At 44.0% G+C, this 60,948-nt stretch overlaps 2 protein-coding genes across 5 annotated transcripts; both read right to left on the bottom strand.

Moving 5' to 3' along the window:
- Positions 1-1,479: 1,479 nt before the first annotated feature.
- Positions 1,480-20,726, bottom strand: CSRP3 (cysteine and glycine rich protein 3). The gene is made up of 6 exons (XM_006093793.3): positions 20,642-20,726; positions 10,876-11,015; positions 6,111-6,279; positions 4,338-4,470; positions 3,144-3,237; positions 1,480-1,781 (listed from the first exon to the last, which is right to left on the bottom strand). Exons 2-6 carry the CDS (start codon positions 10,985-10,987, stop codon positions 1,705-1,707), a joined length of 585 nt encoding a protein of 194 aa, XP_006093855.1. The 5' UTR covers positions 10,988-11,015; positions 20,642-20,726; the 3' UTR covers positions 1,480-1,704.
- An 18,680-nt stretch (positions 20,727-39,406) lies between these two features.
- E2F8 (E2F transcription factor 8) lies at positions 39,407-57,010 on the bottom strand. Of its 4 annotated transcripts, XM_023758164.1 has the most exons (14): positions 56,801-57,010; positions 55,755-55,871; positions 55,367-55,494; positions 53,004-53,282; positions 52,476-52,632; positions 50,494-50,808; positions 50,152-50,313; positions 48,330-48,467; positions 46,490-46,693; positions 46,089-46,176; positions 45,311-45,842; positions 41,633-41,765; positions 40,524-40,918; positions 39,407-40,146 (listed from the first exon to the last, which is right to left on the bottom strand). In XM_023758164.1, the coding sequence occupies exons 3-14, from the start codon at positions 55,379-55,381 to the stop codon at positions 39,964-39,966; spliced, it is 2,601 nt and encodes an 866-aa protein (XP_023613932.1). In that variant the 5' UTR covers positions 55,382-55,494; positions 55,755-55,871; positions 56,801-57,010; the 3' UTR covers positions 39,407-39,963. The 4 variants fall into 4 exon arrangements, with proteins under 4 accessions (XP_023613932.1, XP_006093854.1, XP_023613933.1 ...); XM_006093792.3 differs by lacking the exon at positions 55,755-55,871 and having other exon boundaries at positions 56,789-57,010; XM_023758165.1 differs by lacking the exon at positions 55,755-55,871.
- Positions 57,011-60,948: the final 3,938 nt, after the last annotated feature.

The following is a 60,948-nucleotide window of genomic DNA, read 5'->3' as shown; positions in this document are numbered from 1 at the left end:
GTCCTTCCAGACATCCTTCTGGATGAAGCAGGGGCTGCGAGGGCTGAGCCCCTTGCACGAATTTCGTGCATCGGGCCTGTAGTCTCTTATAAAGCTCTGGCAAAAAAGTTAACAAATTAAAACTACATGGTCCTGTGCTTGCTTCTGAAGAGAATGTAAAATGTACATCATCAGGCTGTTTTGATAAAACTGAATGACCCCAGTGAGAGTTCCTGAACAAGTGAAGCATACATCAATGTGAGAGAGTTATCGATAGTTTGTCTCCTGAACACTCCCTGACCAGGGATCAAACCCACAAACAAGGCTTGTGCCCTGACTGGGCATTGAACCCATGAAGTTTTGGTTTATGAGCCAATACTCCAACCAATTGAGCCACACTGGCTAGAGTTGCATTTTCTCTTTGAAAGTGGAATGGGAAACAACCTCTGCTAGCGATTTTTTCTTTCTGAACCATTCTATTAATGCCAATCAAATGCAGAAAGTGATCAGGTGTAATTGCATTTTAAGCATCAAAAAGTAAATAAGTAATAAATGCAGTGCAGGGCCTTGACCATGACAGCATATAAACAGCCCTGAATAACTGCTCATTTTAAAGAAAGCATTCTTGGGACTTGAGCATAGAACAGCCTATGGTTCAGTTGAGTGCTTCATGATTTTTATCAATTTTTAAAAATATGTTTTTATTGATTTAGAGGGAGAGGGAGAGAGAGAAATATCTATAGGCTGCCTCCTGCACACCCTCTACTAGGGATCAAGCCCTCAACCTGGGCATGTGCCTTGACCAGGAATAGAACCGGTGACCATTTGGTGCATGGGACGACACTCAACCAACTAAGCCACAGTAGCCAGGGCTATCAACAGATTTTTATTTCCATTTACTCCAAATAATTCAGAAGTGCATGTGGTGGGAGAAAAGCTTTGGTGGTTAAAAGCGGAGGCCGAAGACAGATACTTGAGCCACAGAGAACTTGCTGAGGAGGCAGACAGACATTTTTAATTGGCTGCATTTCATTCGCAGGGCTGGCAATTTGATGTAAGGGAAGTTTTAAGAAATTGCTAAACCCTCAGGAATTGTGCCAGAATAAAAGAAAATCATCCTCATATCATTTATGACACAGATGCCAATGCTACATTTCATTCCTTTTCTGAGTTTTCACAAAATGTGTAACATTGCCAAGCCTGTGATGGGACAAAAGGACCTCCTCTTCAGCAGTTTCGTTAGTTTTGATTCCCTTTTCAAATCTGCTGTCGAGTTGTCTGTTTCTGCAGGGACCCTGTTTTCTTCTCCGTTAGCTGAGACTACAGGAAGCTCAGCTGAAGATTCAGGAAGACTGCTCTCCTCTGGCCTGTGTGTCCTCCTCCTCGCTCCTTCCACACTGACACCAACATGTATTATGTTCTTTGCAGCTAGTTTGTTGAGCTACCTCTCTTTTTAAAAACTCTCCTCTATTTGAAAGAAAAGATCCAGAGACATACAAGTTGCCGATAAAGTATTTATTGCCTCTCCTATCCCAGGAATCAGATTAAACTTTTAATAATTTGCTTCTAAAGGTCTCTTCTAACTTTGGGTAAAGACTATGATCACGTCTGAAGAGAAGTCCTGTCCAACTACCGACGAGAGGATGTTTGGGGAGGGTGTCCATCTGGGCAGGATCACTGGGAAATGTTTCAGGCCGATGAAAGATCAGAGAACGGGTACACTTTTCACTCCTTCTTTTCCACTTGTTGTGTGAGACCTCCAAACCCAATACCTGTTGGGCCAAAATTTTTGGCATAGCAAACTGGGAATGAAAACAGGGTGGGGGAGAGAGAAGGGTTGGTTAGCACCATTATTTCAGTTCCTTGTCTGCCTAGTTTTCACCTGTAAGAAGCATCCTTTTAATACATATTTTTTGTAAGATAATTTGTGAGTAAAATGAATACTTTACTTTAGATCTTCTGATAAAAATTGCTTATACTTCTCTGCGCTTCACTATGCTCACGGACATTTTCTCATTGGAGTTGACACAGTCTGGCTCCTGGCCGCCTGCCCAGCCCTGTCCCCCGCTGCTTCCTGCCTCTCCAGGCACAGAGAACGATGCCCCAAGTTTTGGGCCTTTGTGCTCACTGCTTCCTGTGCCTGGAATGCCCCCTCCCAAAGCCACACTCATCCTTCAAGACCAGAGGAAGCTTGTCCTCTAAGAAGCATCCCTAACATCCCACCCTGATCACTGGCCTCTCTGTACATCACTGCCTTGTGTAGGTCTCTGCTGTGAGAGCTTTTTTCACTTGACATGCAATTATTTGTCTACATGTTGATCTCCCTGCTGCTCACAGCAGCATTTTAGGGTTTTATGGCTTATGAATGCTGAGGACACTGTGTCCTCTACTGCCAGAAGCCAACCATTGTGTCTCATCATGGGAAAAGCCTTGGTAACCTACATTCTTGATTAGTAATGTCCTCCCTCTGCTCCCCTCTCAGTGTTCCCCTCACCCAACTCCAGCACAGCTCCTGGGGTCTGGAAGAGGCTCTGAGGTTGAGGACGCATTACCTTGGCCCTAATGCATCCCTCCCCTTTTGTAGCATCAGGGAAGAGCTATGCCTCTTTTACCTCTGCACAAGGCAAAGGGGTCATGGAGGCAGCTAGGGGCAGAGCTGCGAGGACCAGAAGGAAAACCTACTTGTCGGTTCTGTTCTATCTCTGTTAGTAAAGTGATGTGTAACGTCAGCAGCAGTAATGTCAGGAAGGAAAGAGGGAAAGAGCAGTGGAGGGAGGGAGGGAAGAAGGATATGTCTTGATGAACTGAAGAGAGGGCAAACTGAGTTCATCCTCCCCAATCAATCCTACCTGGCACTCAGGTGGACAGAGGGCTTTTGGGTTTTCAGAAGAGAATGTGATGCTATTTGTCCAGGCCTGTGGTCTCTTCCTCCTCATCTTCTCTCCCCTGGGCACCACCCCTGAGCATCTGCAAGCATCATCCCCCACATGCTCCGATGGAGAGGACCAGAGCTGGGTCAGGCAGATTTCTTTTTTAGGTGGTCTTCCCATCCTGAGATCCCAAACCCTGCTCAGGCTGAGCAGCTGTGCGTCCTGCAGACATGAGCCTTCTCCTAAGGACCCTCCTCAGGAAAACATCTGAAGAGAGTCTCCGGAATCACTCACCTTTGCAATAAAGTTCTCCATCTTTGTCAGTGACGTTCGTGGACTCTAGGCTCTTCCCACAGATGGCGCAGCGAAAACAGGTCTTGTGCCAAGGCTGAGGAGCACAGGAGAGTTACATACTTAATGCGGTGGGCAGCACATTCTGCTTCCATGTTCACTACCCTGACCAGCGCATCTAAAGGAGTGCCACTGCCTTGACCATTCCTGTACCTAATCAGCCTCCAGAATAATTTTTCCAGGGATTTGAAGAAAATGAGATGCTATGGTCTTGGCCAGCAATTCTCAGAACCCCTAAAAAATAAACTTATCATTGTGATTTCCAAATGTATCCCTTCAGAACAGGCTAGAAGACCAAGAAACTGGAGAGGGGAGCTTGGATTTGGAACAGTGGGTAACATTTACATGGAATATAAAGTTAAAGAAGAAAAGTGAATAAGGCAATTATCCAGGTAACTCAACCTCATTTAACTCTATATTTCTGGTCGGAAGAGTGCATGGCTTGGGTCATTCAGATCACCTGCCTTCTGCACATCTGCACGTCTACCAGGCATGGCCCAGGGGTTCTCATGTGTCTTCAAATGGCCACTCTGGGGTGGACACTGCCCTGATATTTGAAGTCAGTCAGTCACTGCTCTCCATGGCCCTTCCACCCCTGAGTGTAAGCAGGATGTTTTCCTTTCGTCAGGCCCAGATCCTTTGGTGCAGAGCCTGGGGTCAGGCCTGAAAGAGGAGCTTGTAGAGCGAGTGTGCTTTGCTGTGTCAGACATTTGATCACTCTCCCGATTGCCAGGACATTTGAGGGAGGTTGTGTCTTGCTGCTGTGAGATGTTTGCTCTGTCAGTGGTGAGGCCAGCAGCAGACTGAATTATGTAGTGGTGGCACCTTCTGGAAGCATTGTGGACCCCAAAGGGCAGGGAGGCTTGAGCATGTTTATCTCCGAAGCTACAGAGTGCCTCATAGCTAGTGGGCTAACGCTTGTTGCACTGAAGTCACCAGTTCTGGTTCCAAGGGCACTGCAGGGGACAGCCTCAGCCCGGGAAAACGGGTGAGGATGGATGGCTCCTAAAGTGATCCCTCAGAGCTAAAGGGAATGAAGGGTCTGGCTCCCACCCACAGTTCTACTTGCTTCTCATTCCTCCCAGCCAATCCAGTGGAGATAAGGAGCTCCCATTTGGCTCATATAGAAGTCCTTACCTTGCCCCCTCCCATCACCTTCTCCGCAGCATAGACTGACTTTCCGCATCGAGGGCACTTCTCTGATTCTCCGAACTTCGCAGTGAACTTGGAAGGGTTGCTGGTGGTGGCTGACCGTGCTTGCTTTGGGGACCTGATGGAAATAGACAAATGAAACCTATCAACCTCCCTTGCTGTGTGACCTTGAGCAAGTTACTTAACTTCTCTGTGCATCAGACTCCTCATCTAGAAAATGGGGATAGTCATAGTGCCTTCCTCCCAGAGTTGTTGAGAGGGTTAAATGAGGTGACATGAGCAAAGCTTCTAGAACAGTGCCTGCCTGGTATGTATAAGGGCTCCTAAATGTTAGCTATGATTAGTTTAAACCTTTCCTTTCTATGGTAAAGCACTTTTAAGAAGTGTTCCATGTATGTTAGCTTTTATTATTGTCATTTTGTTTCTGTGTTGTTATTATTGCTGTGACTGTAGAGATTTTTCTGTTCCATCTGGAAGCCCATTGGTCTACTTTCCAAAATGAGTTGTGAAAATATTATAGGGCAAGATGGGATCTTGACAGTTAATACTAAACAAACCATAGTCCATTCCTTGTCCCCATGAGAGCAACGTACAAAATAGAGGCACAATAACAACCCCCGTGTTTCCATACTTTTTGGTGTTTTCTTGTCCACTTATCCCTTGAGTCTCACCATAGCCTCTAAAGTAGGCAGGGCCAGTTGGAGGAAAGTGAGGGTGGAGGGGCCACTCATAAGCACTGGGACAGGGTCTCCAGACTCTTGTCCCTCTTTGTGCAGCATCATAAGAAAACCCTCACAGAAGAGTGAGCCTTGGGTAGAGCATGGCAGAGAATTCACTTGGTATTGTCTTCTTTAAACAGAGTCTCTGGTTGGGATGGAGTAATGAGAGAAATCAAAATGACTAATCACACATCCTTGCACTTGCTCAGGCTCTACCGTGGGCTCTTCTCTTTGGAAGGGACCAGGTGACTCTTCAGATGGTCTGACTGCTCCATGGGGCAGGCCCTCCCTGGGACATGGCCTTTCTGCCCAGTCCCACCGCAGAGCTGAGCCCAGCCACCAGCTGGCCAGACAGCAGAGCCCGGCCACCAGCTGGCCAGACAGCAGCTGCAGGTGAGTGGCTGCCAGTCTATACTGAGTTCTGGGCTGGAGGTCAGCGTGGTCATCAAGACAGACTGGCAGACGGAGGAGGCACAGTGTGAGGTCCCAGCTCCCCTAGGATAATGGTGGGGAAACCCCAGCACTGTGTTGGCAACAGGCAGCAGGGGGGACCCACAGGGTAGTTGTAATTGTTTACTCCTGAGGCACAGCCCCACCCCACAGAACCACTCCTCCTGTGGACATTAGTCATCTTACAACCCAAGGGAAGAAATCTTTTAGTGACACGCACACAGCAAACGGCCATTGCTTCCCCGCCATATTTATGTGATTTACACAGAAAAGCTCAAAGGGAAGAAATGAGACTCCATGCAGTTTTATAAAGGTCAAACAAAGAAGCATCTGTACTTTCTTGGTTTTCTCTTGACATGAAAACCAAGGGCCATGGTGTAAAAGTAATTGCCCTTTAGAAAGGCAGATGATTTAAAGAGTCTTTAGGGGAGATGGCCCATTATTAAAACTTGGTCAGACTGAGGATTCCTATGGTGGGCAAGTCAACAATAGTTCATTCTCCCACTTCCAGGAAACGTTGCTATGGGAACAGGATGAACTGTCCTGATAACGGGCTGTGCAGGCTGGGAGAAGCAGGGCAGTCACTCACTCTTGGAACTGGAGGCCCAGGTGCTCGCCTGTGTCGGTGCTGAGGCAGCCGGCGCCTTGTCCAAACCCGATCCCCTTGGGGCCGTACTTGCGCCCATAGCAGACCTTGCAGTAGATCTCCGAGTCGTGAGCTGCGACCGTGGTGCTGTCCAGAGCCTTCCTACAGGCCACTGCCGAAGAGAGGAAGGTCCGGAGGTTGGGGTTAGGCTCCTCCCCACTTCCCTGCACCTCCAAAGCCATGCTCGGGGCCAAGAGACAGAGCAGAGGGGCCCTCGGCCAAAAGACTTTGATTCCTGACCGGTGCACCTGTCCCGGGGCACAGAGAGGGAAGCAGTGTGTTCAGTGGTGCCCAGCAAGAAAGAGGTGGAAGTGGAACCAGGCGTGTGGGCTTGGGTCAGCTAAGAATATTGTCCCTGAATCGGAAGAGCCTGAATTCCGGAGTGACTTCCTAAATGACATCAGGGAAGTATGTGTGTGAGTAGAAGGTAAGGGGCTGAGGCAGGAGAGGAACTTATTTTTTCTTAATCATATAAGAATTAGGATTGAGAAGTTCCTCTACTTATCATGGCCTTAGGAGGGCACTGCGACATTCAAGGAGACAGTTACCATGGAAGCTTCTTCTGATCCAGTTCCGGAAGCCGAGAGGAGGTGAGGGGGGCAGTTCTGCCTCAGAGACCCTTAGGCTTATCTTGGCTCAAGCCCCCTGGTCACCGTAATGTTATCTAATGTAGAGTGTCCCCCATAAGGAAAAGTGTACGAAGCAAACCCCCATTTTCCCAGAGAGAGGATTTATAGAAAGATTTATTTTGCCAATTTAAAAGAAAAACTTTTAAGGATATAAATGAAAGTGTCAAATCCCTACTTACAGTATTTAATAACATAATTCAATCACATGTTGATTTAGAGATGTTATTTTTTTTTCCTAATTGCACACAAATTCGGGAAAGAATGGGATCCAGATTGTTTCTCTGCATCTTCACCATCAGCGGTGTCTCTGAGACACCTGGCCCAGCCTCCCGGGCAGCTCACCTCCACTCTCTGCAGCCCTGTTTGCACCTGGTGGGAGGCTGTCACCTGGAAATTGTGTCTCAATCAGAAGTGACTGTTAACATGACATGAGGGCAGCTTTTAGAAATATGTAGGATTTCCACAAAGTAACAACGGGCTCGATTGCTTTGTAACAATGATCCTTTCTGGTTGTTCATGGCGATGCTCAGTGATTATTAGAGGGAAGTCACAGCCCCAGGAATAAGAATACACATACATTCAATTTACTTGCCTCCTTTTTAATGTTTAAACCAGTTCCATCAAATGACCTCAATAAGCAATTCAGCATTGGATGAGGTTGTTTCAGGCTCATATGCCTTCCTCAAATGGTATTTTATTTTAAACAATGAATTGAATAAGAGAGTGTGTGTAGAAGATAAAGATGTAGATGAGGTAGGACTGGCCAGAGGCTGGTGGCTGTGTGATTGTGGAAAGAGACATATGGAAGTTCATGAAACAATTATGTCAATGTTATGGGTATTAAAAATTCTGTTAAAATAAAAAAAATAATAAAATAATTGAGAGACTGTTTTATAGCATGGGAGACTTTATAAAGCTTTGAAAACAAGAGAAACCCTTATGAGGGATAATTTTGGGAGGAAAATGCTTTATATTTGGGCACATAAGGAGTATATCTGTCTCTGCCCTTGTTGCTCTCAGTTACCAATTAGAACAATTTCTTAAATATTTATAGATGTTCTAGATTCTGAGTTCCTTAAGGGCAAGACTTTCATGTTAATTTCCCCAGAACATAGCATGGAGTCTGGCCCAGAATTAGTCCTCTATAAACATTTGTTGAATGGGTAGATGGATGGATAGATGGATGGATGAATAAGTGGATGAATGCATGCATGCATGTGTGAATGAAGACGAGCGACTTGTCCACAATTATACAACTGAGCCATGCCTGGCCTCAGAGCTTTGACTCCTCCTCCAGTGCTCATTCCTGTCACTGCAGGACTGCTGATGCCCTGGCACACGCTGGCCCATTTGATACCACTCCTGTGCTTGACCCACTCTCAAGCACAGACACAGTGAGCTGTGCTGTCCAGTACCCCAGACACTCGCCTGCCACGTGAAGTACTGTAACTGCAAAGTGCGCACCGAATTTCAAACACTCAATACAGACAAAATAAGAATATAAAATAATTTGTTAATAATTTGTGTATTGATTACACATAAATTATAATCCTATATAATAAAAGGCTAATATGCAAATCAACCGAACGGGGGAATGAACAGTTGCTATGATGGGACACAGGACGCTCAACACAGGAGCTTCCCCCTGGTGGTCAATGCGCTCCCCCAGGGGAGTAGGCCTAAGCCATCAGTCGAATATCCCCTGAGGGCTCCTGGACTGCAGGCCAGGCTGCTTCCCCTCCCCACCCAGTGCACGAATTTCATGCACTGGGCCTCTAGTTTTATATATATTATGTTAAGTAAAGTGTTTTACAATTGATTTCACCTGTTTCTTTGTACCTTATAAAAATATGGTTACTAGAAAATATAAATTTACATATGTGGCTTATATTTCTTTTGGACAGTGCTAGTAGGAAGGATTAAGATTTGTCTAGAAGTTGGGCAAACACTGGTGGGGACAGGCTTAGGTAGACTGTGCCTCTCTGAACCCCATTTCTGGGAATTATAGGGTTGCCTGTGGACTTACTTTTCGATGATAATACTAAAAAGTGTGCTTCTCTCTCGGACCTTTCTGTCTACCACTTTAGGAACGTATACTGCTCAGATCCCCATCCATCCCACCTACGTGTTCTAAGGAAAACATCAAAGGGTGGAAAGGACTGCACCACCACATGCTCACATCCTTTCTGCCACGGCTCCATTGAACAGGGACGTCCTACTGAGGACCGGGAAACACAAGACCCCCTACCGCGGGGAGCTTCACTACCATTTTCCATTCCCACTCAGGTATCAAAGTTGATCAAAGGAGAATAAAGGCCTAGAAAGCTGAATGTCCACATCAAGACCTCCAGCTTTCTCCTTACAACAACTTGTATGGTAGGTATGGCCACCTGCGTTTATAGATGGGGAGATTGAGGCCTGATGGAGAAATGACTTGCCCAAGATCTCACAGTATATGGCAGAACCCAGACTCAAACCCTAGTCATTTTTACTCCAATGCCGGTGTTCTTTCCAATATTCCTCACTCCCACTCTTTGTTAAGAACACCAGCTGTTTTTGGACAAAAGCCAGAGGGTTATGGGATAAACTCTCTTGAGCAGTGACTTTTGGATAACTGTAATAATAATGAATCTTATGGACGTGTCCGGTGACCTAAAAGAATTACCCATTGTCAAAAACTCAAAGCATCAGTAAATCTGCCAACCCAATCACTCGGAACAGTATTCTCCCCTGTTCTTCGATGATATTTATGTTTGCTGCGGGAGGTTAGAGAGAATGGAAACGCCTGCAGATAAAATGTTACTGTTTCTGGCGGCTTAAGGATGGAGTGTCTCCTGCCACAACAGATGGAGCCCACCCCTTGAAGTTCTGTTTGAAACAGTGTGACGCCTTGTGGTCAGTGGGCTGCAGCAGGGAGGTGGGGTGGGAGACTATAGGGGGAGGGGATCTGCCAAATATCCAGTAAAGCTGACCCTTAAGCCAGATCTACTGGAGGGAAGCAAAGAAGGCAAGTGGCCAAAACAGACTGTTCTCCCAAAATAGGGCTAGCTACTAAAAATTCCAGAATGTAATGTCAAAGTGTGATTTGACTAGGCAGTGGTTCTCAACCTTCTAATGCCGCGACCCTTTAATACAGTTCCTCATGTTGTGGTGACTCCCAACCATAAAATTATTTTCATTGCTACTGTTATGAATCGTAATGTAAATATCTGATATGCAGGATGCATTTTCATTGTTATAAATGGAACATAATTAAAGCATAGTGATTAATCACAAAAACAATATGTAATTATATATGTGTTTTCTGATGGTCTCAGGCAACCCCTGTGAAAGGGTCGTTCGACCCCCAAAGGGGTCGCGACCCACAGGTTGAAAACCGCTGGACTAGAGGGAGTCAAAGATTCAAGTGCTATTCCTGGCTCTGCTATGGATGCTTACAGCTCAGACTCACAGGTGAGAAATCACTTATCCGAAGTCACAGGAGTCCAGCAGAGCCAGACTCCCAAGTGGACCACGAGATCTTAAAATTGCCCCAGCTTCAACATTTGTGAATCTGCGTCTGGCAGGTGATGCTAAAAATTCCCTTTGCAAGTGACCGGTGCCCAGGCCCAGAACCGCTTCCTCTTCTGACTCTTAAACAACTGGCACGTGTTCCCCTGTCTGACACAAGTTCTTTCTTAGGAAAAGCCAGTTGCAGCTGACTTCAGTGACAGCTGGCCAGTGGGAAAGACACCTAGAGCCAAATCCATCCTGTCCAGATAACCAATGGCCGTCTTTCTCTGCCAAGTCACACCTTGCAAATATCACCACTGGGTTAAAGTTTTCACCACTGAGGCCAGCTTGCTCTGACTTTGAGCTGCAGGGAAATGGCCTCTGAGTTGAGCAAGTGGTTGGAGAGAGGGTGCTCAGGCGAGCACCGTCCCTTCCTAAGGTGGGAGCCACAAAGTCCCAGGTGATACTGATGTTGCTAGTCCCGGGACCACTTTGAGAACCACGGATATATAAGTATCGGTGGCTAAATGTGAGCTTTGAAACGCCCCTGCATGCTGAGGGGCCCTCGTGGTGTTCACCCAACTCACTGCAGTGGAAACAGGTCTTGTGGAAACTCCTTCCGTTGCACTGGATTTCTTCCGCGTGGTAGACTGTCTTTTCACAGGCTCCACATTTTGCACCGCCACCCAAGTTCGGCATCTTGAAGACTTTCTGACCAAGGTCAAGTCTAACAAGATATAAAGCAAATACCCACATTTAGGCAGCCTCGGGAGTGAACCAATCATTGACAGTGCAGTGGTCTGAAGATCAGGATACCGCCCCATTTTGTTTGTGGTTCGTTCATTCATTCATTCATTCATTCATTCATTCATTCAGTAGTTACTGTGTGCAAGTCATTGAATAAGGCTCTGAGCAAGTCACTTCACTACATTGGGACTCAGTTTCCTCTTCTGTTAAATTTCAAAAGCACCTGCTCCTATGGACTTCTCAGTGTTGTTGGAGGGAATGGATGAGCTAATTTTGTGTCTATAAAATTATATACAAATATTGTCATAATTTTTTCCATCTAGGGTTTTAAGAAATATTCCATCAGACGTGGCAATACAAAAGAAGAAGATGTGGCAATAACCTATTAAAGTGGCATTATTTTCTGACCTAGTCCAGTGCTTCTCCATTTACCTTGGATCTTGCTAATAATATGCAGATTCTGGTGGAAGAAGCAGGAAATTCTGCATTTCTAACAGACTCCAGGCAGTGCTGATGCTCCTAGTAGTGGACCACCCTTTGGGCAGCAAAGCCTTAGCTAATCTTGCTGATAAAAATGTATAATCTATAATCTATCATCTATAAAATATCCTGTTCAGATTTATTCCTCCTATTAATTCCTTTTTAAGGAAATATCCCAGCCCAGGCAATAAGCTATATTGGCACTATCCTAGATCAGTGGTCTGGAAACCGACCTTCTGCTCTCAGGGCTACCCACACCTCGCTGTGCGCATTGAGAACTGCGTAGCTTTCTTACATCTGTCTTCCCAGCTATACTATCAAGAGAGTCACTCTTTTCCTTGCTGCTTCACAGTGTTGTTTAGAGGACCAAGTGACACGATGTGCAGGAAGGTACATGACAGAGCTCCCAGTGCCAGGTGTGATCACAAGAGCCAGGTGAGGATGCTGTGTGTCTCCCCACACCCTTTGAGCACATTCTGCTGCAAGGAGCTGCTGATACCCACAGCCCTGGGCCATCATTGTCTCCTCACTACAGAGTTAAGTTTAAGAGATACTAGGCAGCCCTAGACGGTTTGGCTCAATGGATAGAGCGTTGGCCTGACGACTGAAGGGTGCCCAAGTTCGATTCCGGTCAAGGGCATGTACCTCAATTGCAGGCTCCTCCCCGACCAGAGCCCTGGTCAGGGCTCATGCAGGAGGCAACCAATTGATGTGTTTCTCTCACATTGAAATTTTCTCTGTCTTTCCCTCTCTCTCCCACTGTCTCTAAAAATCAATGGAAAAATATCCTCAGGTGAGGATAAAAGAGAGAGAGAGAGAGAGAGAGAGAGAGAGAGAGAGACTAGGCAAGGATGAGCATCAGAAAAATGGTTTTCTTTCTGTGTCTGTGGATAAGTATGAATCCAGTTTTCAGTTTCTCCAGAGCAAAACTAAAATAAATCATCCATACTCAGTGAAATTTCTGAAATCCTGCCAGCCCCAGGGGGCCTGAATTTTCACTGGGATCCTTTGGTTTCTCGAAGCCTGGTGTGTTATCTTGTCATGACACCAAACACTATCAGCTCATTCCAAGTGGCTGCTTCTGACCTTCTCTTTCCCTCCTGGGGAGCTAGTCACCTTCTTATAATAGTTGGCCATTGCCACTAAGCCCTCCTGGTCACTGGTCAGGAATGTGTCTCCCAGACTCATAGCAAGGACAGGTTTTGCTAAGAAACAGAAGGTAAATAGCAAACAGACCACTGAACCCGATACTCAGACCAAAGGGAACATCCCTACCTGAATGTCCCTGCAAGGAGCTTTTCCCATTTACAAAAACAGTGTGAGGTTAGCCGGGAACATCCTATCCTTCCTCTCATAGAAGCAGGCTCTTTATTTCAGTATAATTGTAGAGAAATTTTTTTTAAAAGGAAACAATTAATGCTTCTATTTCTATAGTTCAAGTTTGGTTAATGGAAAGAATAATGAATTTTGAGTTGAAAGGCTTGGAAATCAAGTCGGTATTCATTCATTCATTCATTCATTCATTCATTCACTATGCATTTTCTACCTAACCATCATGTGTCAAGCACTGCATCAGGTACTGGTGAGGGATCCAAGGGAGGAAAACATAAAACCCAGAACTGAGAAGTCCACATTCTATTGAGGAAGATAGGCACCAGAGAAGAGTCTTGTGAGACGTGCCATGCAGACTCAGAGGAAATGGCTACCCACGTTTAGATTAGAGATGAGAGCAGTGGTGTTCAAGGATCACAGAGGATGTCACATCCAAATGGGGTTTTGAAGGGTGACTAAGAGTTCATCAGAGAAAGAGGAAGAACACTTCAGGCAGAGAAAAGAGCACACAGAAAGGCATAGAGGCCTTAATATTCCCCCCAAAGCACAAACTGCTTATTTATTTTACTTCATTAAAATTTTAGGACTTTTATGATTGGAATAGATTTTCACAATTGACCAACCCCCTCATTTACAAACAAGGTGAGGCCTAAGTAAACATTTGGTAGTATTTTCTTAGCTAACCTCCTTTCCTTAGAGTCATCTTTCCCTTATTAAAGATGATTTATTCTCTGGAAGAGAATAGAATCACATAATTTTGCCCATGTTCATTTTGATCCAGAGTTTCAATAGGATATAAAATAAAGGAGAAATGTCATATACCTCCAGGAATGTGACAGTGACACTTGTGAAATTAATGATGTGGAAATTTTCAAGGAAAAAAACCCGAGGTCAAATTTCTCACTTCAGATCTCCTCTGGAGATTTCATTGGCAGGTCCTGCAAGTTAATGGGAGAGAGATATGCCTCTTGGATGTATGAGGTGTGTGTGTGTGTGTGTGTGTGTGTGTGCGTGTGTGTGTTCAGCAATCGCCTACACGTGATACTTTTAAAAGTGAGGATAAGATTATAGATAATAACTTCTTCACAAAGTAACCTATCCTAGTACAGGTTTTTAAAAAAGTGATCATAAACATCTGACATACACATGTCAGGATTTGAAACCCAAAATGGAAATCCTTAAAGGTTCTATTAAACAGGTGCCCAGTTTCATTTCTAAAGATGGGATTGTAGCAGTGGAGGCCAAACACAGAAGACACCCCCGATTTTTTTCTTTCAATGCCAAGGCCCAGAGATAAGGGTGTGGTAAAGCATCCTGAATTGGAGGACATGGATTCTATGCTTGACCTGGCGACCTTGAACTTGGGTGAAAAATGGCGATAATACCATCGCCTGCACGTTCCGCACAGGACCACTGTGAAGGTCGAGGAAATGCGGGATTTAAAGCATTGCAGCAGAATCCCTGCAGGGACATGTCCCGGGACCCCCGAGGGTGCCTGACACCAGGCAGAAGGGTGCGCCCTAGCCATACAGTTTCACTTGCAGGAGACTCTGCACGGCTCTCTGTGCCATGTCTGAGCTGCCAGCGCTGCCACTCTCGCAGTTCGGGGCCATTATTCAGTAAAATGCAGGCGCCTTGAACACAGCCCTGGGGTCTCACAACAGTTGCTAAAACCGACCCGGCTACTGAGTGACGGGCGGGGGCGGGGCGCGTGCGCAGCGTGAATGCGAGATTCACGTCGTGGGTGACGCATCGCGAGATTTTATCCCCACTTAGAACGGGCAGTTTCATCACACCGAGCAGAACGGCGTGCAATTGAAAACGTACGAATTGTTTACTTCTTGGAATTTTCCATTTAGTATGTTTGGGCCAAGGCTGACTGCCGGTGACCGGAACCACGGAAAATCAGAACCTGGGGTAAGGGGGACTTTATGGAGAAGCTATTCACAGGCAGGGCGTCGTCGCGCCCTTTATAGCAGGGCCTGCAAACAGCACCAGCTGCTCAGTTAATCACTGTGGTCTGAAAGCACAGCTAGGCCCCTGCTGCCGTGCATAACCCCCTTAGCCTCCTGCATTACTTCGGAATTCCTGTGTCTCAACACTCCCCTAGCCAGGCCCACAATGTGAGTTCACGCTGGCAAGACACCAAGGGATGGGCCATGGGCTTATCAGTGTTGCCCGGCACAGGCGAGGGCCATTAAGGGGGGGGGGACACACCAAATATAGGCTTGCCTGTCACTCAGCCCCATTTGTCCCCTGGGTCACAGTCTCCATCCATGTCCTGGGCCTGGGGGGGAGGGGAGATGGCTGCGTTGTCACTGAGGAAGTTGCTCATGATTGAAACGGGGTGCAGTCTGAGATTGATGGGGATGAGACAGAAGGCAGGGCCCTGCTACGTCAGCTGGTGAGAGGGGGACTCCAGACATTTGGGTCCCAGGTCCCAGTGAGAGACAACGTGTGCAGACTTCTGAATGAATAACGCTGTGGCAGAGACCACGCTGGGAAGGTGCCGTAGTGGGGGCAGGGAAAGCCCTGGTGAGATGCAGGAGGTCAGAGTCCCAGTTCTGTCTTGCCTCTTCGGAGCTATATGATCGGGATCGGGGGAAAACCCTTCAACGCTCTGAACCTCAATATCCTCTCTAAAATGGGCATCATAGTCCTGTCTGTTTCGCTCTTGCTGGTAGGACTGTAGCATTTCAAGTACCTCAAATAACCTTGTCAACTGTAGAGTATTGTAAAATGTAAGAGCCCGTTAGTTCAGTACTAACTCAAAGTGGCCATGCATCCACGTGAATTTTTAAAAGAAAAACCAACTGTGTATCTTAGGCACATTCTTCCTAATCCAACACTTTGTTTCTTTGGTTTTTAAATACCAACTATGGCGTGGAAAGGTGATACCTTAGGGCAAAAGTGGGTGGGGTGGATAAAGTGGGCACGGAGTGATTCAGTTTCCTCTTTGTCCATTAAAGTACCTGGGAAGGAATCTTAGGCCCTGACCGAGCAGAGACCTCAATCGAAAATGCCACTTTTAGCTCAGTGTTGGTTCATTTAGTCATCCTATTAGATGCCTGATCATCCCACAGTGAGTTAAATTGTCTGCACTGGCTAAGGCAAAGATTTTGGATCTTGGAAACTTTTATCTGGAACCTAAGAGATAATAATTATTGCTAATATAATAACACTAGAGGCCTGGTGCATGAAATTCATGCACTGGTAGGTTCCCTAGCAGCTGCCAGCTGCCGGCTGAATACTCCCTCCCTTCCCCCAGCCGGCCCTGCCTCCTGGTCGAACTCCCAGACAACTCCTGGTGGAGGGGACAGTTTGCATACTACACTTTTATTATACAGGATTATTATTGAAGCTAATGTGTGTCTGGGGACCTGTCCTTGGGCCTGAGTCATATCTCATTTAATCTTCACAGCAGCCCTTCAAGCTAGGTAATATTACAAAATTTAGAGATGGGGAAATGGAGTCTGAGGGAAATTACATTGCCCAAGGTCACATGGCTACTTGAAACTGGGGTCTCTCTGACCCCAAAGCTATGTTCTTATATGAATGTTAACTATTACTTATTGTTAACCATGCATCCGTTGCCTTTATATAAACTATTTTTAGTATAACTGTCCTACTAAGTTTGTTATTCCCATTTTGCAGATAAATAAAACTGAGACTTAGAGCATAAGTGACTTGTCTGAGGTCACACGGCTGGTAAATGGCAGAGCTTCAATTGAAACCTCAGTTAAGCTGGTTCTGTGTCCCATGTCCTTGCTCACAACGCACTGGAGAGGGGTCAAGACTCAGCACCTCCATTAACCAAACGTCCCAGGCAATGGGCATTGGAATCTGTTAACCCATTGTCTCTCCGTGGGACAGAGTACTCATGGGTGGGAGTAACAGGGAGACTGAATTCGGTTCAGTAACATAAAGGACTTTCTAAGAGCCAGTGCTATTCAAACATGGAAAGGACTCCTTTGGGGCTGAAGAGTTCTCTCTCACTATTGATTTTACTTTGACTGGGGATGGATGTCCAAGTGCTGCAGTGTTGTGAGTCTCCTTCAAGGGTCCTTCGAGCCCAGAGACAGATTTAGGGATCTGAATGGCAACTGGAGCCTCACCTTACAGAAATGTTGCCCCAGTTGCATCCCCTCTCAAACACTGCCTCCTCTCTAGTCTCTTAATCCAGGTAATGGAGATGATGTGGCATAGTGGAGCTCAGGCTTTGGAAAGACTGGCCAGAGTTCTAACAACACAATCAGTGGGATTGTCGGCTAATTGCTCAACATCTCTGAGCCCAGTGTCCTCATGCAAAGACAGGATGGGGAGGCTTGAATCAGGTTTTTTTCAGGTTAAATAAAATAATAATAATAATAGCAAAGATATCATATATAGATCCTTAATACATAGCAGGTGTTTAATAATTTGTGTTGCTATTATTATTTTTACCTCTATTTTTTTAAATTTTTATTTATTGATTTTTAGAGAGAGGAAGAGAGAGAGAAACATCGACTTATTGTTTCACTTATTTATGCATTCACTGGTTGTTTCTTGTACATGCCCTGACTGGGGATTGAACCCACAATCTTGGTGTATTGAGATGATGCTCTAACTAACTGAGCTACCCACCCAGGGTCTAAATCCATTTTCTTAAAACAAGCAATTTCTCCTTACTTCTGCTCCGTGGCCCTTCTGGTTCAGACTGTGAAGCAATTCTGTTTCTCAGCCTTCAGAGTGTGCTGCGCCCAGGAAGAGACACAGCCAGGCCAGGGAGAGAGGCAGCCCCCCTGGGGGATCAGGGTGCCCGGTGACCAGGGCAGCACTTCCTTGCTTTGGCAGCTCTGTTGCCTAACACCAGCTGACCTCTCTGGTGACCTGTGCTTTGAAGGGAATCAGCAGAGTCCCTCCCTGTGGCTCAGGGAGACAGTGCCCTTCAGCTCCCACATGTAGGACACTCAAGGTCAATAGCTTCCTCCTAAGCTTCTTCCCTGTGAAAAGGCCCTTTAAAACGTAGACACAGTAGACATGCCTGCCTGTTACTCTTAGGGTGTAACATGGGGGTCATATTACATCTTTTCTGAGATTATCTCTGAAGGAGGGCCAACTTTCACTCTCAGAAACTCACTTTGTTCTACTTTGACCTTTGTAGTTTTTTTAAAAAAAATATGCTTTTATTGATTTTAGAAAGAGAGGAAGGGAGAAAGAGATAGAAACATTGATGGGAGTGAATCAACATTGATCAGCTGCCTCCTGCACGTCCCCCAACGGGGATTGAGCCTGTAATCTGGGCATGTGCTCTGACTGGGAATCGAACCAGTGACCTTCTGGTTCATGGGATGACACTCAACCAGTGAGCCACACCAGCCGGGCTGTAATTTGTTTTTAAAGACCATGTGGCACTGGCTCTGTCACTTTCTAGCCGTGTGACCCTGAGTAATTACTTCACTGCCTTAAACTTGTTTCTTCCCCTGAAGAATGACTGCTTGCAGGACTCATTGTGCCAGTTCAATAAGCTACTATTGTTCCCCCGCCACAGTAAACAGGGCAGTAAACAACCAGCAAATCATGATCAGCCCTTTCCCGTGATGAGGACCTTATTGAGGCTCAGAAGAGTCTCCCGTCCTCCGTGGCCCTTAAGACAATCATGGTCTTCCTCCTTTCCTTCACTGCGATCAAGAACTAGTTTTTTACATTTGAAGGCATCACATTTCTCTTTGGCCATGAAGCCCCACCCTGGACACAGTATTCCCAGATACCTGAGCCCTGCGCTTGTAACTGGAAGTCTGCCTGCTCGGGAGTTATATTTCCTGTGTATTATATTTCTATCCTGGGTCCTTCCTCTTGTAAAACGAATCAATCATCTTCTAACTCCCGCTCAGCTTATCATTCACTCTGACCTCTGGACTTTTGTCATCACACTTGCACTTAGCAGGAAATCCTCCTGCAGCCCATGGGGCTTGGCCTGCGCCTTTTCTCAAAGGGCTCGAGTATTGTGCAGCTTTATTACGCTTTGCAAAGTACTCTCCTATACTTCATCGCATTGGAATCTAGCAAATCCCTTTGGCCTTACCTTAATTTTCCTGCTCAGAAAATGGAAACTCAGAGAAGTGATGTTCAGGCTGCCTCCCTGTTCTCTAATGAATGGCTTGCGCATGTGGGCCCCAGAGCAGCTGTCTGCCTGGGCTGGAGAGAACACCAAGTCCTGAAGGCCAGCTGTACTCCCTGCCAGCAGCCAGGGCTCATTTTAATGACTGAGTTGATAAAAATGGAACCAAAGGCCCAGCCGGGGTGGCTCAGTGGTTGAGTGTCGCCCTATGAACCAGGAGGTCAGGGTTTGATTCCCAGTCAGGGCACATGCCCGGGTTGCGGAGGGCTTGATCCCCAGTAGGGGGTGTGTAGGAGGCAGCCGATCAATGATTCTTTCATTGTTGTTATTTCTATTTTTCTCTCCCTCTTACTTCCTCTCTGAAATCAATAAAAATATATTTTTTTAAAAATGGAACCAAAGCCAAGCCAGAAGAATCCTGTACATTTTCTGGGTCATAAAGCAGTTTTACATACACGGTGATGAATTGGATGTACCCAATCTTGAGATTCAGCCCCAAAAGTAAACTGAGGACACAGGCTCTTCCTACTTCCCCACCCTTCCTGCTGTTCCAGCCCACCCTTCCCTGCATTAGTGCTGCCTCTACCTCCCCAGACCTGGAACAGGACGTGGTCAATACAGGTTCATTAAATTTGCATTGAATTGCACTGCAGAGAGACAAGATTTCTTCTACTAGTTCACCAACTTCTCCTTGTTAGAGGAGTCACAGTCCCATCTCAGGGATGGCAACAGAAATTAGAGGTGGTGGCTTTGTTCTTTGGGTAGCATCTCCGCTCAGACCATTGCTTAAAACCACTCCTCATTCTCAGTCACACTCATGCCTGTCATTCACTGGAATGTAAAAAAAAGGGGGGGGGCGGAGGCGAGGAGAAGAAAAGAAAAAGTTCTTGACAGAAGCCTAGAGGAAACACTGGGAATCACCCCCTCACTCCTGGTTAGGAATTATCCTCCTACTAAATAGAGCCCTCCGTGGATTTTCAGCATAGCAATACCTTTTTCAGATACTGTTTTGGTTAATTTAAAATTATTAAAAGCAAGCCTGTTGCTAAACATCCTTGGGATAGGAAAATCTATTTTAAACCAACAAATGTCACCAAGTATTTCCTATATGCAAGACAGAGTATAGTGAAGAATAAAAATCTCACTCACTCACACCTTTGGAATAGCACAATTCCTTGTATTTGGAGCACTGGAAAGTTGGCTTCTGTTCTACTGTACCTATCACACCAGTTTATAACTGTGGAGTATTTTACGTTCTAGAAAAAAATATCACTACATCCATACTGATCCTTGCAGAGGAGACCAAGACCCTGAGGACAGGAGCTTCTCAAAGTCACACATCCATTCATTATGTGGTTCTAGGACTAGAATTCAGGTCTTTAGGCTAAGATAATAGGAAACATTATTCCACCATGAAAATAGTTTTAGATAAAAAATAACACCTTACTCATTTACCTGTCTGTGAGGTTCTCTTAAGCCCCCAAATGTTAATTGCCCTTTTTAGGAATTTTCTAAACTGTTAGGTCCACACCAGAATTGAGCATAACTGAATTTCCTCACACAGGACCACCAGAGTAGTTGCTCATACTTGGGATGTGAAACACATCCTTACTCTATGGGACCTTCCATAGTCCCAACCAGCCACCAAGCCAGGTGCCCACCTCCAGCCCAAACACTTGCTTTTCTCAACTTACCTGCCTGTTCGGTCTCTGTCAGCTCAACTGAGTAAGGAGGGGCTAACGTCCTTTTAAATATATGGAGGCCTTCGCCAGCCTTGGCCTGCAGAGGGAAGGGCGGGAGGGAGGCCGAGGGGAGACATGAGTAACACAACTGCTATCAGAGGCTGAAAATAGCCTGTGACCAAAGCCCTGCGTTTTGTTCCCCCCACACCAGCTGTGGGGCCCTTGGAGAACAATATTGCTTCTGTTTTCATTGCCAATCGCTTATGGCACCTAAGGGATCAATTTGTGGTGTGTAAATTTCTGATCAATTGGTTGGACCAGGAACAAACGCAAAGAAGGAATTTATGTCCAAAATCATTTTTCCAGGCTCCTACTCCTCTGACCTTTCTGGAAATCAATGCGAGGTACCTGCAAATGAATCATGAGCCATATCTGGGAGCCCTCTTGAACTCCAAGGCACAGGTCAGTACACTCATGAAGAGAACTCAGAGCTAAAAATAAGAGTGATGGGTGTCTGAAACAATCCTTAGACACACTCTTCAAAGAAGCTTGGGGGGAAAGCTCAGTAATCATCAGGGTCCCGTCGCTCCATGGCCCACTATTCTAGGAAAAAAAGTTTTCTCTCAAAAGTTTTGAGTTACTTTGCACACCATCTTTTCTACTTAAGAATTTAACCCGACAGGCATCATATTTATGACCAGTTTTTATAAGTCTCTGTAAATCCACATTTTCATTGGAGGTTTAATTTCTTTTTGCCTGGTATGCACATATTTTGGATCAAGCATCAAGGACTCACATGAATTGTAGAATTTGATAGTTGACAAGAAGTTCAGAGATTTAATAAACTAATTCTTCACGTTACGGCTGAGGTAACCTACTTCCTCAAGGCCAGACAATAAGCCATTGGCGGGTTCCAGATTGCAGTTCAGGTCATTTGTCTCTCAGGTGAAGGCACTTTCCACTAATGTTGACCGGGATGTTGAGATTAGATGTAGGTAGTTCCTAATCGAAAGGTGTATACGTAAAATTCATATTAGTTCAGATGAGCCATATTAGCCCTTTAGTTATAGGCCCACAAAAAAAAATTGGTTGAGTTATAGACTATTTCACTGTAAAAAGGTTGTGTTAATTTCAAAAATATGAACATAGTACAATCTATGAAATATCCTTGGTCTATGTTTTCATGCAAAAGTCTTCATCGTAGAAATGAGGAAATGGTGAGTACTCTAGAATGTTAAAGTTATAAGGGACTTTAGAAGTCTCCTAGAATAGCAGCTTTCAAATTTCAAGTGGTTTTTTAGAATGATAATACTTTTTTTCCTATATTAAATGGAACTTCAATATATAAAGCTGATAAAAGAGGAACTTACTTGCTAAAAATAGGTGGTCTATCCTATATAACAAAAGGGTAATATGTAAATTGACCCTAACAGCAGAACGACTGGAAATGACTGGTCATTATGACACACACTGACCACCAGGGGGCAGATGCTCAATGCAGGAGCTGCCCCCTGGTGGTCAGTGCGCTCCCACAGGGGGAGCTATGCTCCACCACAAGCCAGGCTGATGGCTGCCAGTGCAGCGGTGGTGGTAGGAGCCTCTCCTGCCTCCTCAGCAGTGCTAAGGATGTCCGACTGCAGCTTAGGCCTGCTTCCCACTGGCAAGTGGACATTCCCCCAAGGGCTCCTGGGCTGCCAGAGGGATTTCTGACTTCCAGCTTAGGCCTGATCTCCTGGGGAGCGGGCCTAAGCCAGCAGGTGACATCCTCCGAGGGGTCCCAGACTGCGAGAGGGCACAGGCCGGGCTGAGGGACCCCCCTGAGTGCACAGATTTTTGCATGGGTAGGGTCCCTAGGCCTGGCCAGCGATCAGGGCCGATGGGGACCTTCTGGCTGCCAGCCAGGACCTTCCTCCCCCCAGCTGACCTTCCTCCCCCCGGCTGCCGGCTGCTGGCCAGGGCCTTCCTTCCTTGGCTGCTGGCTGTTGGCCGGGGCCTTCCTTCATTCCGTGCCGCCCCCTGGTGGTCAGCGCACATCATAGTGAGCAGTCGAACTCCCGGTCCGTAGAACTCTCGAGGGGACAATTTGCATATTAGCCTTTTATTATATAGGATTATTTCTGGAGCCAGGAAATTTGGGTTTGACTATAATGTCTCTGGCTCTTTTTTAAAAAAAGCATTTCTAATTATATAGCACAGGAGAACATTTTTATTATGAATGACTAAACAATAAGGATGTGTTTAGGGTAAAATGTAAAAATTTCCACCCATAATCCTACTTGCCTTCCTAGAGTTAATAACCGATAATATTTTGGGTTTTACTAACTTGAGTCATCTTTTAAAAGGGGATTTTAAATCATTCACATTTATAGCGATTTTGGATACATAAGGAATTATTCCTTTCATCTTATTTTGTTCTATTTTTATAATGTTTCCTTTTTCTTTTCTGGCCTTTTAATAATGGTTGTAATTGTGCCATATTTTTCTCTAATGAATTAGAAATTATTCTCTTCCTCTAATTTAAAAACTAATGTTATAATAAATATTTTTATTGGCATCTAGATTTAATTGGTAGTTATATTCTGTTTCTTCCATGAGATGAGAAACTTTTAAGAACCTTAGCACACTCTTACCATCACCATGTTGCCCTCTTCCTTCACGTTGACCTTGGAAATACACACCTGCCCACCACCTTCCATGTGCAGATCATCTGAGATTTTAGTTCCAGGTTGTAATTCGTTTTGTTCATTATGCATCAGTGGTTATTTGAACCTAATTATACATTTTACTGCTTTCTTTATCTTACATTTTAAATTCTGAGAGGGTGAGATAGAATGCATTCTTTTATTATTAAATTTATTGGGGCAACATTGGTATGTTTTCATAAGGTCTTCCTTCGTGTGTGTCTATGTCCTAATTACCTCTTCTTTTTTTTTTAAAATATATTTTATTGATTTTTTACAGAGAGGAAGGGAGAGAGATAGAGAGTCAGAAACATCGATGAGAGAGAAACATCGATCAGCTGCCTCCTGCACATCTCCCACTGGGGATGTGCCCGCAACCCAGGTACATGCCCCTGACCGGAATCGAACCTGGGACCCTTCAGTCCGCAGGCCGACGCTCTATCCACTGAGCCAAACCGGTTTCGGCTAATTACCTCTTCTTATAAGGACACCAGTCACGTTGGATTGTGACCCACTCATATGACTTCATTTTATTTTTAAAGGAAATGTCTTCAAATACAATCACATTCTGAGGTACTGGGGGTAGGACTTCAACATATGAATGTGGGGGAAACACAGTTCAGCCCATAACAGCCTTAATTTTGTCTTACACGTGGATGCTAGTTCGACAGTCTCTAGAGTTGTTCTGTTCAGTACAACAGCCAGTAGTCACATGTGGCTATTTACATTGAAATTATGTAAAACTTTAAAAAAATTAAAAATTCAGTTCCCAGTCACAGTTGCCATATTCCAAATGCCCACACATGGCTAGTGCCTACAAATTGAATGGCCTAGATAGAGCATGTTTCCATTACTGCAGATGTTCCCTTGAACAGTACTGCTGAGCGTCTTCATCTGACAAATGAAGCAAATCCCTTTGGATTCTATGAAGAGCAGATAATAGTAAGCATGTGATAGATACATAGCAGCATGCTCAATCAATATTAGCTGAATGTTGACTCAGCAGTAAGTGAATTGTAAGATTAAGACTAGAACCCACTCTTCTCTGTCCTATTGTTCCCCCAGAACAACCATAAATGAGTAAGCCATTGAGAAATGTAGGACATGAAGAAGATTGGGCAAGAGAGTGAGGTGGAACAATGAGTACAATCTTAAACACATGCCTTAAAACATGACTTTTATACCCCAAGTCAGAATAAACATTATTCTACTTAATCCTCATGAAACTTTGTAAGGAAGGTATTATACCCATTGTCTGAAGGAGAAATGAAATAAATGCAGCTCTGGAAGGCTAAGTAACTTCTCCAAGGCCACACAGTGAGTCAACAGTAAGCCAGTAGCAATGTCAGGCCTCGAATCCACTACTTTCACTTCATTCGCCTAAAATCACTAAAAACTGGTAAGTCATTTGGAAACACAGATCACTAAGGAGACAGAGAAATTTAAACTCAGATTGAACCCCTTCTACAATGGTGGTTCCCCAAATTGTTTGATCATGGTCCCCTCAGTAAACATGTTTGAACAATACACACACACGCGCATATGTAAATATGTGTACATATATTTATAAATTATAAAAATTACTGTAATATATACATAATGAAATATACTCAAAAGGATATACTAAAAATATAGAAATAATTATAATAAAAGTTTCAATTTATTTTCTCATACTCCAGTATTGTTTCACATGCTCCCTCAGGTGCTGGTCCCCTTAAACTTTGGAAACCACTGCTGTACACCATGCCATACAAAGAAGGAACAGGCTGTTGATCACAGAGGCCTGGAAATCTCAGCTTCTATCTGCTCGCCCAACCACTCTGAAAGGAAACATGATTGGATCTTAATGTGTTCAATATCAGCCACATTCTTAGCGTTACTAGGGCTCTTCAGTATTTCTGTGCACCATGAGCATGATTTTTGTCTCTGGTTCTTATTGCAAAGACAGAATTAATTTAAAACTATCATTCAGAGGTTGCTCCTGGCCACGTGTCCATCCATGAAAGGCAGAGAAATGGGTAAAGTCACACTTAAATGTATTAAGATGCTTTCCCCCAAGAGATAAAAATAAATATTGCCATCTTCACTAAAATGAAGTGAGACTTGATGAAACAAATAGCTGAATTTACATGCATCATCCAGATTTTTAAAATTTTTCTTGTTTTTATGGCTGATTATAGTGATAACGTGTTCTTTACATAATGCTTTCAGCTTAAAAGCATGACCATTGTTTCCTCTCGCAGGTGTGATCTCTTTCCTCTCTCTGTCCCTCTATGTCTGTTTCTGTTTTTCTCTCAAGCAGGGGAGGATGTAGGTGTTGTTATTCCCTTTTTATAGATAGAGAACCTGACTTGAGAGGGCAGGTTACACAGCTAGTTAATGGTAAAGTCGGGGGTTGAACCAGGTTCTCTGCTCCAGAGGCAGTGCTCTGAGGGCAATTCTAACACATCTGGTTGGCGTCAGGAGAGAGGACAGTGTAGATCCCAGAACCACTGTAGGTCTGAGCACCTCCATAGCCAAAGTTCATCTTGCACTGAGAGATCGGCAGAGCTTTACATCGGTGGTCCCATGGGTTCAGTAGAAGCTGTTCCTACATTTGTTATGCAGCCAGTACAAAGCCTCTAGTCTAGGAGAAGCCCGAAGCAGTTCAAACCCCCTGACCCGTGCAAGGCCAGCAAATTGGCAAATGCAATGAACTCACAGAGGTTCAGAAGTGGATCAATGAGATTGTTTTCTTAGAAGATATTTCCATGAGTTGAGTAGAGTCCATGACAGTCCACCTGTGTCAGCAACAGATACTTCAACAGTTCTTTGAATCCAGCCCTCCTCTTTAGCCCTGCTCCTCTTATTGCTCTGGTTCGAATATCTGCCTAGATGTTTTCTGAAGCCTCCCGTTCAGTTTTCCCCACCTCTCTCCATGTCTCACGCTGCTACCAGAGCCCTCTTTCCAAACACAGGTCTGATGATGGCACCCTTCAGCTTGAAGAGCACTGTTGACACCCCATTACTATAAGATCAGATTAAAAATCTTTGATACAGGCCAGGCTGTCGTGGTTCAGTTGCTTGGATCATCATCCTGTATACCAAAAGGTTGTAGGAGCAACCAACTGATCAATGTTTTTCTCTTCATATCTATGTTTCTCTCTCTCCTTCTCTCTCTCTCTCTCTCTCTCTCTCTCTCTCTCTCTCTCTCAAATCAATAAAAACGTATCTTTGGATGAGGATTAAAAACAAAAAACCTTTCACTTGGTGTTCAATTTTCTTCATCTTGCCCCAAATTAACTTTCCAATGTTTTCTCCCACCACCCCACTTTCCCTTATCCTATCTTTCAGCCTCTCCAGTCTAATCACTGTTCTCTAAAAATAGCGAGTAGTTTCATGCCTCTCTGCTTTGCTCATGATCCATCCTCTGCCTGGAATGTCCTTTGCCTCCTGAACCAGCCCCCTCTGGTGGAATCTTCTTCATCCTCCCATGAGCAGCTCAGATGCTGCCTCTTCAGTGCAGACCTCCACCCCCACCCCCACCAGGTAGAACGTGCCACTCTCTGTGCCAGGCCCCCAAACACTACCTTCACACTTCTCATCACAAGGAACTGTGGCTCGTTCACATGTTATTTTGGCTCATGAGATGGTGAACGCTTAGGAAACAGAGAGCACCTGGATTATCTTTGTTCTTGGAGTTGGCACCTGGTTAGGCAAGCTGAAAATTTGGGGTTAAATTTATTCATATTACTGAGAGGTCTTGATATATTAAATTCCTACGAGATCTGAGTTAATCAGCAAAAGAGAAAGCACAGACTTAGCAAGAAGAAATTATTTAAGCATATAGTCACTCTACCTAAACTGTTAAAGAATTGGATACATTTTTAGAACAGTTGGAAGACTTTTATTGGCTCTCCCAAAAAGTCTGTGCTGTGGCTAAAGTGGAAAGAGTTGGAATGGGTTGGAATGGACAGATACGGGTTTCTAGTCTTAGCTCTGTTATTAGCTTAGCTGTGTACCTTTGACAAGTCGGCTCCCCTTTCTGATTCATTATTTACAAACATTCATGCTGGGTAAAATGACTTTTAAGTTGTCTTCTAATTCTAAAATTTGATGATTCTTCTTTTCTAGTTAGAAAAGCTAAGTCTTTATTTTTCTTTGCGTGTGATGACCCCTTAGTAATAAGAGCAGACATTCTATCTTGTCATAAAAACACCTTTGTCCTACCGTGGCCCCACTACATAAAATCTGAGTATTAGAAAAAGTACAAAATATTTTATGAAGTTAGAGTTCATTAGAGAAGGAAACAAACAAACAAAAGAGCTGACAAAAAACTCCTTACTATCAAAACATCAGGGCTCTGTCCCTTTAAAATTGAAAGGCTATACATTAGGCAAGGCAATAACCTCAGTAATAATAGTTGCTCTGTTGGGTTCATAAAGATAAAGGAGAGAATAAAGTGGAAAGGTCATACATGAAAACAGTTTGGAGAGGAAGGAGAGGTGCTTGGATGTTGAGTTTTAAGCTCAGGATGTTAGGGAAGGCATTCTTACAATATGTCACAGGTACAGAGAAAATTGGGAATGGAATCTTCAAGACGGTGAGTGGACCTGTGTCCCTGTGTCGCTGGCTCTTGCTGAGTGCTGTGGCATTTTCCTTTTGCATAACAAGAAAGCGCCCCCCCCCTCCAATATTCTGAAATGCTGTTTTATCCATTGAAAAAGCTTTATTTTTTTTAGAGCAATTTCAGGTTCACAGCAACATTGAGTGGGAGGTACAGAGAGTTTGCATACACCCTCTACACCCTCTGCCCCCACATGCAACAGCCTCCCCCAGTATCAGTTTCCTGTACCGGAGTGGCACATTCAATCACTGAGCCTCCACGGATACCTCATTATCATCTAAATTCCATAGTTTACATCAGGGCTCACTCACTCTTGATGGCTTTTTTTTTTATTGTTGACAGTATTACAGATGTCCCACATCCTCCCCCTCCCCCTCCTCACTCATCTCTACCCAGCCCCTCCTTCCACCCGCTGGGCCCAGCCTTCATCACACTGTTGTCTGTGTCCATGGGCTATGCATATATTCTATGAATCTTGACAAATGTATACTGATATGTATCGACAATGATAGTATCATACAGAATAGTTTCAATGCTCTAAACATCCTCTGTGCTCTATCCACCCCTTCTTCCCTCCTAACCTCTGAAAAATGGATCTTTTTATTGTACCCATAGTTTTGCCTTTTCCAGAATGTCATATAGTTAGAATCATATAGTATGTAGCCTTTTCTGATTGGCTTCTTTCACTTAGTACTATGCATTTGAGGTTCTTTCATTTCTTTTCATAGCTTGATAGGTGATTTCTTTTTACTGCTGAATAATATTCCATTGTCTGGATGTACTGCAATTTAGTTACTTATCTAAAACTAAGTGAACCATGAAGGACATCTTGGTTGCTTCCAAGCTTTGGCAGTTATGAATAAAACTTCAATAAACATCTGTGTATAGGTTTTTGTGTGAACATATGTTTTTAACTCCTTTGGGTGGATACTAAGAGTGGAATTACTGTATTCTTTGGTAGCAGCATGTTTAGTTTTGTAAAAAACCACCAAACTGATTTTCAAAGTGGCTGTACCATTTTGTATTCCCACCAGCAATGAATGAGAATTCCTATTGCTCCACATTCCTGGTAGCAAAAGGTGTGTAGTGGTATCTCATTGTTTTACTTTTCAGTTCCCTAATGACATATATATTGAACATCTTTTAATGTGATATTTGCCTTCTGTGTATCTTCTTTGATGAGGTGTCTTTTCAGGACTTTTTCCCATTAAAAAATGTTTTTACTAATTTTAAAGAAAGAGGAAGGGAGGGAGGGAAGGAGGGAGGGAGGGAGGGAGGGAGAGAGAGAGAGAGATGGAGAGAGATGGATCGGCTGACTCCTACATGCCCCCTACTGGGGATCAAGCCTGCAACCCTGCCTGGGAATCGAACCAGTGACCTTTCAGTGCACAGGACGATGCCCAACCAACTTAGCCACACCAGCCAGGGCTTGCCCATTTTTTAATTGAGTTGTTTATTTTCTTATTGTTGAGTTTAAGAGTTCTTTGTATATTTTAGATAACAGTCCTTTATCAAATGCCTTTTACAAATAATTTCTCCCAAGCTGTGGTTTGCCTTCTCATTCTTTTGTCAGTGTCTTTTTGCAGAGCTGTTCTCATTTTTAATAGACCCATTCAAGCAAAATTCTACTTTTGAATTGCTTTAGCAGAAATTCCACTTATCCAGACATTTCTTTCTAGCCTATAGAAATAGGCTTTGTTCCATTTGTATTTCCTTGACCCAGGAATTAATAGAAATAGAAGTTAGAAAAACCATCTGTGGTCAAATCCGAGTTATAACTTGCAACGTGTGTTTCAAATATCCATTGAGGGGATGTCTTGGGTTGGCAGACTTCAACCCAATTTCTTTTCCTTTTTTGTAACCTAGTTTGTTAAAACTACTTTTGCTACATCTGAAGTCATAGACCAAGGGATTCCAACTAATGTTCCATAAACCTGCAGGAGATAAAAAATTTATTTCTTGCTGAGTGTACATATTATGATGGCAATGTCTGTCCACTGGAATGTGAACTAAGTAGATGGCAAGATGCTTTGTGACTGAAAAACAATTTCCTGAGAGGATTAGCTGGAACCTAAGAAAGGTCTCCTGTTTACTGGAAGATGGGAGGATCTTGCCTCATGAGTGTTTAAGTGGTCAGTGTAGTAAGGAGCTCTAGTAATAGAATGCCATAGTGGTGGAGGGTGGCCAGTATATGGTATGACAGCTGTGGATATTTTTATAGATGTGGATCCTTTTATAGATGCTGAAGATGGTATTGGTGGTTGTGTTATAGTTATTGTTGACTTGTTTGGTGATGTTTTAATTATGTGAATTCCTTCTAGTGAGTTCTCCCGAAATACTAGAATTTGAAAGTGTTGCAAGAACTCTCAGAGGCTATAGAGCCAGTACAGTTAGATTACAAAACTTGATAGTCATGAGACCCAGTAATTTTTTCAGTCTGCAAAGGAAGATTGCATTATGCCTTCTCTGCTGTGTGTGTGAAGGCAGATATCATGGGACTGATTTCAATAAACAAAAATTTTTCCTTATAGATCCTATGCTAATTGAAACTTAAACATCATGTTTTATTTGGGAAATTGGGAAGGAATATTGACAATGAAGATCCTGTTCTGGGAAATGAATCATAAAAACATGCCATATGAGGAATAGCCCAAGGAACCAGGCACATTTACTCAGAGAAAAATTGGTGATGGTGGGAATATGAAAATGTGTAGCAAATCTCCAAATATCTGATGAACTGTTATATATATAAGGAGCGAGAAAATTGGTTCCAAGAAAGAGAAAACCTCGGACCAATGAGGGTTGTCGCTGCAGATGGGCTGATATTGTTTCAATGTACACGAAAATCTTTGAGCTATCTAATAACATAGTGAATCCCTTTTCACTTTGTGGCAATAAGAGAAAAATTACAGAATTTATAGAGCTCACTGTGGAAAAGATTGGTCCAAAGACTCTTGACTGCCTGAGGGCTGAGATGTTTAATATCATGGTAACCTGTAACCCACTCACAGCATGGGGAAGCTTTGTATTCATAGGACCAGTGGCCTCTGAAAAGATTAATTCCCCATCACAGAAAATCTTCAAGCAGAGTTTGCAAACAACTCAGATGAGATGTTATAATGGCAATTAATTTTTTAAGTTTATGTACTTTTTATGTACAGTTTTATGAATTCTGAGAAATGCATGAACTCACATAACCACCACCACAATCAAGATACAGAACAATTCCACCGTCTTCTCCAAATTACTTTGTATTAACCCTTTGTAGTCAAATCCACTCCAATCCCTAACCACTGTTAACCACTGATCTGTACTCTAACCCTATAGTTTTGCCTTTTCCAGAATGTTATGTAAATGGAATCACACAGTGTCCAGCCCTTTGAACCAAGTTTCTGTCACTTAGCATAGTGTATTTGAGATTCATCCATGTGGTGAGTTATCTTCCATTGTATACATCTACCATAGGGCTCATCCTTCTCCACTTGAAGACTACTTGAGGGACTTTTAGTTTCCATTCCGGCATGTAAGGACCTTGGAGGTCATTATTCCATTCTAACAAGTAAAAGCTGAACAAATTGAATATCAACAGCTTTTCTTAGAGCCATCAGAAAATTGAGATCACAGGATAAACTGCTACTCCCCAAATTGGAGAGTTAAATAGGTGGAATCAGAGAATCATGATTTAGGAGCAGAAACTCATAAGTATAAACCTCCATGGGAACCAGTACCAGGTTTCTTTACCCAGTACATCATGTCCTGCAAGGATGTTAGAATTATCAGTCTAGGAATTTAAAACAACTATCATTAATATGCTAAGAGCGTTAATGGAAAAAGTAGGCAATATGCAATAACAGATAGGTAATGTAAGCAGAGAAATAGAAATTCTAAAAAAGAATCAAGAAGAGATGTTAGAATTCTTTGGTTAATCCCCCCCCCCTTTCAAAATTAGTGTATTGCATGCTCTGGATCTAGTTTGTTCATCGGTTTATTTTGTTCATTAGATTCCACATAACGGTTTATTTTGTTCATTAGATTCCATATAACAGTGAGATCATGTGACAGTTGTCTTTCTCTGATTGGCTTACTTTGCTTACTGTAATACTCTCCAGGTCCCTCCATGCTGTCTCTAAGGGTAAGAGATTCTTCTTCTTTCTCTCCTCCTCCTCCTCCTCCCTCTTCTTCTTCTTCTTCCTCTTCTTCTTTTTGTTAATCCTCACCTGAACCATTGTTTTTTAGAGACAGTAGAAGGGAAGGAGAGAGAAACATCCATGTGAGAGAGAGATATTGATTGGTTGCGTCCCTCACATGCCCAGGGCCAGGGACCAAGCCTGCAATTGAGGTACGTGCCCTGGACCGGAATCAAACCCGAAACCCTTTAGCCAACCTGGCACTGGCTTGAAGGCCCAAGTTAGGGTCCAGGATGGAAGTTTGGGAACCTCTTGTTGGGATGATCTCCAAGGTGCTTTTCAAGCTGCAGAACCTCAGGCTCTATGTTATTTAGAACTAGAAGCCCAGTGCACGAAATTTGTGCACTCGGGGACGGGGGGGGGGGGGATCCCTCAGGACAGCCTGCACCCTCTTGCAGTCCAGGAGCCCTCAGGGAATGTTCGACTGACGGCTTAGGCCCGCTCCCCACTGTAGCGGGCCTAAGCCATCAGTCGGACATCCTTAGTGCTACCGTGGATGCGGGAGAGGCTCCCGCCATTGTCGCTGCGCTCACCAGCCGTGAGCCCGGCTTCTGGCTGAATGGTGCTCCCCCTGTGGGAGCACACTGACCACCAGGTGGCAGCTCCTGCATTGAGCATCTGCCCCCTGGTGGTTAGTGTGAGTCATAGCGACCGGTCGTTCCACCATTTGGTCGATTTGCATATTAGTCTTTTATTACATAGGATATCCCATTCATAAAGCTGCTTGTTAGTGAGGTGCCAGTTTGCTCACTTCCTTCAAATGTCTACCTGAAGCTCTCGAGCACTTAGGTCATCTCAAATATTGTAACAGAGCAGCAAAAAGAAAATTGAGAACTGGTAGAAAAAGCCAAGATATTAAAACCAACAGGAGAATAAGTGGACTCACAACCTGTAAGATTAGTTTTGTGGAAATTACAACTTCTTGCAATAATAACAGCAGCAGGTTCTAAATCTGCTTTATGTGGTGTTAGCCAGGAGGAATGCCATGGAGGCTCAAGTCTGAGGATTAGTGGTTTCATTAAGAGCCTCCTTTCCTCTGTAGGATTAGCCCTTTCCATATATTTGACAAAATTCTTTTGGTTGAGTACAGGTTCTGCTTATGTGCTATGAATTACTAGTGAGTTTAAATTTATTTGTCATAAAAGTTTATTTCTAAGAGACCTCAGAAATTATTTGAGCTCATTCTATAATGATCGAAGAAGAAACCAGCCCTGTGAGGTAAGTGCCTTATTTAGGGGTCAGAACTAGGATGAGCGGCCAGACTTTGACTTCCGGGCCATGCATATTCTAGCTGAGCTGAGCCAGGTGGGATCTGGGATGCAGGGTCTCCTGGCCTGGTCACTGAGCTGGGTCAGATTGCTGTAGTGGAATGTGGCTGAGTTCCATGCAATACATTTGTAAAGGGCACTTTGACTTAAAAAGGTTTTAGCCCCTGGATTTGCGGCTATAAAAATATTGGCAACCAAAATGGCCCCTAGTTTATAAAGTTCGAACTAGCTGACTCATCCTATTCCCTGGGCACTGGGCAGTAGATAGCCCTTGGCCACCACTAAACTCCCCCCACCCCATTTCTTTTCAAAAGTGCCACATGGTATTTTATAGTCAGGGTTTAATCAGGGAAGCAGACCATGATGAGTTATGAGTAGGGGATTTCTTTGTTTGTTTGTTTGTTTGTTTGTTTTGTTCTGTTTTGTTAATCCTCACCCAAGGATATTTTTCCATTGATTTCCAGGGAGAGTGGAAGGGAGAGGTAGAGACAGAGACAGAGAAACATCAATGTGAGAGAGACACATTGATTGGTTGCCTCCCACACATGCCCCAACTAGGGCCAGGTATCGAGCCTGCAACTGAGGCATAGGCCCTTGCCGGAATCAAACCTGGGACCCTTCAGTCCTTGGGCTGATGCTCTATATTCATTGAACCAAACCCGCTAGAGCAATAAGGGATTTCTTATAGAAATGAGACCTTGTGCGATTGATTGTAGGAGGAGCTGTGGAAGTGAAAGTTTGGAAGGCCGAGTCGGAGAATCAGAGCTGTCGCCAACCAGTCAATCCGAAAGGCTAAGCATTCCTCTTTTTGGCTAAGTCAAATGCACAGCCACACACGAAGGGTTTTTTTGTGTGAAAGGTCGTTCTGGCTTAAACGAGTTGAGTGCAATTCACTGTAGGCAGCCAGCCTGAAATAGAAACAGCTGTCCCCCCTTGGGAGTAATGCTCTGGAAGCTCTGTTCTCAGTCATGAACAGTCTGGAGTCAGCCTGTTTCACCCCATTCTGAAAACACGTGACTGTTGTCATGTGATGAAGCTCTGGCGTGCGGTGTTCTGGAACCAGCACAGGCTTTGTCACTAGACATACCGACAAGTACATGCTGGCTTTGCACACATACTGTGTGACTGCGACATGCTCCTTATGCCCCTTGTAAAACGGGGCCACTAGTAACCACCTCATAGTATTGTTTTGAAGTAGATATAATGAGAGGTGCTCAATAAAAATTATTCTTTTCATACCTCAAGTCTCACCCTTTCCCCTAATAGATCTAGGATTCGTCCTGTTTCTCAGGATATCTCCATGTAGAAATGCTCTTATTGTCTGAGTGTTGGATTTTGATAATGAATACAGGTGTATAATTTATATTCAGCATTCCTGGCATCTTATCAGGTCACAAATTCCAAGGGTCAACAAGTTTAGATTCCTCTGGACAATGAGAAAGACCACTGATGGGCAAGGAAAACACCTGGGAAGAAGCTCATTGCTTTCACCACACAGGGGAGAAACAGAGCGTTTCTTAAGTAGTTACAACTGTTAACTTGGAATGGTGTATAGAAGCAAGGGTGGTGCCTGTAGTTCCCCTGGAATCCTGCAGTTTTCCTAGGTCAGGAGACAAGTGATTAATCATGAGAGTAGAGGAAAGAGGAAAGTTGAAGCTGATAAAAAAGAAGTTGGAGACAGCCCTAGCCGGTTTGAATCAGTGGATAGAGCATCAGCCCATGGACTGAAGGTTCCTGGGTTCGATTCTGGTCAAGCGCATGTACCTCAGTTGCAGGCTCAATCCCTGGCCCTGGTCAGGGAGCGGGTGGGAGGCAACCAATTGATGTGTACGTTTCTCTCTCTCCTCTCTCCTATCCTCTCTAAAAAAATCAATGGAAAAATATCCTCAGGTAAGGATAACAAACACACAAAAAGTTGGAGACAAAGAACCATAGAATCAGAACTTGAAAAATACAATATTCTAGAGCCATTCATTTCAGGAGCATATAGACCTACACATTTAATAGCCCCCAAGGCATGACTCTTGTCATAGGTGGCTTAAATTGTTTGTTGAATTTAACAAAACAATAGTGCTCATGTGTTTCTTAAACATGAAGAAAAAGTTAAATTATATTGAGGAACTCTATTTAGGAATCTGGGGAACTTATTTTATCATTTTAGAAAGATTTTAATCAATAGTCTCTAAAATAAAAATGTTTTCATTTAAGATAAACTTCTAGAAGATTCATAAGAGAATCTTTTATTATCTAAAGTAGGGTAACAGGCATGATTTTTGCATAAAACAGTGCAGAGCATATGGTAATAATCGAATAAATATTTTAAAAATAGAATTCAGTATTTACAGGACAAACCAGACTCTGAGCCTAACTCATGAACTCTGGAAGATTCTCTTGCAGCCTTTCAAAATGCAATTAATTATTTGACTATTGGAGGACACTGATAATATATTCACTACCTATATTTTTCTGTGAATTGTTGACAATCATGACAAGTCCACATTTAGTTACTTATCCGACTGAGTAAGTAATTGACCTGAATGCATAGGAAATTGAGATGTAAAACCACTTCTTTAAAAGTGAAATAAAAGGTTATACTCTTTTTTTAAACATATAATAGTGACATGTTTCCTTCCAGCTTATCTCCTATTTTAGGCCCTCAAGATTGGAAAACTACCAAGTGGTGATAAATACTGTAAAGAATCTACAGTCCATCCATAGTCTTCTATATTATTAATAGGATTGCTCAGACAGCTTATCTGCTTAAGTTTTGGAAATCTCCTTATCCTTTATCTGTAGGAACACTAATCACTTGAAAAGGACAAGGCTGAGGAAACGTGTTTTAAAGCTGGATTTAAAATATATATACATATGTGTGTGTGTGTGTATTTTCATCAAATTCTATTGCTCTAGTTTCCTAGATTCTTTGTGCCTTTTATTTCAACTATTTCCCTTCCAGGTATTTTAAATGGCACTTTGCATTCATTTGAACATAGGTGAGTTGCTTGCATTTTCTGGTGAGATAAGCATATCTGAAGGCTTTTTCTATTCACTTGTTGGCTGTATTTCTCCAGGACCGGGGAACAGAGAACTAACTGGTATGGGAATTGGGAAGCTTTGGCTTTGGGTTTCCCTCTGTGATTTGTAAGAGTCCTTTGGTTACTAGGCTCACAAATGATTGGCAACTTCAATCAAAGGAAATTTATTGGAAGGATACAAAGGCCCACAGAATGGGTAGAGGGCTGAAAATCAGGTTTGAACGTGGGAAAGTGCCAAGGCCTTTCCAGAGGCTGGGAACCAGGAACCCAAGCAACAAACTTTCAGGGGAACTGAAAAAGGTGAGATCATTGCTAGGATGAAATGAAACATCAGATTTCAGGGAAGTTGACCTAGCCTGGATGGCAAGCCCACCGTTGCTATAGAGATGAGGGACCTCCAGTTACAGCCCACTGTAATTCCTTAACTGGAAATCAGAAGGCAGTTTGAAGACAGAAATTGCATACCAGGCAATTAACTTTGTCCAGTACTGTGTTATGTGGCATCTTTAAAGTTGCTTCCAGCTTTAAAAATGGCCAGTGCTTCTCCCATGAAAGCCTTTGGAGTTACCACGTCCCCCTGATGTCTACATCTATGAATGCCTATGAAAGCAATGAACAATAATAAGACAAACTGGAAGAAGACAGTTATGAGCACCAGTGTGTTGTGTTAGTTCTCTATTGCTGCATAACAGCATTACCACAAACTTAGCATCTTAAAGCAGCACACATTTATTAAATCACAGTTCCCATGCATCAAGAGTCCGGGGACAGCTTAGCTGGGTTCTCTGCTTAGGATCTCATCAGGCTGCAATGAAGGTGTAAGTTAGGGTTGTGGTCTCATCTGAGGCCCGACTGGAGAAAGAACCACTGGCAAGCTCACTCAGGCTGCTGGCAAAATTCATTTCCTTGTAGCTCTAGGTAGGACTGAGGATTTCAGTTTTTTTCTGGTTGTTGGCTGCAGGCTGCCCTCAGCTCAGAGGCTGCATACAGTTCCTTGCTATGTTGGGTTCCACAACATGGCTACTTGGATTCCTCAAAGCCAGCAAGGGAGAGACTCCAGCAATACAGGCACTACAATCTTATGGAAGCACATAATTGTGTGCATGTAATCGTGCCATCCCATCACCTTTACCGTGTCTTTTGGTTAGAAGGGATTCATAGGTCCCACATAGGTCCCACATATACTGTAGGGGAGAGGGTTGCACAGCGACATGAATACCAGGAGGTGGGTATTGGAGCAAACCCATGAATCTGTCAGAGTGGCAGAACTGAGTGGGATAATCCCCAGAGCTGCTGTGGAGTCTAACATACCTCTTTCTGTGCATCTGGTTTCCCTAAATGTCAATCCTGGGGAGGTATTTCATGTGGAAAACTGATGAGGGGGGCAAACAACACCCAGGCCTCCAATCGCTCCAGCTCAGCTATAGGGGAGGGGAGGGATGTAAACAGCTTCTAGCTGGTGTTTCCCTCAAAGTTGTCTGGGCACAGTTGAATCTCATAGCCTCCACTGAACTATATCTTTTGTCTGTATTTACCATTTGGTAATTTTTTTTGTTTTTATTGCATGAAAATTCTTTCATTTATTCACACGTATATATTGTCTCCCTCAACTATACAGGGGTGGGCAAAAATAGGTTTACAGTTGTGAGTACACGAAAGTTTATTTTTATTTTTTCAATAAATCTTTATTGTTCAGATTATTACAGATGTTCCTCTTTTTTCCCCCCATAGCTCCCCTCCACTCAGTTCCCACCCCATCCCATGCCCTTACCCCCCGCCACTGTCCTCATCCATAGGTATAAGATTTTTGTCCAATCTCTTCCCGCACCCCTCACAGCCCCTGAAAGTTTATTCTTATATTATTGTTATGACAACTGTAAACCTACTTTTGCCTACCCCTTGCATTTTATAAACACACACCTAAAGGCAGGAGCCATTTCTTCTATCAGGAACCATTCACATGTCCTTCAAGTAGTGTAAAAGGCAGAGGCACTTTGGAATAGCTCATATTGGTTATCTAGTTGTATGAAGGAAGAGGGGATAATGTGAAAATCTCTCCCCTTTTAGCTGTATTTGGTTATGTAAAAAAATATATATACATATATATTATACATATAATATATATATATTTGAAAGGGGTGACCTTACAAATGCTCAGATTATCCTGATACAATGCGTTTGGTTTCTACCAGAGTTGCTAGGCTTGCATATGGAGGCAGGCGGGTAATGGATAAAGAGGGCCATAGACATGGTTGAGTGTGACTCTGGACTTATTGCTTTAATTTCTGAGAGCCTCAGTGACCTCACAGTCCTAGCTCATAGAGGGAGTAGTTTTAAAAAATAAATAGCACAGTGCCCAGCATACAGTAAACATGTGGGAAATAGGTATGATGATCCTTAAGACCTGACCTGGGAGGGCACATGTCAATTCTCAAGGTGCAGTTTGTCCCATAACAAAGGAAGGGCAAGGAGATGCACACTCAGCACATTGTAACTCATGTTTTCTCTCGGAGCTCAAGGGATTTAGTGAAGAGCTTTGAGTGTGGAGGAAATCAGAAACTGCTGCTTTCCACTTCCTGGAGCTGGGTCATTTGGAAAGTGTGGTAAGAGGACTGTATTGCAGCCCCTCCTCTGTAGACAGCAGGCCTGGAGTAGATGCTGGTGGTGCCAGGGCAGGGTAGCAAGCACTCCAGATCCCCCTTTCATTTCTAACCTCCTCGGGTAGGAAGGAAAGCACATGAGACTTAGCTTGATGACCTTGACCAAGCAACAGCATCTCCGAAGCCATTTTCACTTCTGTAAAAATGGAGCCAATGGAAGATCAAACGAGAGGCAAAATGTAGGAACATTTGGTAAACTTTGCATTTCTAAGGGAACCCAGGAGGAATGATGCTCCACACCAAGAATTTGCCCTTGAGGTCAGTTAGATAAATTTTCATTTTCTTCCCATAGTGCCCTAATTGGTCAAATGAAAATGCTAAATACATTTCAGAAAAGTTTTAATTTCAACAATTTATGATTAAAAATACATTTATAAATAATTTTTCCATAGACTTGATTGAGGATTGTTGCAGACTTTACAAAAAGACAGACTGCAACAAAAACAGATTAAAGTTACAAAAAATATAGCTATAGTTCTATTTAAAAATACATTATACATCACAGCTTTTTCTTTGTGCAAAGTTTAAGAGAATGCTGTGTTAGGCATGTCACATATTCACTCAAAGGGAAGTAAACTTTAATACAGTTACTTTGCATAATGGTATAGGCACAGGTGAAATAATTCATTCTTTTCCCCTAGAAGTTAATATACCTTAGTTCAACATTTTACTTTTATTTTTTAGGATTAATGATGAATTTAGCTTAATACAAATATATATATATATATATATGTATATATATATATATATATGAATGAAACTAAGTGTTTTTTTGAAATTAAGTAAACCCCCAACGTATTTACAGTATTTTCAGGGAATGTGTTCTCCAAACCAGTCTGAGTACATTTTCTCTATTAAACAACTCTTTAGAAAATTAAATGAAGCCAAATTTGTCAATTAATGGACATCCTCCGTTGACACTTCCAGTTTTCGCTGTGGGACAAGGAGAGTTCCTATGGAGGTTTTATTAGCACCATCAAAATCCATGCAGGGTGAGCCCGTTGATTTCACTGGTCCACCTGGGGTACGGAAGAAACTTTCAGCCACTAATTGTGACCCTTTGGGTGTTACTGGAACAGGCTGATTGGAAAGAGAGGAATGGAAAAAAGAAGTCAAACCCACACCACAGACAGGTATGCTCTAACTCTAGGAGCCTTATGAGACTGGACTAGAAGGCCATGTCACACGTGGGAGCCCAGCATACTTTGAAATCGGCAAGGTAAGCCTGGATGAGTTTTCCATTCTCAGCTATTTTTGTTAAGGCAAGAAAAAAAGCTCACAGTAACGCAATAATATGCATTATTTGCACACTTTTTCCAGGCTTGGAGAGCAGGCAGGCCTTCAGCCTCCTCACTCCCCCATCCTTTCCCTCTCCAAAGAAGAAAAGCAAAAGCAAGTCTGACATTTGGGACTTAATAACCCCAGGGAAAAAATAAGTTAAAGGGAAATACTCTCACCTGCTGTGTCCCCATCATAGCAAGGGACTGTCCATTCGGTTGGTTCTGGCCCAGGCCTGGCGAGTTATATCGGGTGGCCCTTCCTTGCTGAGTGCCTGCATGTTCTGGTACGACACTAACAGCCTCTATTCTTGGGGACATGGGAAGAGTTGCGGGCCCGGAGCTGGCAGACACCTGCACACTGGGGGAGATGAGCCCCAAGTGCTGCAGGGTGAAGTTTACAATGGCTGAGCTTGGGTTCTGGACAGGAATGGGGTGGCTCGAACTGAGAGCCGGGCTGTTCCCTACAGGTATGGCTGCCACGGAAGTTGGTGAGACCATTAGCTTCAAAGGTGTTACATGAAAAGAGGGAAAATTAACAGCAGTGAGTTCAGATGATGTCACTGGAATAACACCTGGGAAGAAAAGGAGGGGAAATATCTTAAAAGCACAGGCATTTGTCCAAGAAGTTTACAAGGCTTAAGTGAACTTGAGACTGACCCATCTATAAAACCCTAATATGCAAATAGACTTAAGGGTGGAACAACCGAACCGGTTGCTATGACATGCGCTGACCACCAAGGGAGGCACACGCAGAACATGGTGGGCATTAGCTGCAGCAGGATGGTGGAGCAGGTGAGCGGGGGTGCCAGACCAAGGTGGGACATTTGTCGCTGTCATCGGGGTGAGCCTCTGGTGGTTATTGAAAATTCTTTGCTCCCACGTGCCGCGGTCTCGCCCGGTGCTTGCACCCGCTGCCGGCCCCGATCGCCCCTGAGGGCTTCTCCACCACTCCCTGCTCCTGAGGGGTGATTGGGGCAGCAGCCACCCCTTGCTTCCACTGATGGTGCCAGCCCTGCTCACACCCACTGCTGGCACCAGCCCCAATTGCTCTGTGCTGCCAGAGGGTGCGGTGCCATCAACACGTGAGAGCAGCAGAGGCAGGAGTGGGGCTGCCAGCAGACAAGGGACGGGGGGCCACAACGGGAGGGGCCGGGCGGGGGTGTGGGAAATGGGCCAAGGCCCGTCCCTGTGCCCACTACAGCCTTGTGGCCCATAGTTCCTTTCAAGGTGCATGAATTCGTGCACTGGGACCCTCATGTTTGAATAAATGCTTGATGTACACTCACCTGCGATCGGGGAGCTGTAGATCCTGTGGTTTGGGGAAAGTGTACCTGAGTTTTCTTTACTAGACAAAAGGGACTCTGCCCCCAGGGATGAGCACTGGGTGAGAGGGATTAGATATCCTGATGGGAACAGTGTCTAGAAAACAAAGAGGAAGGGTTTATTTTAAACACAAATACTGGAAGAAAAATGGCCCTGTGCCTCTTCCAGGACTAATATACCTTGGTGGTTGTCTCATTAGACTGATGTTAACAGTAGGGCTACAGGCAGGACAGCTATACAGCTCCCTGAAGACAATATCCCTCCCTTCCATTCCAACACTTGGCCTGAGTCATACAAACCATGGATATTTTTTTCCACTGATTTTAAAGACTGGAAGGGAGGCAGGGGAAGGAGAGAGAGAGAGAGAGAAACATCGTTGTGAGAGAGACATATTGATTGGTTGCCTCCTGCATGAGCCTTAACAAGGGCTGGGGATCAAACCTGCAACCCAGGTATAGGTCCTTGACCAGGAATCGAACCCGTGACCCTTCAGTGTGCAGGCTGGTGATCTAACCATTGAGCCCACCAGCCAGGGCACAAACCATGTGTTTCTTCAATGCCCTCTGTGGCCTTAAGTGTCATAACGCTACCATTGAGTCTGCTTAGAGTAGGATTCACCCAGCAGATTCCCTTCACACTGACATTCTAATTCCTGCTCTGACTCCTTGGTATGATGTGGTGCTAACTGTGGTAACCACGTTAATGCAGTTAGACACCATAGTGGCACTGTTATGTTATTATGGATTGTTCTTGAATTACATAGAATGGTATTTTCCAAAGAGTATTCTGAGGTACTCTAGTTTCAGGGGATGCAAGCAGGCACTGCTTGAATCATGCTCACATATGTTTGGGAACTGCTGAATTCAACAAAGGAAAATGGTGTTTTAATTAGAGAATTTCTTTAATAGTGCATGCATTGTAAATCTCCAAGGGGGGGCCTCCAGCCTGTAGCATTTCCCAGGCTATCTGGCAACTAAATTTTTGGTAGAATTGGAAGTCAGAGAAAACACATTTTAAGAAATGTTGACTTAGAGAAGGGGGTTGCCAAATCATGGGCCAAAAGCCAGCCTCCTGTCTGTTTTTATAAGTAAAATTGCATCGGAACACAGCCATGCCCATTCATTTATGCATTGTCTGTAGCTGCTTTCCTATTTTCTTTTTACCATGGCAGAGTGGAATAGGTACAACGGAGACATATGGTCTACAAAGTCAAAAATATTTACTATCTTGTCCTTTACAGAATGATGTTTACTGACCTCTGAACAAAGGAATTATACATCTACAGATTTGTTTCTAATACTTTAGGTTCTAATGATTATCAAGAAAACATGCTTATACTATTACAAACTAAAGAGCATGGCACTAGAATTCAAAAACTAAGGTAAAAAAGAACGGATTAATTCACCTGAGAGACTCAACTGTCATGCAGCAAAAGCTTTAGGCAATAACATTACAGACCAATGGAAATGGCCAAAGTGTTAGGCTGTGTGCATCCTCCCCGTGCCTGCTAGATCACTGTACCTGAGCAAACAGAGAAAGCCCAAGAAGCCTGCTTCGGTCTTACCCTGAGCAGGACTGGCAATAGCTAAAAGCAGCTCTTGTAAATGGGTGTGTGTGTGTGTGTGTGTGTCCTTTTATCTTCCTCCAGATCTTCCTTCTGGACATTGTTAAAACAACAGTCTACACTTTGATCTAGCTGTTAATAGGTCCTGTCTTTTCCTTGGGAACCAGTCAGTTCAGAATCCACAATGCTAAAAGTGGACCACAAACTTTAAAATTTAGTTTCTTAGCTGCTTGGCACTGTTCATTCTCTTTACTGGTAGGTTCCTTGAAAGGGATAGAAATTTTTAACCAGTGAAAATAGGGATTTTACAAATCCTCTTTGCTATTTTGCTATTGTTAATCATGCTTTCGTGGTACAAGTTGCTGGTTTAATTCTTTCAAGTCTTTAGCAAAACCTGTAGTACTCCATTAATAGTTATTTTTCAGTTTTCTGCAAACTACATTCATCATAACATCTTTTAGCCTACCATGCCAATTCCCTTTTTGAAAAAAAAAAGAATTATTAAGTGAGCAGGATGAATGAATTTGACATATTTCAACTTGCATGTTATGATCTCATCTAGCTTACATTAGCCCTCTTACCCCCTCTTCCTATTACACATTCTATTTTATTTTCACTGTAGTTCTTATTATTTACTGATATGTTTGTGTTATTTGTATACTGTCTTCTCTCCACCCTCAGAAGTGTAGAATCTTAGTAAATGTTTGCTGAATGAATTAACACACAAATTAATACATTTTCTTTGTTCTGCTCAGTTCATGCTAAAAAGAAATGGTCAAAATGAAGTCACAGAGATGAAAAAAGAAGCAGGGGGACATGGAAAATCTATCCACTGAAAACCCTAATCCTGAATAACTGAGCAACAGGAGACCATTATTAAATTACCCCATTGGCCCGAAGAGATTATGGACATCCCCAAAAAATTCATTCAGGCACAAGCCTTGTTTTTTCTCCCTCGCATGGATATTAAATACAAAATGATACTATACTAAGAGATTTTGAACAGTTACCATGAGGCCATCCTAAGGGAAGACTTGACAAACTCTAAAGCCTCCTTAATAAGTTACAGATAATACCCTTCATCTTGTAAGAATCACATCCCTTTACATATATCATCATGTAATAAATTCACCTAGCCTCACAAAAACTGTGATAGAGCCCTGGGCAAGTACTCAAAAGTAACCATCACCAAAAGAAGGTGCTGGGTTTGGTTTGGTTTGGACCACAGCACAGTGTTTTATACCCAGTAAATGATCGGGAAAAACTGGTGGAACAAATTCGTTATAGATGTGGGAAAACAAGATGTAGAGAAATAAAATAACGCGAGTTAGCAGCAGGGACAGAATGAGAGATTAACTTCTGCTTCCACATTGAGTGGTGCTCATTCTGTGATCATGTCTTTCACATATAATTGTCCTAAGGGAGGAAAATGAGATTATGTATGTAAAAGTGCCTAATCTTTCTGACATCCAATAAATGTTAATTCCTTCTTGAACTAAACTCCACCTAGGGAAAAAATGATCTGGAACATCACAATCCCTAGAAACCAGTGTGTCAAATATACTTACAAGTTAAGATTTTTCTACTTGCACAAAATAGAAATTTTGGTTTACATTTTAGAAAGTAAAAACGGGAACAATTTATCTTCTAGGCAACAGGTGCCAGTTACATGACATCAAACAAACATTAGGCACCGACTCAGAAAGTAGGAGTCACTGGAACCCCACGTATCCATCCATTCATTGGGGGTTACATCTGCTTATAAATTATTTAAGACTCTCATGACAGGTGTTTGCATTCCAGTGTGTGGTGGAGAAATGGACTTAAGGACAACCACCCGTGGTGCTTTAAAAAGACAGCAAATAATCCCTTCCTCCAAAGGCTAAAAATGTCCCTGCCATCGTCCCAGCCAGGGGATTAGCTGTCTGGGGCTTTGTTTGCATTACGGATGCTAAGGAACAGTTCCTTGTCTTCTGAGAGACTGCTCTTTGCTCTGGCAGATTTCACAAGCCACCAAATTCTCCTCTAATCAATTGGGAAGTCCCTAATACTTTGCACATTGCAAGGGTGTACTTACTGCGGAGACATTTTCAAATCCTTTTAGGTTCTCTTTAAATTTCTTTTTGGAACCACTGTCTTCGAGCATGCTTGCCCTCTTTGAGCCTCTCTCTCCAGCAGGTTCTGTGTCTTGGTTCTGTGCACCATGCCTCTCCGGCATGGGCAACAGGCTTCCGGGTCTGATGGAGACATTGGGCTTGGTGGCATCATTGGCTGCTTTCTCAGTGGTGGCATCAGTGCAGTCTTTTGATCTCGTAGCTTCAGAAGAGGGGTTAGGGCAGACTGTCGGGCTCAGGCCTTGGGGCGGTGTCATGGTGTGGGTTTGGGCAGGCTGCAAGTAGATGGCATAGGACGGGCCCGAAGGGGCTTGAGGTAGGATCACGGGCACCGCCGATGATAATGGGCTGGGGAACAGAGGGACCACCCCCAGGGGCTGGATGAGGGGCGGTGCTGGGAGCTCCAGTTCAGCATTCACAGCGGAGTCCAGAGGGGCCACTGGTTTGCAGGGCCCAGATCTCACCAGCTGTGGTTTTGCTTTCTTTCTGGGTTCACTAAAAGACAAGATTTAAAACATGACATAAACACATTTTCTCTAAAATGTTCTACCACTTTAGATTGCCCCAGGTTGAAAGCCTTGCTTTTATGAAACCAGCAGATAGTTTCTGTAATATTTTGCTATGAGTTTCAGAAAAGACTGTCTCTCCAGTTTCCAAGGCTAGTGCCTTTTCTTACATAAAGTAAGTAATCCAATGGTGCAACTAAGTCATTCATCTCACCTACCTTGATTGTCAACCTACCTTGATTGCTCTTCTAACTGCATTTTGCAAATTGCTGCAAGCTGAGCCATTTTACTTGGAAAGGGTGCAGAATTCTGAGAACTCTCAGCTGGTAAAATAGAAAGAAGGGGGGTGGGTATTGGTCGAAGCGAAAGAATAAATGCTCACGCAGATGACAGGTCACTGAAGCCCAAGGAACACAAAAAATGCATCTCCCCCCCAAAGCACACAGCAGTTAAATGAAAAACCCTACAAACTACTTATCCTCTAATAATTAGAGTCTAATTCATGCATAAGTTAAGCTTCAAGGGGGGTTAAGCATATGGATATGGAAACAATTCTCCTACAAGTCCCATAGGGATCTAAAAAAAATCAGATAATAAGGAATTCTGAGCAGAGCCCTGACATGATTGAAAACACACCTTTGCTGGTCTTGATAGGGCTACTTGGAGCAGAATTGATCTTTCTCCGGTCACTTTCTATGCTCTTTACCAGTTTGATAAGAGATGGGTGCCGTGTAAAGTTTGGCTTCCTGTGTGTGGAAAAGAGGTTTTTGGCACAGTTCTCTTTTGAAGGCTGCCTCACTTCCACGTCTGAGGTGGAGAAAGAAATGACGGGGTTCACACCTGAAAGAGAAAAGGGCGGGGTGTTAAAACGTGGGTGACTCTTCCTCTTGGGATGTAAGGTCAAAGCGCAGGTCTAACATGATTTTAGGAATTAAGTGGCAGCAGTTGTAGATCACCAGTCACATGCCAGACACTGTTATGGGCTTTTATCTAAACAAAACCTTGTTTATCCTAATAAATAAATTCTGAGATAAGATTTCATACTTAGCATTTCAAAAACCCATTGTAACTTATAACCAGTGGTGTGCTATGGCATAATTATCAGGGTGTGTTTTTTTCTTATTGATATATAAAGAATTGTGCATCTTATAATCAGTGGTCTTTTATTTTTTTAATCCTCACCCCAGGATATGTTTTTCATTGATTCTAGAGAGGAAGGGAGAGGAAGAGAGAAACATTGATGGGTTGCCTCCCACATGCGCCCCAACTGGGGATTGAACCCACAACCTGGGTATGTGCCCTGACTGGGAATTGAACCCATGACCCTTTGGTGTATGAGAGGATGGCCCAAGCCACTGAGCAACATTGGCCAGAGCATCAGTGGAGTCTTAATCTGATGAAATACGGTGACCCTCACTGCTATGGACTGAATATGTGTGCTCCCCCATCCACCCAATTCATATGTCAAAACGTAATGCTCAATATAATATTAGGAAGCGGGGCCTGTGGGAGGTGCTAAGGTCATGAGGGCAGAGCCTTCTTGAACAGGATTAGAACTCACGGAGCTCCTCTTCCCTCATGTGAGCTTACAATGAAAACTTTGATTTTGGACTTCCAAAACTGTGAGAAACAAATTTCTGTGTTTATAAGCCACTCAGTCCATGGTATTCTGTTATAGCAGCCTGAACACACTAAGTAAGACACTCAACAACTCCACGAGGGAGGTACTTCTCAGGAAATGCATCCCCATTTCAGACCTTAACCAACTGAGGCATGGTCTCTCAGCTGGTGGAATGTGGGCCTGAGATACGAACTCCACCAGGGTGGCCCCAGAGCCTGCACTTCACATCCCTGCGCCAAAGGACCTCTCTCTGAGATTACATCCCACCTCACAGTAACCTCACAAAGGCGCCACGGTTCCCCCATTTTGCAGGTGAGGAAACGCAGCCTTGGAGGAGTAACGTGCCTAAGGCCACACAGCTAATAAGTGGCAGAGCTGATACTGGGCACTAAGTCTCCTTCTGCCTCCACAGCCCATGTTCTTGCCACTTTCTAACACTTCTGTGCGGGAGCTGTGGTGGAATACAGTGTCAGAATCCCAGAGTTGAAACGGAGCCTACGATACTGACCCTGGAACGAATTCATTTAATATTCTCCATGTGGACAGGCTCTGTCATGGTCACTGAGAAGCATAAGAACGAGAGCCATAGTATCTTATGTTTTGTGGTGCTTTCAACTTTTCCAAATCCTTTCCCATACAGATTCTACCTCCTGGGCCCGTGTGGGAGCGGGTTATAAACCTTGGGTTGATGATGGAGCTGGTAGCCAGACCTTCCTTATTGCCCTCATCTTCTCATTTATCCTGTATATGTTCTTCCCATATGGAGTGTGGGTAGGCAGGGGGAGGGAGAACAATCTCTAAATATGTGTTAATTCAAAACAATGAAGCAAGGAATTTAAGAAAACAGATACATACCACTGGGGTTAGGACTGATTTCTGGGCCTGTCCATTTAAAAGCTGGTTTTCGGCCTCTTTCTTCAGTGACATGAACTTTCTTGATGAGATCCAGGCTACTCAGAACATTAGCTATATCATACAACCTCCTAATTTTTGCTGGGGAGAAAAAAATTCATTTACACCACTTAATAAAATAATGAAAGATCAAAGGACTTTGCTTCTTAAGGATTTCATATATTCAAAGAGCCATTCGATCCTAACCGGCAGTGTCAGGCAGAGAAAATATGATTCTTTTAAAGTTAGCCTAGTGATACTGCTTTAGTTAAAACAAAAAAGTAGTTTTAAATATTGAAAAGACTAAGTGACTGCTGGTACTAAATTGTGAAATGACAGAAGCGTGTGTTGAAAAAGGAAAACTGACTGAATGAGATCACCCTGTCAGGAACATGTCACAGCTTTTTTGATAAAAAGTCACCATTACTGGGCCATCTTCTAATGAGGATTCAGAAGAATTTTATGAACAAAAGAAATAAAGCATTAATGATAAATGCATTGCTTCCCTGCTTGTGAGAGTTTATAACAATAGACTGATTTAATATCATAAGTGTGGAAAGTTCCATAGCTCATCAAAATTTGTAAATACTGTCCTTATGTAATACGCAAAGACTAGATTTATTAATTCTACAGATCTTATATATCTGAATGAGTTTTGTGAGAGATAGTCTGCTTTTACCTCCAGCTTGGTAGTACAAAATGATAATTGAGCCCCTTCTTCCTAGCCACGCCAGAGATTCTGAGTTCCCTGGGGAATTCAGCAAATTACACACCTGCAGTTCCTGGAATGGTTTCCAAGACTGTGACTAACCAGGGAAACGGAGAGCTGAAAACTGTCTGGCGACTTAGAAAAGCAGGCAGCTCATTTGTAGTATCAGGACGTGTTTTCTGAAATTGCAGATGTCCCAAGCCAATTGTCAGCATTATTGCCTTTCTCTCTACTTAGTTTTATCTTGATAGAGGCACTATCAACCCACGGATGTTGGAATATACTTTCACGAGACTAGTACAGCTCTTCAGGGATGGGAAGGGGTCTGTGTGACAGCCCCCAGGTGTTCCCATAGCCTCTGCTGTTGCTTGAGGTGGCTCTTCCTCACCATACAGCTGGATCCCCAAAGTGTCCCATGCTCAGGCTCATTCCCTACTTGGTGGTTTGCTAATGCCTCCAGGCGAGATGGGCGTGCAGCACACCCCTCCCTGTCTGGTAAGCACTTTTTTCCACACCCTTTCTGCCTTCATGGAGGTTCCTACAAAGTCTGTTATAGATGTGAGGGTAGAACTCTGTGCCAGGAGTCCAATCTATAATCCTATTCCAACTTTGAGCAAATATTCTGGCCAAAACCACTCTTTCAAACTGGCAAACTGACTGTGCAGCAGGTGACTTCTGGGGACAATTTTAGAAGAGTTATTTGTACTCTGACATATGAGAGACAGTGGAAATAGCAGAGACCTGAGTTCCAGTCCCACTTTAAATTTACTGCTCATTTAAACTTCAGGCAACCACAGATTGTATACTAGTAAAATGCCACAGTGCTACAGTAGCAAATGAGGTAACTTTTAAGAAACTATAAGTCAAAGTGTCAGACAAATAAGAGTAGTTATATGCATATCTTTTGGATCGTACACATTAAAGCAGGATGGCCATGGCTTCTGGGGAGAAGTGAAGATACAAAAGCATAATTAGAGAAGACCTGTTTATATAGCAAACATATTTGGAAATCAGTTTGTAACCGAGATTTTATTGTTTAAGAATAGGTCCAAAAGTCCATGGAGTCATGACACTTACTTTTAAACTTGCTTTTATCCAAATCTTCCACGTGGTCCTCCCCAATTAAAATCTTGGCAGCAGTTTCTAGGCTCACTATCTGAGGCGTTGACACCAGAAACAGCATCACAAACTTCTGGCTCATCACTCTTAAAGACTTGTCTTTGCGGCTGTTTACAGAGGCTTTGAAGAAGGATGAGGATTAGAGAATTAAAAGGCATAAAGGGACAAGTGACTTCTAAAAATACCACCACCTGACCAGACAGTTGACAACTGCAGCATTTTAACGTGAAAGGCAGCAGTAGCTTTAGAGCAGTTTCCTAAGGAACCTTCTCTTAAGACTTTTTGAATATCAGCTCTCACCTGCCCGAAATTCCACTCCAGGGAGTTCGACAAAACACATGTCTGTGTGTCCGTTTTGGTCCGTGTTTGCCTTGGTGACATGATCCTCTATATTGCAACTCTTACTGAAGTCAAACTCTTGTTCATATTCCTTCTTCTTGATCATCATGATCTGCTCGGCGTATTTGTTTTCCTCCCCGACGCTTTTCAAAGTCCCCAGGGTTTTGTTGAGATTATGCCGCCCGTGCCAAGTGTACCTGTTTTTGGCCAGGCGGCTCACCATGTGTAAACTCTCTAGGACATTCACGATATCGTAAATGCGTCGGCGCTCAACATCTACAAAGAATGAGCAGCTGTATGTTACGAGGATCAGATTTTGGAATGTGTACAGAATTGAATAACTTTTTTTCTTCCGTGGTTATTTGTCAGTAGGTTCTGGATGTTACAACTTATTTACACTCAACAAGGGTGAAGATGAGAAAGACATGGCCCTATCTCAAAGGATACAAATTAATTGACATGAATTAGCGGTGCCATTTATTGAGGGTCTATATGTGCCATACGGCTTTAAGAAATTTCTAGTCTAACCGAGTGAGGTAGGTAATATCCTGCACACTTGAATGAGGAGGAAATAGAGGCTCAGGCTGGCTAAGGGGCTCACCCCAGGGCACAAAGCCAGTAAGTGGCAAAATCAAATCTTTAATACTCCAAATCCCACACTTTACAACCTGTTTTTTTCTGTTACCCCCCCCCCCAACACACACACACACACACACACACACACACACACACACACGGTTGTCATGATAGGTATAAGGAGCTGAGATTTCTTACTGTTCCTGGAACCTGACAGATATGCCTGTGCCTGAAGGCCTTGGTGCTGGGCTATTCCTCTGCCTGGAATGCCTCTCCCAGATGTCCTCACGGTTCCCACCTCAGTTCTTTCAAGTCCTTGCTCAGATGTTACCTTGTCAAACTGAGGCCTGACCTGACCACTTACTTTAAAATCGCAAAGCACACCCCTAGCACTCCCGCTCAATCCTTTTATCGTGGTCCACGTTTTCTTATTTCCATAGCATGTATGACCTTCTAACTAACATACGTTATAATTTCTCATTATGTCCTTTGAATAGTGTCTATTGCTCCCACTAGAATGTTGATTCCATGGGAGCAGGCATTTTTCCTTTTTGTTCACTGATGTTATCACAAGTGGCTACAACACTGCCCAGCACATAGTAGGTGATCAATAGATGCCTGCTGAATTACAGAGTACATTCGACATAGCTACAGTGATGTAGGTAAATAGATGACTATCAATGGCATATTCTTAAAATGTGAAGTAAATTAACCTTTATAAACATGTATTAGAAGATCAAAACTTTACGGCGTAATAGCTATATATTAAAATATCCTGCATATCTCTTTAAAGTTTAAGATACTTTCATGATTGAAAAGGTGCTCCAAATTTGCCGTAGACCTCTTCTTAGCTATAACTAGATTTAGTCTTTAAAGAAAGGAGTAAAAGGGGGTAGAGGGACACAGTAATTTTGCCAAACGCTCAGAAAACGCATTGGTCCTCAGAATAGCGTTGAGCAGCAGGGAGCGCTAAAGCCCTGTTCCTCCCCACCCAACCTGCTGCTCATCATAAACTGTGCAGACACCATTCCACAGCCTGGCTTTTCAACCACAGAGCCAAGAGAGAAGTTCCAAGTTGTAGCTGCTTTGAAATAAGTCATAAAACAATGTTGCCTTCCTTTAAAGCTGCAGAGCTTTTGAAATGCAGTCCCAAGCCATCTCCATTGTGATTTTTTGCTTGTTTTAAGACTCACTGACATTGGAAACTGTATGCCTGTATTCCTGAATTAATAGGGCTTTAGAGATTCATAATTCTCTGTGGCCTTCTTTGTGTCACTACAAACACTGTCTAGATGAGCGTGGGTCTGAAGGGGTATGTCCACGAAGTCACTTTATTCACCATTTCAGTGAGCTGTTTGCATACTTACTAAGTTCCTCAGCTACTTCATCAAGACAGATGTCGTTATTCACAGCAGGGTTGGGATAGTTAGGATATCGTGCTAAGAACTTATGACACAATAATCCTAAACTTTTCTCTTTTCGACTTGGTTGGGATTTTTCACATTCGTCTCCTGATAAGTGTTCCTACAAAGGAAGAGGTAAATATGTCTCATTCTGAAATCAAGTTTGACAGATATATTAGGGGCATCTGCATTCTATGACTAACACTGGTACGAGTGCTTTGTTTCAATAGCTGAAAAATTGGGGGCTCAAGGGGAGGGGAAGTATAAGGAGTGGAGCCAGTATAAGCTGTGTGGCAGATCTAAAAGGGAAGCTTTAGCTGCAAGTCAGTCAAAGGTTTAGAATTCCCAGTGCTATAATGGATGGGGTCCAAATCTTTCTGGTGCTTTGAAGGAGCTAATAGTCTGGGGATGGTGATGCATTATATTGCTGGCATTTCTTCAATGGCTACTCTCCTCCTCCCCCCAAATCCCTTCAGTCCTCTGCAAACCTACATGTAAACAATCTTTGGGCTTAGGTAATCCATTTCTGTTGCTGACCAGCCCCCTTTTCTGATCTCTGTTGCGGATCTCGGGGCTCACGGCGCTGATGAGCATTTTCAGGTTGGCTGTTGGTGTCCAGGGTTCTCCCTGGGAGGTTTCCTTGGGCTTGGTGGGCGTGGTTAAAGGGCCAAAGTCGGGCTGGATCTCTGCCAACACTATACTTGCTGCAGTGGATTCTTTCAGAGGTGTTTTCATCTGTCCCTTTTTATGTGGCTCAAAAAAGAGATTTTCCTGGTTTAAAACAATAATTAAATTCACTGTAAAACAGGATTTATCACAGTGGTTCCCAAACTTATTTGGCCTACCGCCCCCTTTCCAGAAAAAATATTACTCAGTGCCCCCTGGAAATTAATTTTTTTTAAATTTTAATAGCAATTAAACAGAAAGATATATGTATTAATGTTTCTACCTTTTTCGTAAAATATAGTAAAGAAAGTGTAAATTAGAAACATTGAAGTTTGAAATTATGAAACTATTTATTGAACTCAGAATAGAAAGGTAATACAAAAAAAGTTAAAACAAATGCACCTGTGGCCATCACCGCCCCCCTGGATCGCTGCAGCGCCCACCAGGGGGCAGTAGCGCCCACTTTGGGAATCACTGATTTATCAGATAGCTTTTGACTTTAGAAATTATACAATAAATAGAATATTGCTACGGGAAAGAGTGCCAAAGGAGGTTGCAGAGTTGATTAGATTAGTAACGATATTGATACCTGTCCATTCTAAAAACTAAAGCTTCCATTTTTTTAAAATTTTGCAACAAAGCATGGATTTAATTTTTTTCATATCTTGTTCCAAGGATTAAAAAAATTCAAAACCTTCGTATTTTTAACTTTTTATGTTGAAATAATTTTAGCTTTAGAGTTAAGTTGCAAAGATAGCATAGAGAGTTCCTATACCTTTCACTCAGCTTCCCCTAACACAAGTGAAATTGTAATAAATAAAGGTTTCTGTTGCAGAAACAATGTCCCATTCATCTGTGTATCCAGCACAATGGCTGCATGCAGTAGGTGCTCAATAAAACACCACTGATGTAGAAGAGTCAGAGAGCCAAGAAGATGAGGGTGAGGGCTAGCATGTGGTCAGACTTGCTGGTAAAAATCCAGTAGGGAGCAAAATCCAGAGTGCCAAAAAGTAGGATTTCTGACCAGAAAAGGCTGCCTTTGAATATCTACCCCCTCACTTTACTGATGGAGAATAAAATTAGTTACTCAAAGTCACAAAGCTACTCTCTGGCAGTGGGGGAACTGCTACTGAGACATAAGAGGGTAAATTGACAGCAATTCAGAAATAAGACTAATGGAGACCATGTTTCTTCTACTTTTAGACACTGGGGACCTCACACATCCTTCCAATCTATTTTTAAAGAAAATGCTTGGAATGGCAATAAGCGAAAGAATAGAGAGACACACTAATTCCTCAGTGACTTTAGAAACAAAGATTAATGGGACTATTTTGTATGCCTGTGACTCCTTAGGATTTATCAAGTGCTTTTCCGGTTGTATTTTCACCAAATCCTATAGTCCCATTCTGCAGAAGAGGACAGCCAGGCTTAAAGAAGTCACACCCGACATGAACCCTCAATCCAACTATGGCAGTCTTACAGTCTTACATAAAGCCATGTAAGGGATCCAATGGGAAACCCTTCTGAGCATGTGTACAGAGAGGTGCTCACCCAGGAAGGGATTTTTCTAAAGGCTACTGTCCTTAGCCTCAGGCTATCAAAGTAACCGCCAAAACCGCCATTTTCTCAGTTGACTAATATATAAAACTTTTAGGAAATTTGCACATTTCTTTTTTTGTTAACTTAACACCAGTCAAGACACTCCCGCTGACAATTCTTTTGCAATTTTACAAAAAATGTTTTTTTCTCTCAGAGTGTTTGCAGACCCTATAGTTAAAGAAGCTGGTGATGTAGTAAAAAATTATCTTAAAATAATATATAACATATCTTACTTAAATAATATAATAAATAAAATATCTTAGAAGAGGTCCAAACTTAAATCATGTCAAATGACCTTTCTGAATTCCTTTCGTTCAAAAATTCTCAGAAATATCATAATAAACCTAACAAATTTTACTATTCTTAAAAATAACTTTTCTCTCTGCTTATCTTTTTGAAACTTAAGATTATTTTAACTCTGGGCAACTGTCTCCCTCTTCAAAAATTAAATTTCCCTTCCGTATGGATTTTTACAGAAGCCAACTAAAAGAGGATGTAGAATTATTAAGATATTGGATATTAAAAAGTTATGAGTTAAATCAGGATAATTTCTTTAAAACAAAGGATAAATACTGAAGTTAAAAAGGTACCTTTTCGTTCTCCATCCTGTAAATTTCTCATACTTTTAGAGTCTCTTAAAAAATCAAAAATCTGAAGTTCCTCCAAATATCCTGATGGTTCAAGTGGTCCAAACAATTTGATTAAAAAGTTTAATATCCTTAAAGAAAAAAGGAAATAGCAAAATTAGAGAAAAATAAAAGCAGGAGATCCACTGAAAATTCCTTCACGGACACCATAGGCTACTGAAACAAAGACTAACGAAAACTGACAATCTGCATTTACATTTTATTCCAGACCAGAGATAGCCCCCTTGGCCAGGGAACTACATCAAACGCCAGTAAATTCTTCCAGCAAACAGATCCGCTGTAATGGAACTTCAAACCACCCACAGAATTTCCAGTGACAGCCCTCTCTCACCTTTAGAGAAGTCAGGCCGCTCTCGGAAGCCCTCCGAACGGACTGGAGCAAGCTCAGGCACCCACCTAGCCACAGGTCAGGGCTGAGACTCAGCTCGCGAGCCCAGGTTCCGCTGAACTGACACGACCCCAAGAATCTGGTTAAAAGTCTGAATTTCGATGCTAGTATTTCTCCCCTCACACTCTCCCTCTCTCTCTCTCTCTCTCTCTCTCTCTCTCTCTCTCTCTCTCTCTCTCACACACACACACACACACACACACACACACACACACACGCATAGGCTCAGCAGTAAAGTCTTGTAAAAGAGCTTGATAGGCAACTGCCAAATTCAGTTCTTAAGCTCCAAACACACTCTGGGCATTTAAAGAACGCCTTATGATTCAGGTTTTTATAAAGATTTTCCTAAAGATGCAAAGCGCTATGTACTAGCTATTCGGAGGGCCAGTTCGCGCCACGATGTTGAACCCCACCCTGGAGGACTGCCCTTGCTCAGTAAGGTAACCAGGTACAGTCCCGCTGGCGCCACACGCTTCGCACGCAGCGCTCTTTCCCCTCCACCAGGTCAATTGCCCCCTCCCCCCCAGGCCCGGTTCGCGCGCCGCCCGCGGGAAGTTTCCGGACAGCATCCTCGCGGTTTCCAGGGCAACGGTTGCCGACCACTCAGAGGAGCCACCCGCGGGCCTGTGGATTGGTTGGAGGTGCCCAGGGGGCGGGCCCCGGACCTTCCGCCCTCGATTTAAAAAATTTGGCGCGGAAAAGCCGGGACTGTGGGCCGGGCCCCGCCCCTTTAGCAGCGCGGGGGTTAGAGCGGGGGGCAAAACCCGCCCCCCGGGAAACCTCGGGACCCCGGCCCTTCCCCCTTGGGTTCGGCCCCCTTCCCCTTTTGGGGGGGGACCCCAGTTCCTTCCCTCCCGGGGGCCCCCCGGGGGAAGAGAAAAGGGGGAAAAAGGCCGCCGGTTGCCGGGAACCCTTTCCCAGGGGCGCTCTCCCCGTGCCCGGCCGCCGGGCGCTGCTCCCCTCGGCGTCCCGCTGACCTGTCAGTTCACCTCACGGTTGGAGCGGGCGGAATCTGAGCGGGGACTCCTCGGCACCTCTTCCCCACTCAGGCTCCAGAGCCCCGCGAGTCGGGCCGTCAGTCGGTCCTTGTGCCGCGCCGAGGTGGGTTGCCAGAAGGCAACGCCGGAACCGGGACTGGCAGGCCGGCGGGAGAGCAGAGGTAGCGTGACCGTCCAGGAGCAGTCAAGCCCCCGATTTGAAATTAACCCGCTCCCCGCGCGAGCCCATCCCGCGGCAGGGCGGGCCGCTCCCCTCCCCCACGCCCACTCTTCCCGGCCCCGGACATCGCGCGCCAATCCGAGCCTCCAGATCCGAACCGGCCGCGAATCACCGTCCAGGCGCCGCCCTCCGGTCCCGCCTCTACGACGGTGTTGGGGGAAAAGTTCAGCAACTTTTTTTTCCTTTTAATTTGCAAGCACCCCCTCCCCTGACTCAGAGGTGGGGAATGAAGTTTGGCCCTGCAGGGGCCATCGGACGGGGACGCGCGCGCTCTGCGATGCCCTGCCCAGCCCCAGATCCATTCCCCTACCTCCGGACCCCAGGCGGGACCATTCCCCCTGCCATCCCTGGCATGCATTATTGTGCCGTTCGCCATCTGCCCCATGCCCCGAGAAGAAATTGGTGTGTGGAGGGAGAGGCTTGGCCAACGGGGGCCAAACTCGATGGGCGCGGGGTGTTGGCCGAGCCGTGAGAGCTCAGGTGTGTGAAGAGGAGGGTTAGGGTTGAACCCCCGCCAGGCTTGCTGGGCGTCCGCCGTTCCCGCTCCTGGTCTCCCACCCGCTCCTCCCTTTCCCCTCCCCGTCGTCTTCCCTCTTTTCCCTGTTTCCCAGCCTCGGGAAACTTCAACATGAAATATTATATAGTTCCAGATTGATAGTAGGACTGGGAGACGCTGTAGTCCCACACGCTTCGTTTTGCAGACGGGGAAACCGGAGCCCGGCGGCAGCGCGCCTTGCCTGCGCCCTAGTTGTTCTGCTCCTGTTATTTGCCCTAAAACGTTTCCCCTTTTGTGGGGATCTGCGTTGGAGTTCCGGGACCGCTCGTATTGCCCAACCACACCTAGGTCAGGGCGCCCGTCTCTCGGCTGTTCGGTGCGAGGGCTTCCTCCTTTCTTGTAATCTCCTGTGTCAACTACAGCAAGTCCTGGGCTACGATTCCCCGGTCCCATCTCCTACTTTGTGTCTATGAATCACCCGGTGCTGACTTGCGGCGCGGGACATTTTTACATTCCCGGATGCGATATAAGGGCCTGGATACTGTGATACTGAGGCTGCGGTCACCGTGCTACAGCGACCGGCCGCAGGCCCAGAGGTCGGGTGACAAGCAGTGGCTCTTCCCCCAGCAGAACTCGACCTCAGTGCGCAGGGTGATCGCCCGTTAGGTGCCTCTGTCCTCCCTTCGCTGCCAGCCTGGCACGGGCCATCCTGGCTCCTGGCAAGTGTTGTTGCTCAAGAAAGCGTTGGACCTGAAAGCCAGCTCTTGGGATGCCTACAGCTCCGGATTTAAAATAAAGCGAGGGTCACAGCACCGAGCGGCGCTCTTCCTGAGTCCCGTACACCTTTTCCGGAGCAAGGTGCAGGTATAAACGCATCAGCCAAAGTGGGCAGTTGGTGCTTCTGCTTTAGCCACTATATGTTTCACAAATTGTGCTGCCCCTCCTCCCTCCTGGTACCCATAGGAGTGCTCCCGTTCAGCTTTGCCCCGCTCCCTTAAGTTTTTACGGCCCAGGAGTCCTCTATAAAGGGACTCTTTTCAGAAGCAGCCGATCTGTTCAGAGGCGGTGACTAATGCGCTCACACCTGTGGTCTACAGGGCCTTTCGTACCCCAGGTGTCTGAGTGCCAAATACTTGTAGGGCAGATGGTGCAAGGAGCAGCCACCTCTGGTGACGCTGCACGGAGGGCATCTCATTTAATTCTCAGCACAGGCGTTAACCATGGGTTAGGATCCAGAAAGAGAAGCAGCACATTCTTAAGTAACAAACGCAAGGACTAAGGGTTAAGTGACAGCACTGGGATTTGAAGCCAAATGTTTGTTCCCGAGTGTTTTTTACCGAGAGTCATGTTCTTCACTGTGTTGATCTTTACTTCCTTTGCAGGATAGTTGTACTCATTTTATAGAGAAGAAAACAGGCACAAAAAGATTTCAGCGATGGCCAAGTCAGCTATAGAATCAGAACCATTATAATACAGGTCACCTGCTCCCAGTTCATATATCCCATTTCACAACCTCTGAAAGTTCCAATAAAAGCAGTCTTGGTGACATCTTAGACCAGCCCTCAACCATCTAACCCAGCGGTTCTCAACCTGTGGGCCACAACCCCTTTGGGGTCGCGTAAGACCACCGGAAAACACATATATAATTACTTATTGTTTTTGTGATTAATCACTATGCATTAATTATGTTCAATTTGTAACAATGAAATTGGGGGTCACCACAACATGAGAAACTGTATTAAAGGGTCGCGGCATTAGGAAGATTGAGAACCACTGATGACCCTTCCTCCAACATAACAAAATATAGAAGAACAGATACGTACATTTTATTTTAATGACAATTGTCGTGTCTTATTGAAGCATGTGAAATTATAACCCAACTCACTGACTATGATGAAAAGTGGCTCTATTAAGAGTGCAATGATTTAGTTTTGAAATCTTAACCCTTTCAGATAAAGGTAATGAAAAAAGCAAGCCAGCTGAAACAATTCCACTCAACACTATACAGTGTGTTGATTTGAGATTCAGCATGAGTGTAAGAGAAAGGTATAAATCTATTGAAAACTTTTAGGTTTACTGCCCAGCCAAGAGAGAAGCAGCCGATCTATTCAGAGAGGACAGGTTGAAATCTGTTTTCTTATTTCCCCATCAGATGTGTTTTCCAGTTATTAGTTACATAATCCATGGGGATATTCATGCATTTGTTACTGGTCTTTTGTTCATTATGCTGTGTCATGTGTGTCACTGAAGTTAGACCAGTTTTTCAACTGTACCGCCATACTTGCAGCTTGTAGAACTTGGAGGGCTGAGATGTTATGTAACACGTTCAGCACTAAACAATGAAAAAAGATATCAGAGGTAAAGGGGGGGATGGGCATCATCTGAGGTGTCTAGATTCGAAGGTACCTTTCAGGATTTTGAAATCATGCCCATTTTCATCATCACCAGAGCCTCACACACCGTGTGTGAAAAGATCAGGCCCCTCTCCCACTGACAGGGTGGCTGAGGGGCTAAGGAAGGAGTTGCTCTAGCTCATGGGCTCCTAACCTTTCCTTCTTGCCCTCTTGCCACCGCCACCTCCCCCTCCCCAACCCCCAGTGATTCCATCACCAGTTCCATTTCCTGACCCAGTAGGGCAATGCGGGGTTGTGCTGTTTCTGTAGTACATGTAGGTACAGTCACCATAAAACAGCTGTCTAGAGCTTTAAATTTCACAAATCCTTGTGTGCTGGGTTAGATCACAGGTGCTCACGACTGTATCTCAGCCCTCCCTAGTCCTTTTGCCTAGTTGGTTATTCTGCTCAAAAATTAATTGTGTTGGGTCCAATCTGGGCAGAGTTTAAAGAGGGTTGATATGACGGGATGCAGGAGATGGGAGGGCCTGGGAGCTGGCTTCTGCTGACTGTGGAGCTGACTTGATCAGAGCCTGCCGATGGCTACAGCAGGGCTGTATGTCAAGTCCCCTCCAACTCTCCTGTGACTTCCCATGGGGAACTCCACTCAACTGATGAGCCCTGGATGGTTATTTGCAGCCCTGGATTCAGTGACAGCAGTAACAGTTGCTGCCATTTATTGAGTAATTACTGTATCTAAATGTTGAAGATTCTTTGGAGATAATAGAACACAAAATACTGAGGACCCTTTTGTAGAATTGGAGCCTGAATTCTGTCCTCATTGTCTTACTGCAGCATCTGATTTTAAAATTGTCATAGAGCTGAGGATCATGTAGGCACTTATCAGTAGATTGGAAGAACCAATTTTTCAGGGTTCCAGAATAATAAAAAACTATACACACAGGGAGTGGGGGCGGGGACTTATTACATGAAAAAGTCCCAGTCAATGCTGGAATCTCATAACCTCCCTGATCAGTGATTGCTATCTTTTGGTTGCAATCCTTTGAAGCATAACTGTGCTGACCCTCTT

This window comes from Myotis lucifugus, unplaced genomic scaffold (genome assembly GCF_000147115.1).
Source record: "Myotis lucifugus unplaced genomic scaffold, Myoluc2.0 scaffold_124, whole genome shotgun sequence".
In the NCBI taxonomy this organism is placed as follows: Eukaryota; Metazoa; Chordata; class Mammalia; order Chiroptera; family Vespertilionidae; genus Myotis; species Myotis lucifugus.
Note: the sequence above shows the minus strand (reverse complement) of the source record. Positions and strands in the feature narration are given on the sequence as shown.

Bases quoted from the DNA above. Each gene is read 5' to 3' on its own strand.
- E2F8 (XM_006093792.3), bottom strand. The intron at 48,468-50,151 runs GTAAGTGTCATG...TTTTCTCCCCAG, and splicing joins GGATAAAAGCAAGTTTAAAA to CAAAAATTAGGAGGTTGTAT. The intron at 41,766-45,310 runs GTAAGTACACCC...TTTGTTTTCTAG, and splicing joins GATTTGAAAATGTCTCCGCA to ACACTGTTCCCATCAGGATA.
- CSRP3 (XM_006093793.3), bottom strand. From the start codon at position 10,987: ATGCCGAACTTGGGTGGCGGTGCAAAATGTGGAGCCTGTGAAAAGACA. The intron at 6,280-10,875 runs GTGAGTTGGGTG...TCTCTTCGGCAG, and splicing joins CAAGACCTGTTTCCACTGCA to TGGCCTGTAGGAAGGCTCTG. The intron at 3,238-4,337 runs GTAAGGACTTCT...TGTGCTCCTCAG, and splicing joins AGGTGATGGGAGGGGGCAAG to CCTTGGCACAAGACCTGTTT.